The sequence below is a fragment of the Mesoplodon bidens genome, assembly GCF_964165515.1.
Source record: "Mesoplodon bidens genome assembly, chromosome: 11".
NCBI lineage: Eukaryota > Metazoa > Chordata > Mammalia > Artiodactyla > Ziphiidae > Mesoplodon > Mesoplodon bidens.
The window spans coordinates 49094695-49166783 of record NC_138167.1 but is presented as its reverse complement, the minus strand read 5'-3'; the positions used below and the strand labels follow the sequence as shown (position 1 = coordinate 49166783).

The 72089-nt window shown below is 41.4% G+C and overlaps 1 protein-coding gene across 1 annotated transcript; it reads right to left on the bottom strand.

Moving 5' to 3' along the window:
• Positions 1-28435: 28435 nt before the first annotated feature.
• AMIGO2 (adhesion molecule with Ig like domain 2) lies at positions 28436-31489 on the bottom strand. Its single transcript, XM_081247909.1, has 2 exons — positions 31358-31489; positions 28436-30984 (listed from the first exon to the last, which is right to left on the bottom strand). Exon 2 carries the CDS (start codon positions 30919-30921, stop codon positions 29356-29358), a length of 1566 nt encoding a protein of 521 aa, XP_081104035.1. The 5' UTR covers positions 30922-30984; positions 31358-31489; the 3' UTR covers positions 28436-29355.
• Positions 31490-72089: the final 40600 nt, after the last annotated feature.

Here is a 72089-nt window from a genome sequence, read left to right as displayed (position 1 = left end):
ACTTATCATTATTATTTATTTTACTGTCTTTGGGATTATTGAGGGTTTTCTTCTAGTTAATTGAGTTTTAACTTTAGGCCATTAATTTTCTATTTTCTTATTCTATTATAGATATTTTAAGTCTATTAATACCCAAATACTGCTTTGGCTACATTTTACAAATTCTGACATGTGTTTATCAGTAACAAATGCAAATCCCCTGACTCAGTAGTCTACGTGTGTGTTTGAGTGTCAGCAAGGAGGGCAGTTGGACAAGACACCAACTGTGGGATCAGGGAGGAAATGAGTCACATAGCGTGGGGACTTGGGGGCCACTGTAAGGACTTTGGCTATTGTTATTCAGAGTGAGATGAAAAGGATTTTGAGCAGTGAAAATATGTGATCTGACTCACTTTAATAGGATCATTCTGGATGTATTAATTACATATGTGAATTTTACAATAAAAATGAATACAGATAGGGAAAACCTTGGCTCTGCCAGTTTTCAAGCAGACTCATAACAGTATTTCCAAAATCATCTGTTCCATATGTGCATAAGCATAAATTGATAGGATAGCTTTTCATCCAAATAGCATACTTCTGAATATGAAAGAGGACACATTTTATATTTTTAAATTTTATTGACGTACAGTTGATTTACAATGTTGTGTTAATTTCTGCTGTACAGCAAAGTGATTCAGTTATACATACATATATATATATATTCTTTTCTTTATGGTTTATCACAGGATATTGAATATGGTTCCCTGTGCTATACAGTAGGACCTTGTTGTGTATCCATCCTGTATATAACAGTTTGCATCTGCCAACCCCAAACCCCCACTCCATCCCTCCCTCATGCCCCTTCTCCTTGGCAACCACAAATCTGTTCTCTATATCTGGAAAGAGGACGCTATTAATAATTATGCCAGGAAAACAGGTGCACACAAGGGCTGCTATTCATAGGTAAAGCTGGATACATGTCCTCCTATCTATTGAGCACTTACTGTAACTTATGTGTCAGTCCCTCTGCTAGGACACAGAGCCTCATCTGAGAATAAGAAAGGGCGCTTGTGGAAGACAAATCACCTCAATACGATGCCATCAGGGCTATGGAGAATAACAGAGAGAACAAGCCAGGCAGTCCTTTTGTCTTCACAGGCTATTTATGAAGAATGATGCTTTTTAATTAAGGCAGCAGCCTATTTTCAGACCTAGTAATATCCTCCACCCAATCCTTTTTCCTTTTCTCAATGCATCTTCTTTGATTTGGACACCACATATTGATAAACATTTATGCTTTATTAGTTTTAGATTGTTGTTATATCACTGTATTAGCTTCCTAGAATGGTCAGAACAAATTAGTACAAACTCAGGGGTTGAAAATAACAGAAATTTATTCTCTTATCATTCTGGAGGCTGGAGTCCGAAATCAAGGTGTCAGTAGGGGTGGTTCCTCAGAGCCTATGAGGGAAAGATCATTCCATTCTTCTCTGCTAGCTTCTGGTGATTGCAGACAGTCCCTGGTGTTCCTTTGCTTGTACATATCTCCAGTCTCTGCCTCTATCTTCACAACTCCTTCTTCTCTATGGGTCTCCTGTGTCCTCTACTCTACATAAAAGGACTCCAGTCATAGGATTCAAGGCCCAGCCTAAATCCAGGATGATTACATCTTGAGATCTTTAACTAATTACATCTACAAATTTCCCAAAAGATCACATTCTGAGGTTCTGGATGAATTTTTAGGAGACACTATTCAATCCACTGCACTTGCCTAAAATACAAAAAAAAAAAAAAAAGAAAGAAAAAAGAAAGAGAGAGAGATGTAATTCTAAAGTATAAGGGAAAAACCTTTTCTCAATGAGACTTTTGAATTTCTTGGTACTTTATCCTGGATCTGAGGAAATGAAGTGTATTTGAGATGGAATTGCTTTAAAAAGCACTCAGTTGGAAAAAGTAGATGGGTCAGAGGCTAACGGTCACAGAAAAGAAAATGTTAACCACTATAGGTGGTAGCTTCTGGGAGGACAATTACCTATTGGATCACCCACCAAGCCTGCTGGATAGTTTAATGTGAAAATGTAAATAAGAATGACAGTGTCTCGGAAGCATTTAAAAATGCTTACCCAACATTTATTATTATTATTGTGTTTGTGCTGAAACTACTAACTTTAACAATTGTGTTAGATGCATAATAAAAAATGGATTAGTACCAATAAGTATTTCACTAAGTCAGCCCCCTATCCTTCCAGTGGCAAATGATTTAGAGTAATTTATTGGCATGATTTAACCCTAATCAGTGCTTGAGAAGCAAGTAGCTATATTTTAATATTTAATAATATACTTAAAGATATAACTATACAAACCTCCTAGATTATTGCCCTTTGTTCAGCATGCTTCTTTGGAAAAATTTTTCTTGGATTTTATGAGAAGTCCTTCTAGAAGAGGAAGTAGATTAATAGCAGGCATGGAACAATGTGTACAAATTAAAAAGTGACAGCACAGAGCAACATTTTTAAAACTTCGAATTACTACAAGCACTTCCAATCAAGGAAGCACTGAGGCAGAAAGCAGATGGGCACCCACTGGGGATGCTATAGTATGGAGACTCTCGGGATCCCTTCCATCTCTGTGATTCCATGATGTGCTTGAGCTATGGAGAAGTGAACACTGCTGAGGATGCCAGCAGGCCCAAGTGAGGCAACTGACTTTGAAACCTGGAGGGAAATGCTCCAAGAGCTTCTTGGAAATCCATACCCCAGGCCAAGAGGTGGGCCAGGTAACCATAAGGCAGAGTAATGGAATAGAAATATACCAGCTTTCCAGGTAGGTGGATCTGAATCCTGTAGGTGGGTGTGTCTCCATTCCTTCATATACAGTCATTAAAATTCAAATGAGATTAAATATGCAAATTACCCGAATATTAGATGCATGACAAATGGTATCTGGTATTAAAAACTAGGAAAGAGAAAAGAAATTGTTGCATAAATGGCAAAAATTCTAATCATCAATTAAAACTATTTACATAAAATGTATAAGCTTTTAATATTTATGAGCGTATCTTTTCTCTTATCATAAAGAGGAATTGTATTAACATAAATGATTACCGTAACATGGGAGTTATTTGCACGTATCACTGTGGCAGCCCCACCCTACTGATGTACTATACATGAAAATATGTGCTGCTGATGTGGGTACTGAGAAATCAGGTTATCACTGGCCCTTCCTCCTCCATGTCACTTCCGAAACAAGACAGTATCTCATGTGCATTGTGTGTTAAAGAGAATATTTTTTTTCTTTCTTTGGAAGAATGAAATACTTAGAAAAATAATTTTTTAAATTATCAGGATGCTCTCATTAGTACTGAGCTGTTTTCGCTGGAGTGGGTCAAAAATCAGCTTTCGGGCTTCCCTGGTGGAGCAGTGGTTGAGAGTCCGCCTGCCGATGCAGGGGACACGGGTTCGTGCCCCGGTCCGGGAGGATCCCACGTGCCGCGGAGCGGCTGGGCCCGTGAGCCATGGCTGCTGGGCCTGCGCATCCGGAGCCTGTGCTTGGCAACGGGAGAGGCCACAACAGTGAGAGGCCCCCATACCGCAAAAAAAAAAAAAAAAAAAAAATCAGCTTTCTTGCTGCAAGGGTTTACTGAAACAATATGAAAATGATGTTTGATTATCAAGGAACTCAGCTACCTTAGGCACTTTAAAAATAGCATAACGTTCAGTGACTTGAATAGGTCTGGTTTTGATAGATTACTGCTGTTGGGAGACAATTCTCCATGGATCGCAAGCCTGCTACATGTTCCCTCAACCACTCTGCACATCTTGCAAACAGAGGCACTGACTGCCTTTTGTTACACACTGTCTTTTCAAGGATGTTTGTGTAGAGAACAACCTTGACAGAGAGAGACTGTGTTTCCCACTGGAGCAAAGGACAGGCATATCTACTGCCCAGTGTAATGAATATAATGTCTCTCTTTGGAGCAAAGAATAGGCATGTTTACTGCCCGTTACAGAAGATTCCGGTCAGAGTTCTCCTGGGTCACAACCTGCTGAATACGCAGGTATCATCTGGTCTTTTCCTGTTGCCCTTTGGAAGTTGGGGCTTAGGGAGCCAGTGCAAAACATGCTAACATCCTGGCGACAACCATTGCTGTGAATAATGAACTGTCCTTTGTTTCTGACCCAGGAGGCTTGTGTCTTCTACCAGCATCCATTAAACTGCAGCAGGTAAACTGGTTAGCTTGCCGGTAGGTAAAATCTCAGAGCCTTTTGCCACGCTTGACACAAATCTGAAACTTTCATGTGATCCCTAACAGAAGAAGCTAAGGAAATGTACATAGTCCTAATAAAGTGAGTGGGAACCTCAGGAAGTTCTTTTATCCATTTTGCTAAGTTCACATTGAGAGAAATGTCTCGATATTTTCTCTCTCTTGAATGCTGAAGGCCCTGGAAGAGGGCCAGGAAGAAAGAGCATTTTATTGTGAAGGAAGAAAGCTTTGTTACAAGGAGCTCTGCACTTGGAACTGGAAATTTTAGGTCTTTGGATTCAAATTCTAGCTCTGCTAGTAGGGCCTTGGACAAGTCACTGACCCTCTCAGAGGCTGAGCGAGGTCGTCTTTAACGTTCCATTGCAAGTTGTAAAGTCTGTAATGATCTACTCTGAAAGCTGTCATGATTCCCTTAAAAGAAATTTCAGCTACACAATTTCAGCCTTGTGGAAGGCTATGCCCTAATTAGTATCCAACCTAAACTGTTAGAGTGTCTGCATTGCATCTCAGACTTTGCTCCTTACAAACTGCCAATTACTAGGAACCCTTCTGGTGATCTGAAAATAATCCATGCCTTCAATATGAAGCCATGTACAGAGTTAGGTGCAAAACTGCCCCAGCAATCTAGCTGCAATCTAGCAATCTAGCTGAGATTTGAGGAAAAGCCTTCGTTTTTGAAGGGTAGCATAGTTTGGCAGTTAAGAGTACACATTCTGAAGCCAAACTACAGGGCTTCCTAACTTGCCCTGCCCCTTACTAGCTGGGCAACGTTACATAAATTACCTAACCTCTCTGTGCTAATGTCCTCATGTATAAAATGGAGATAATTGTCATACCTACCTCACATAAACCAATAAGAACAGGGCTTGATACAAAGTAATTGCTGAACCATTATTAATTATTTTCATGAGATCATACATATTCCAGGAAATAATTTATCCAAAATGTTCAGGGAAGCAAAGGCACAAATCAACCGTTCTACCAGCGTAGACCATTGATCCACGGATCTATTTCTCAAAAGCTGATTAGCCTAAGGGGAGGAAGAAATAAACATTTTCTGCAGCCCCATCTGTTGGGCAGGGGGATGGGTGCTACTCAAGTCCGACTCACTTTCTCAGCCACTTTGCAGAAGTAAAGATGAGGTAAAATCTGCGGGATCTTACAGAGTAGCGAGAACAAAATCCTTTTAATAAGCTTACAAGAGCCTTTCCTTTTTCATCTAAAACTTATTCACTGAGGTTTTTCAGAGTAGTAGAGTGGGGCTGTCGCCCTCTGGTGGTTTTGTCGTGCATTACACCTTAGGGTCACGGAATCTGGGGTATTAAAACCATAGGTAGTGATGACTAGCATGGCAGTTTGCCAAGCTCTTTCAAGTGTTTCGCCTTCGAGCCTCACAAAAACGCTGTGGGGCATGAGGTAGGAGGAGCGAGTGATTTGAAGTCAGAATTCAATTGTTTGGTAATTCACTAAAAATATACTAAGTACCCACCAAGTACCAGGCACTGAGCAGATCTCCCAGTGGCCTCAGCGTTTTGGCTCTTTGGCGCTTACCAGTTAAGCCTCATCAAAAGCAAGCCCATTCTTGTTTCTAACTTTCTTTTTTTTTTTTTTTTTTTGGTTAAGAGGGGAATGAGTGTTGGGTGGTATAAGCATAAGTGGGCCAGGAGAGTTCTGTAGCATTCTGGTTATGGTGCCTTCCTGCTGGACATTATATTTGCAGTCTGAGTGGTTAAAGATGCATAACTCAGTGACTAATTCACATCCTAGCATGCCTAGAGCAGACCAGTAAAGAGTAAGTGGGACAATTTGTAAAGTCGTGTGTATAAAAATTATATTTTTTTAAAAGCCAGAGGAGTGTTTGACTTCCTAGAAGCTGGGATTTTTCTGCAACAAGGTATCAGGTGAGGTGACATTTCCTATCAACTCATAAATTCAAAGAAATCAAAACTACAGTAAACAATATTTAGACTAATGATAACTAGAATGTTACACCTAAAACACATTAGGGACAATAATAGCTATAAACAAATAAGTAAATGGAGAATTGGCTCTAAAATGAAAATCACATGTATCTTGAAAATACCTGTAATCACTCGTGGAGTATATTGATCATATTGATTTTTTAAAACAAATAATGCATTTCATTTCTTTGTCAATGGTTGAGAAAACTTTAAAATCATTCATGTGCTCTCTCCCTGAGTTTTGGAACTCCTGCAGTTTTCTGACTTGACTGTATCCTCTGTCTAAGTCATAGGATTAGTACTACTGAGGAATATCCATTCAAGGTTGCTCAGTTAATTTAACAAACTTTAAATGCATGCATGAAATGATTTCATTGTACCCTTAAATACTGTTATTATTAAACAAGAAGAGCGGGACTTCCCTGGTGGCACAGTGGTTAAGAATCTGCCTGCCAATGCAGGGGACCCGGGTTTGAGCCCTGATCCAGGAAGATCCCACATGCCACGGAGCAACTAAGCCTGTATGCCACAACTGCTGAGCCTGCGCTCTAGAGCCTGCGAGCCACAACTGCTGAAGCCCGCATGCCTAGAGCCCGTGCTCCGCAACAAAAGAAGCCAGCACAACAAGAGAAGCCTGCGCACCGCAACGAAGAGTAGCCCTCGCTCGCCGCAACTAGAGAAAGCCACGTGCAGCAACGAAGACCCAATGAAGCCAAAAATAAATAATAATAAAAAAAATTAAAAACAAGAAGAGATGAAAAATTAGCCAATATATGGAATTCTTAAAGCAGCAACAAAACAGTCTTAAGACAAGGAAGAATAAGAAAGCAATCAAGCTAAAGAGTGATATTAATGAGTTAGAAAATAGAAAATCAGTTGGATTAATAAATCCAGGCAGTGACTTTTGAATAACAGAATAAAATGGAAAAATCCCTAGAACTCACCAATCAACTAGAATGTAAGCTCCATGAGGGTACAGCTCCTGATGTATAATGGCACATAACAAATGCTGTTTAAATGAATGAAAAGGTTAAGAAAATAGGAGAGTGGAAAACAATTTGGCTTTTTTTTTTTTGGTGTGTGTGTGTATGTGTGTGTGTGTGTATAATATTGACATTTGCTTATTCTTTGCACAAGTAGAGGAGAGAGAGAGAGTGGGACCCAGCAGAATATTTAAGGGCCAAGACAAATGGTGGCATATATCACTCCTGCCCATATTCTAGGGGCCAGAGCTGTTATTTGACTCCTTCCAAAAGCAGTCGGGGCTGGGAAAGGCAGTCTTCCTGACCCCAGGCAGAAACTGCAGTGATTTGGTTTCTCTGCAACAGACAAGGCCTGGAGTTTATCTTCTCTCCCTCTCAAGGCTAAACATGGTCTGTCTGGCTATTGGGCCTTTACACTCCATGTTGTTTGCATCTCTCTTAGCTTATCTTTTCCAACCAGGTGGTAAGATCCAGAAGAGAAATCATGGCTTAAAATTCTTATACTAAATCACACCCAGCGTGGGGCCCTGTGTGCTCAGAAATTCCTTACTCCTACTTAGTGCATTTCAATTTACAAGATATCTTCACAGATTTATGTCATTGTGGATTGCTGAAGTGGAGGACCACTATTTCTGACTTTATGGTATACAAATGTTTGCATAAGTTGCAGAAGGTTGAGCAAAGCAAATGTTTTCATTCCATGCAGTTCAGCCAGGCCCACGTAGATAGACCCTCTCTCTTTCACTACTAAAATAAACTCTGTTGGGTCATGCTGTATTTTTCTTTTATTACTGCTGGCATTTTATTTGAATGTGTGCATTGATACTCATAAGTAAGATGGCGGTTTCCCTTTTTTGTGTGCTATCTTTTCTCTATTTTGTATCAGGGTTATACTCGTTGGAAATGAATGACCCCAGATGGCAGAGCCCTGCACAGGAGTCCCCATCTCTGAGTCTCTGATTGGAGAGCAGCTGTCAGGGGGGCTGCCAGACCCCAATTTTATACTGGGAAGCCACAGAAATGTGGAGACTTTTGTTATAGCAGCAAGCACTGCTTTTCCCAACTCATACATCCTCCTCATCTCAGGTCCTGCCATCATCCTAGGTGACTTCTATGGCCACATGGATGACCTCCAAGCCTTAGCCTCACAGTTCTTCCTAACCTCATTAGCCTTCATGACCTCATTTCCTCTACTGCCATTTAGCTACAATCCTGAGCTTGTTATCCCCTAGAGCTACTATTCCTCAACAATTACAAATTCTAACAGACACTCCCTTCCACAACTTCCTTTCCTTGCACTATAGCTGCTGCCTTGCTCTTCAATACCCTCAAGAGCTCTTCTCCACTTTTCTGCCCTTCCTGCCTTCACCTTCCTTCCCTGACCACATGTATTAGCCTATTAGGGCAGCCATAACAAAAACTGTAGGCCAGGTGGCTTAAACAACAGAAATTTATTTTCTCACAGTTCTGAGGGCTGGAAGTCCAAGATCAAGGTTTTGGCTGATTCGGTTTCTGGTGAGAGCTCTCCTGGCTTGTGGACAGCCGCCTTCTCATGTGTCCTCACATGGCCTTTCCTAGATGTGTGTGCATGGAGAGACAGCTCTCTGGTGTTTTTTTTTTAATTTATTTATTTTTATTTTTGGCTGCGTTGGGTCTTCATTGCTGCATGCAGGCTTTCTCTAGTTGTGGCGAGTGGGGCTACTCTTTATTGCGGTGTGCAGGCTTCTCATTGTGGTGGCCTCTCTTGTTGCAGAGCATGGGCTCTAGGCACATAGGCTTAAGTAGTTGTGGCGCATGGGCTCAGTAGTTGTGGCTCTCAGGCTCTAGAGTGCAGGCTCAGTAGTTGTGGTGCACGGGCTTAGCTGCTCCTCGGCATGTGGGATCTTCCCAGACCAGGGCTCGAACCCGTGTTCCCTGCGTTGGCAAGTGGATTCTTAACCACTGCGCCACCAGGGAAGTCTGCTGGTGTCTCTTTCAATAAGGACACTAATCCTATCAGATAAGGGCCCCACACTTATGACTTCACCACACCTTAATTACTTTATCAGAGGCTCTGTCTCCAAATACAGCCACATGGGCATTAGGGCTTCAACATATGAGTTTGGAGGGAGGGGGCACAAACATTCAGGTCATAACACCACCTTGTTATCAATAATCCATAAGCTCAGTTACTCCCAAGCTAACTACCACCCTGAATTCCCTTGACCACTTGTCCTTCCATCCCACCAGTTTGGAGAAACTAAACATAGATCAATCCCAGGACCCACTTTCTCTGCTCCTACACCTAACCTTTTGGGGAAAAAAAAAAATCACACAAAAGTGTAGACATGTTGTTGTCTTCAACTTGAAAACCCTCTACATTTCCCTAGTTATATCTCTATCTTATTTTCCATGAAGGGGTCCAGAGTATGCCACTGGGGCATAAAAATTATTTTGAGCTGAAGGCATTTGAGAATCAGCAGATGCAGGAAGAGATTTTTTTCTGAACTCCCCTTATCTGCTTGAAAGCAGAGCCTCCCAAAAGAACTCAGTTGTCATAAATCCCTTTCCCAGGAGTTTCACAGTCAGACAAGTTTGACTCCTAGCACTGGAGAAGAGAAATTGGCACCAGGATAAGAGAACACCTAAGCAGGTATTGTCATAAAACTATCATATCTGCCATTTAGCCTCCTAAGGGCCCATTTATTTTCCTTAAAATTATTTGTTTTCCTTTCTCCTTCTCCCTTCCCTTATCAAGATGGTATATAAGCCCCCAATTCTAACCACCTCCCTAAGTCAGGTTTTTTTCTGGGAACTTCTTTGTATGTATGTGAATAAAAATCTGTGTTTTCTCTGTCTTTTGTCAGCTTTATTCACAGGACTCCATGAATGAACCTAAGAGGGTAGAGGAAGTTTTTCCTCCCTGGCACCCACAATGACTCTTTCAAATCTTCTCTACTTTCTTTAAGCTCCTCCCCAATCTGTCACTTCCCCTCACCCTCATCAAATGACCTCCTTTCCTATCTCACATAGAAATTGAGATCTTCAGGCAAATATTTCCTCAACTTCCTACCCAGTCCTCCAAATCTTCTGTTTTTTTCCTTCCCTCTTCATCGAATTGAATTGATGTCCCTTCTGTCCCCCTCATGCATTCATTGCCTCCCTCCCTCCCTTCCTTGCTTCCTGCTGTCTTACGCCTTTGCTTTGCTGTCTTTATGCCCTATCTTAGCTAGATCTTCAGTCTCTCCTCTACTGGCTTTTCTACTCCAGCATTTAAATATGCCCATGCCTTCTGAATTTCTTGATTCCAGCCCTCTCTTGATTCCACAATCCCCCTGCATAGCGCAGGCTCTATCTTTTGTTCTCCTTCCCTCACATCCAAATTTCTTGAAAGAGATGTCTGCACTTCCTTATTCCTTATGCATTCCTCAACCCACTGCCATATGCCTTCCTCCTCCGCTTTACTTCTGCCAAGGTCACCTGTTTCTAAATCCAGTGAACATTCACAGGCTTTCTCTTCCTTGATCTCTCTAATGTATTCGGCCCTGCTAGAAACACCTCCTTTTCCTCATCTGGCATCATTGATACCATCCTTCTCTGCTTTGGCTCTTGCTTCTTTGGCTCCTCCTTTTCTGGCTCCTATTCTTCCAACTACTCAGATATTTTCTCCTCGGTTCCATCCTCTTCTCTTCTCTTGCTAAATATTCTCTGATATGTTTCATCTACTCCCATGGCTTGAACTACTAACTAAATGTGGACTCATCACCGAAATCTAAATCTCTGTCTCAGCTCTTTCTTCTGAGCTTTAGGCATCTTCATTCATCTTTGTACCAGACATTTCTTCTGTAGCCCTACAGGCTACTCAAACTCAACCTGTCCAAAACAAAACTCATTTTCTTCTTCCTCATATATATCCCCCATCTTGGAGATTGGCACCATCCTTTACTGTACCACCCAAGCTATAAATCAGAAAGTAAATCTGATGCTCTCTTTGACCTTCCTCCATCTAATCAGGCATCAGTCTTGTCAATCCTAGCATCTTAACATCTCCCAACTATAGCCCCTCCTCCATCTCCATCACCATATCTCAGTTCAGGCCTTTATCATCTCTTCCTTGGATTATTCTTATAATCCCCTAACTAATCTGTCACTCCCTCCTCACTGCAGTCAGAAAGCTCTTTCTAAATTAAGCAAGGGAAGAAAAATTGTTTTCCCTCTACCCATCTTAGGTTCATATACTGCAAATTCGACTAACAAAAGCAGATTAATAAGAGAAAAACAAACAGAAGTGTATCAACATGGGCATCTTGCATACACATGGGAGTTCTCAGTAATGAGTAACTCAAAGGGGTGGTTAGAACTTGGGCTTATATAGCTTCTTAACAAAAGAACAATACGTTTTTAGAGAAGTCACAAGACAAAGGTAAAGGACTTCAGGTTTCTAAGGCAGCAAATTGTGGGAAGGTAAATATATGGGAGAACTAATAGAAGACAAGGGCTAGTTAATAAAGTTTGTTATATAGATTCCTCTGGTGCTGTCTCTGGGCTAATAAGAGTTAGAGTTGTCTCCAGTGATTTACTTTTGTCCTTCCTGGTAAAGAAGGGAGGGGGAAACACCTTTATAAATTTATGCTCTACTTTAGGTAAATAGGAGGAAAGTAGGGAGCTTTTTTGATATCTGCTTCTTCTCAATTGCCTTCAGCACAAAATAATCCTTACACCAAAGTGGCATTTTTGGGGTGGCATATTCTGCTACCCTTCAGTTACACATCTGTTCATATCACTGCAGTTGCTGAAATTCACAGATTGGCCTCATGGCTTTCAGAATAAGGTTGAAATGACTTGGGGTGGCACATAGGACCCTTCATGATCTGACTTCTGCCTACCTTTCTAGCTTCCCCTTTGCGGGGTTCCTACCTCTACCCATCCTCAACTATAGTTCTGGCAAAACCAAACTACTGGTACTGAATGTATCACATTCTCTCTAATCTCTCAGCGTTCACGCATGCTACTCCCTCCAACTGGACTGGAATCCCCTCCCTCCAACTCTGCTTCACCTTACAACTCATTCTCCAAGGATTGTTGTGGGGTATTATAGCCTGAGGAAAACTTTTCTGGACACTCAGTACTACCACCCTTCTTTGTTCTCCTATAATGCTTTGTGCATATCTTTATTATTACCCTTATGTGAGCTGGAAATGACTTGTCTGTCTAATTTCAATCAGTGAAATCCTAAAAATTGTGCCTCTTTAATCTCTCTAAAAACCTGTCCTACTTTTGCTACTGGGCCACTGTAAAGTTCTCTGTTGGTTTCCCTGTTTCCATTCCTCCCTTCTCCACACCCAACCCATCACAGCATCATTACCAGAAGGATCTTTTTCAGATGCAGATTGAATTAATATGCCTTCTCTGCTTCAAAGGGGTCTTTCAAGGAGGGCTTAAATCAGAAATGGTTCAGAAAATGTTACTTTCACATATGAATGAATGAAGTTAAAGATGGCTTCATAGAAGTGGGATTTTGATAAAACATTTTAGGATTAATAGACTATCAATCAGTGGAAAATACCAGGGAGAATATTCTAGGTGCCTCTTTAAGGACCCTGAATAGGCCAGATTTGAATGCATTGTCGAGAGAGAAGAATTGTGGAAATGAATACTGGAAAAATTGCCTGGAGACAATCTAAGGAGAATTTTGAGTGCAATCCTAAAGGGTTGCACCATTAAATGTGTTTTATGCAAGACAAAATTGGGTTCTGCATCTAATTTCCCTGCTTCAGACTGACACAGTTTAGGAAACTTAAATGGGTAGTGAAAGGAATTATTTTTAATTATCATTATTAGGTGACAGGTCATATTATTGATCCCAAAAGACTGACTGAAATTTCAATGTCATGGCAATGCCACCCCACTCTGGCAGAAAAGAAGCCAAGAGATGTGTTGGGAGGGAAAGAACTGAGGGGGCAGATCGAAATCATTTTACGAGCTGCAATTTGAATGTTCTGCTATGAAAATTACTGAGGTATAGACTGACCTAGGAAACATTGTTTAAAAGAAAACTATCAATTACTGTCACATTTAACCAAAGCCAGTGCCTGTTTCAAGGCTTAATTTTTTTAATGTGTATCAATGCTATTATAAGATAATCATATTCTTTTTTTTTTTTTTGCGGTACGCGGGCCTCTCACTGTTACAGCCTCTCCCGTTGCGGAGCACAGGCTCCGGACGCGCAGGCTCAGCGGCCATGGCTCACGGGCCCAGCTGCTCCGCGGCATGTGGGATCTTCCTGGACCGGGGCGTGAACCCATGTCCCCTGCGTCAGCAGGCGGACTCTAAACCACTGCGCCACCAGGGAAGTCCAAGATAATCATATTCTTATAAGAGAATCTAACCAATAAGATAGGAAAAATTAGGGGGGAATATGCCATTATTTAAAAAGAAAATAATATGCTACAAAAATTTTGTCTCCAGAGAATATAATAGGCTATTTAAGAGGATGCTCCACTGTAAAAGCTTGGTTATCAAATTCAGATGCTTCAGGGAAGGACTCTTCTTCTGTACCACAAAATAAATAGTTTGAATTAGGGAAAGGTTCCCCTCAATGTCTGAATCATCTTTGACTGGCTAATAATTAAGCCAGTGATTTTTAATTTTTAAAACTACTTTGAGACTGGGAAAGGTTGAATTAATGTAGATTCTGTTATTATTCTTAAATGCTTTTAAAACAATGAATTGAGAATAGCAATGTCTGGATTAGATTTCCAGACCTACAATGATTGAAGAACTTCCACTGCATTATGTCAGTTAAAAACAAACAAACAAACAAACAAAAAACTGAGTACAATGTGCTGATGAGCTACATGTTTTGTAAACCAAGTTTAAGTCATATAATTATTTCTCAGGAACATATTAAATATTAGCTATCATGATTTTGAATGCGGGTTGTGACAATATTGTGGGATATTTTATGACACTTAAAGGAATATTTAAGGCTAGTGAAAGGGAGGTCTGTTGAATGTAAGTATCTTCCTCCTGCCCTCTATTAGAAGGACATTTACTGATAAGGCAGCAGCCTTAGGAACAACATGAAAGGTGATCTCGACTGGTTACATACCATTTAAGAAAGACTGGTGGTCAGCCATAAAAAAAAATGAAATACACAATGCCATTTGCAGCAACATAGATGGACCTAGAGATTATCATACTAAGTGGACTAAGTCAGACAGAGAAAGACAAATACCATATGATATCACTTATACATGGAATCTAATGTATGACATAAATGAACTTATCCACAAAACAGAAACAGACTCGCAGACATAGAGAACAGACTTGTGGTTGCCAAGGGGAGGCGGTTGGGGGAGGGATGGATTGAGAGAGTTTGGGATTAGCAGATGCAAACTAGTATATATAGAATGGATAAACAATAAGTTCCTACTGTATAGCACAGGGAACTACATTAGATATCCTGTAATAAACTATAATGGAAAAGAATATGAAAAAGAATATATATATATGTGTGTGTAACTGAATCACTTTGCTGTATAGCAGAAACTAACACAACATTGTAAATCAACTATAGTTCGATAAAATAAATTTTAAAAAAAAGAAAGACTGGTGATTCAATGAGTTGAATTTAACGTTAGAAATTGAGCTGAATGATAAAACATAATGTGTTTTCAGACTATAAAGGCATATATTAGGAGAGTCTAAACGATGAGATTCTAAAGAATGTATTAGTCTAGGAGAGTAGTACTAAAGCTTTTCTAGACTAAAATTAAAATAATTATTATACAAGTGATTTAATTTAAAAAAGAAAGAAAGAAAACGACAAAAAAAGAGAGAGAAAAAGGAAGAGAGGGAGGGAGCAAGGGAGGAAGGAAGGAAAGAAGGAAGGACGGAAGTAAGGAAGGGAGGGACATGGGAAAAGAAGAGAAAATTTAAAGGAACTGACTTAATACTTGGTGCCAACTTCAGTGGGATTTTTTCCCATGAGAATAAAACCAAACATAAGACAATAAACATGCATAATATGTATGGACACAAATTTTGTTATCGCTGCCAAAATGATAATGCTGCTTCTATTTTCAGAAATATTTTTATTGGACACACTCAGTTGATTTTATCCAGCTGTCAGCGAATACTTTCTGGAAGTTGCCAGAAAGTGAATTGAATGTGAACATTTAAAACAATGAGTAAATAATCTTAATCCGTCCATGAGCATAAAGAAGGGCCTGTGGGCCAAATGGTCCATATCTGCTTTTTGGCACAGGTATCGAGGTGTTCCTAGACCTGGTTTGTGTAGGATGTGATTTCAGAATTGTTTTTCCAATGGAAAAGCTAGGTTTATGATGAATATCTTCAGTCTTAAAAGGTCTTCCTGGTGGCCCATAGTAGTATCTTTTCCTGAGATGGCTGCCTGGGACCGGAGAACGTCTGCTGCCTATGCTAGATGGATTCAGACAAGCTCAGGTAGGGATTTGGCCCTTGAGTTCACACTCAAAAGTTCCCCAATGCAATGATGAGCATTCTTAGTTCTTCTGTTACAAAGTAAAAATAATGGCGTGCCTAAGATGCCTGGGTACCCAGCAGCACGTGGCTTTTGTACCAACCCCTGGCGGAGGGAGGACCGTGAACCAGGCAGGAGCTTTGGCCAAGGGATGTGGAATCATATCCCTTCTCAGCTACCTGCTAGCTCTGTTAAGTAACCTCAAGCAAACTTGCCCATCTGAGAGCGGCTCTACTGATGCCTGCCTCACAGGGATGGCGCACTTCTGTGCAATTATGTCAGCAAGAATCTGTGTGCCAAGCGCACAGACCAGACACGGTGCCTAGAGCCGTCATTCTTTGAGACTCTGAGGTGCCGCTACTCAGACTTTGCTAATCGGCTGTTTTTTAAAATGAAGCTAAAAATGATAGAATCTTTACCTAACACCTAGGGATATCTGGATGCCTGCCTCTAACAAAAGTTACGCTAATACCAAATTCAGACTATTAATAATGAATCAAAAAGAGTGGGCTTTACCCTAGAAACCAATTAAAGTACAGCCAAGGGCTTTGAAACCAGACAAACTTGGGTTCGGATCTTAACTTCTTAATAGCCATGTGGCCTTGGGTAAGTAATTCATTTCTGTCCATTTCCTCCTACGTAAGATGGCTTCATGGTACTTACTTCAGTATGGCGTTGCCTAGATTAAATGAAACGATGTGTATGAGCACTGGCTCTGCCGTTGACTGGCTGGATGACCTTGGGCAAGTTTCTAAATCTCTGTGCTTCAGTTTGCGTGCAGGTCAGAGGCTTTCAGTCATCCCTAATTCAGAGGTTGTTGAGAGGATTACGTGGAAAACAATTAAAACAGGGGCTGCCACATGGTGAGTGCTCACTAAATGTTAGCCATTCATTTTTTCATCGTCACTTCTTTTTTTTAAATAAATTTATTAATTTTATTTATCTATTTTTGGCTGTGTTGGGTCTTCATTGCTGTGCATGGCCTTTCTCTAGGTGAGTGGGGGCTACGCTTTGTTGCGGTGTGCGGGCTTCTCATTGCAGTGGCTTCTCTTATTGTGGAGCACGGGCTCTAGGCGTGCGGGCTTCAGTAGTTGTGGCACACGGGCTCAGTAGTTGTGGCTTGCAGGCTCTAGAGCGCAGGCTCAGTAGTTGTGGCGCACTGGCTTAGCTGCTCTGCGGCATGTGGGATCTTCCTGGACCAAGGCTTGAACCCATGTCCTGTGCATTGGCAGGCGGATTCTTAACCACTGCCCCACCAGGGAAGCCGTCATCATCACTTCTTATTCATCAATGTTATTATAATAGCCAGAAATTAGGTTGATTAGATGACAATAGCACAGACTTGAAAAAAATGTTTTAATCATATAGAGTATAAAACGGCAAGAGGAGTAACCTCCTAAAAGCAGTATGCAGATTCTTGCTCTCTTGAGTTTAGCCTTACACAGACTCTCAGTGGAACGGAAAGAGGGGTCCAGGTGGAGGAGAGGGGCAGTAGCTGTTTTGGAAAACATTGAGAGAGGAGAGGACCACTCTACAGGGTCGAACCACCCATAAGCCACCAAGGCTGGCCCGGCTGCCATCTTTTTTTTTTTTTTTTTTTTTGCAGTACGCAGTCCTCTCACTGCTGTGGCCTCTCCTGTTGCGGAGTGCAGGCTCAGCTGCCATGGCTCACGGGCCCAGCCGCTCCGCGGCATGTGGGATCCTCCCAGACCGGGACACGAACCCGCATCCCCTGCATCGGCAGGTGGACCCTCAACCACTGTGCCACCAGGGAAGCCCTGCTGCCATCTTTGAGCATCACCCAACATCTTGCATTTCACTGTTCACCAAGCACCTCCCATCAGACACTTGACCCTCACCTGAAGTATGTGGATATTCTGAGTGGCCAACCGTCATGTTACACACCCCACCCTTTTCAGGTTTTCCCTTTTGCCTGGTGTTCTCTGTGGTAATGTAACTTTTTCCTCATACCAGGAGCTAATTCAGAAAATATGTTGCCATGGAAGTTGCTGGAAGTTTCCATGTATTGACAAGGAAAAGAGTTAATTGACCTGTCGCACCACACCACCTCCCCAGAGCTCATCTTTAACTGCACTCAAGAGTCACTGAGTAAACACAGCATCTCTGCTGTGTGGCCTCTAAAGCAGGCAGGATGCCTCTTGATGGAACTAGATTTAAAAAAAAAACAAAAAAACCCCACCTGCTCCAAAGATAGGAGACAGCTTATTAAAGCTGTGTCAGGCTTACTGCCTGATACCTTTTAAGCCCAGTCTGATTCTTTTCAGGCCCTTGACACATGCTAATTGGCATCACTCACTCAGCAGATGCTGAGAGGAGACTGGCTCGCTTCCTGCTTCTCCTGTACCCAGCGGGACATCTTTCTGTAAACACCAAACCGGATGCCTTAAATAATGAGAAAATATGTGAAATGGGACTTAGATGTATTTAGACCGTTTATTCATCACTGAATGTGGCCAAGGCCTTGCACTTTTTGGGGGGCTGAAGAAGAGTGTCACAAACTGTGGGACAAAGTAGAAAATGTGACACGTGGAAACCAACTGTTGTCAGCACTATTTGCCCATTGTGGCCTTTCCTCACCTCAGTGGGCAGCCTCACAGCTCCTTACTGAGTGTGTTTCACTCACTGGATAAATATTTATTTGCAGATATTTATTTCTACTGTTCTTGGCGCTGGGAACACAACACACACACACACACACACACACACACACAAACCTGCTAAAAATTCTTGCCCTCGTGGAACTCCACAGTAACATTCAAAATACATGGGACGTCCGCTGGCAATGAATTTGATGCAGAAAGATAAAACAGGAAAAGGGGAGAGGGAAAGTGGGCTTGGGGTGGGATATCCAATTTTAAATAAATTGGTCAGAGGCCTCGCTGAGGCAACACTTGAGCAAAGACCTGAAGGAGGCAAAGCCAGTCAGGCAGGAATCGGGAAAAGAATTCCAAGCACCAAGTGGTAGTGTGCCTGGTGAGCACAGAGGCTGACGGGTGGGCGCAGAATGAGGGGGGATGGGCCGCGGCAATGAGGCCAGAGAACTGGCAGGGGGCGGGGAAGGGTTGAAGACCATTATGAGGACCCAACCGTGGCTTTACAGTCACCTGTGGAACTTCTAAAACCAAGTGATGGTTGGATTGAGCCGAGGCCTGGGAGTGTTTTTTTTTTTTTTTTTAGCGGTACGCAGGCCTCTCACTGCTGTGGCCTCTCCCGTTGCGGAGCACAGGCTCAGGACGCGCAGGCTCAGGGGCCATGGCTCACGGGCCCAGCCGCTCCGCCCCATATGGAATCCTCCCGGACCGGGGCATGAACCCATGTCCCCTGCATCGGCAGGCGGACTCTCAACCACTGGGAGTGGTTTTGAAGTCTCCACTGGCGCCTCCCGGGAGTAGTCAAGGGTTGAGACACACTGATTCCAGAGGAAGGACATGAGCTAGCTTACGCTTCAGATGGATCATGGTGGCTGTAGTTTTAAGAACAGGCTGTAGGAGGACAAGGGTGGAAGCAGGGAGACCAGCAAGGCTACAGCCCTGCTAATAGCTAATTCAGTGAGGGGTGCTGGGGGCTTGGATGGGGATGGAAAGGAGGTGGTGAGAAGAGGTCAGATGCCTCCAGCTAACTTTGAAGGTAAAGCCACGGGAACTTCCCCACTGGTGGAATGGATATAGGGTATGAGAGCAAAAAGGAGTCAGACTTGACACCAAGCTTGGGGGCTGAGCAGTTGGAAGGATGGGGTTGCCATTTGACTGAGATGAGAAAGACCATGGGAAGAACCACGTTTATTCAACAACCCAGAAGGCATTTCTAGGTCAAATATAAACACGTTGCATGGAACTGCCCATAGATAGTGAAGTACTCTGCGCCTGGCACTTTCCAGGGGTCAAGAATGCCTTTAAGAGGGACAGGGTGGGGTGGGGCTGGAGGGCGAGTTTCTATAGCCAAGTATGGTTAAGGTAGTTTGATAGCAAATAATAAACACGTGTTCCAAGCATTTTCCAAAAATAAACTGAGGAGATAAATACATAGCCAGGAAAAACTTCCCATAAATGTCTCTGCCTCCATCTCCTCTAAATCTTTAGGACCCTGTGGGAAAAGGCTTTGTTGCCTTGCAGGAATCCTGGCAATGGCCCTAAATTCAAGAGATGTAAGGGATGCTTGCTGCCTCTCCCTTCTCCCCAAGTGTGCGGTACTGAAAACCGAACAGAATTAGAGACTACTCTGAGTGACAAATAGCAGGGGAGTTAGTCAGCCACCTCATCATGATAAGCAGGCAATCCTTAAAGGGCGATGCCTGAGTCCAGGTCCTCAGGGAAATCTCAGACCCTTTACAGGGCTGCATATAATCTCATTTTCCAAAACCCTGTCAAATGCCTAAGATGCTTAACCAATTAAACGAGAAAAAAAATGTGATCACATTTTTTTTAACAATCAATAACAATCAACATGTGATTTGATTTGTCATTCAAATCACTTCATACCATATAGCTAATGAAGTCCTATTTAAGGTCCTTATTCAAATTACATATTATGATTAATGATATAATTTTTTTAATTGAATCCTTACGTGAATAAGATTTATTAACACAAATATTTCCTGACAAACTTGGCCCGGGATCAAGAATGACATTTCCTCTGGGTTTTAGGAAAGAGTCAAAGTTATTATAAATGGTTGCTTAGGGGAGATACAGCTATTTTCTCCACTTATTTGAAGTAGGTCAGATTGAGAGCTCACGGCTTCCCTAAGGTTGTAATTAAGTATGAATACTAAAAAACTGAAAACAAATAAAAAATAAACAGCCTTCTTAGGCTTTCACATCACAGGCCTTTCATTAAGTCTGTACCTCAGGCAAGGTCCTTTTCTTTGGAAAAAAGAATACAGTTAAAAAAAAAAACAGATTAAAGAAAACCAAAACAAACAAACAAACAAAACTCCCCGTGCCATAGCTCTTGAAGTCTAGACTTCTAGAAAGATTCACTCAAGCATGAATGCTTTGGAGAAGTATTTAAGCAGGCAGAGTTGAGGCAAAAATGCACACAAATGCTCAATAAGCAGCCTGAACTGTTGTAATTCAATCCTGCAGGTCAGTCACATCTTTCTGTCTCTTGCCACCCAAATCATTTACTCTTATAAAACTGGCTTAGTCAAATCAATATCTAGGCTAGCAATGTAAATTTAATTACAGTGAGGCTTGGATAAACATTAGCTCCGAGATATTTCTTGGTCTATAGAGTGATAACTGAATTAAGTAGCATTATTTCATCATTACCGTACTAAGCCCACATTGTTACACAAGAGAAGCTAATATTTCTAACTCTTTAGCTTGCAAAATGTGCTATAAGCCTTTACATGAGCCAATTTACTATGCATCCTCCTTGAAGAGCTATGAAATAGGACCACATGGCAGCTACATTTTCAGCAAGGGTGGAGTGCGGAATGAGAAGGGTTCACGCTGGGCCGCATCCAGAGGACCAAGTGATCAACCTACCGAAGGGGGCCCACTGCAAGGTAGTTCCGAGGGCACCAATGCTGTGTGTCCTACAGCCGCTCTGGTTGAATCCCCAGGGCCCCAGAGTACGTTCACAATCCTGCCTTCCATCCTGTCTGCATGTCCAGCTGTGGAAAACAAACCAGACCTCTCCAAACACAGAGGCCTCCTTGAAGCCTCCACTCAGGCATCCTTTCTTCAGGAAAACTTCCCTGACCTCCCTGTCTTTGGGCACTTCTCTAGCAGCGCACTTGCCTCATTAAAGCTGTGTTTCTGCCTCTCTTCAAACACTGGGAGCAGCTGGATCGTTGTTGATCTCTGGGTCGAGCTCAGGGACAGGCACATATTAGGTATTCAATACTGTGTGTTGAATGAATGAATGAATATAATTGAAAAGTTGATATGCAAACACCTACTATGGGCTAGGTGCTGGATAAAGGGATAGAAGACATCTCCCCAAGTAGCTGAGGATCTGGTCAGGAAGATGAGGAATGTGAATAGAGACAGAACGATAAAAGCCAGCATTGCTTAAGGGCCAAAGCAGCGAGCTGCCAAGGGGAGGGGGAACCACTGCGGGACAGGGCACAGAGTCTTGAAAGAAGAGCCAGACCACTGGAGGAAAGGTCTCCTGAAGCCAGATAAGCAGAGGACAAAGGGGACATGATGAGCAAAGCCCTCTTATGGAGCTGGAAAGTATTACAGTTTAGTATATTACAGTACAGACATTAAGAGGCTGGGTTCTGGATGGATCCAGACAAAACCGGATTCAAATCCTGACTCTTTTACTCTATGTTCTTTAGACAAATCATTTTTAAGCTTCAATTCTCCCACTGTGAAATGGATGTAAAAATACCTTCCTCATAGGTATGGGACAAAATATGTAAAGTCCTTATCATGGAGCTTACAGATAAAAATGTTATTTTTTCTGTGCTTATAATTTTATTGGAGTATAGTTGATTTAAAATGTTGTGTTAGTTTCTGCTGTACAGCAAAGTGAATCAGTTATACATATACAAATATCTACTCTTTTTTAGATTCTTTTCCCATATAGGTCATTACGGAGTATTGAGAAAAGTTCCCTTTGTCATTGTTATTATTCTCATTCCTCGGGACATGGCTAGGACATTCAGAAGTCTTCATTCTAACTGTGATGGACATGAAGTTTGGGGCTGTGAGTGTAGATAAAGGACCAGTGTGAAATATTAAGGTCTCTTTCTCCTCTAGATTTGATCATAAATGATAATAAATGAGCAGTCAAATTTTAAACAGAGGGGCTTCCCTGGTGGCGCAGTGGTTGAGAGTCTGCCTGCCGATGCTGGGGACACGTGTTCGTGCCCCGGTCTGGGAAGATCCCACATGCCGCGGAGCGGCTGGGCCCGTGAGCCATGGCTGCTGAGCCTGCGCGTCCGGAGCCTGTGCTCCGCGGCGGGAGGGGCCACGGCGGTGAGAGGCCAGCGTACCACAAAATAAATAAATAAATAAATAAAATAATAATAATAATAATTTTAAATAGAGTCCCTGACATTCATTTTAGAGCACTATTAACTAAGTTTGCACCACCTCGTTACAATATTGTCTTTCTGAGGTAAGGATCCCAGCTAATGTAACATTCAGAGCATCCATGGGTTGGCTATTTAGTGTTCAAGCCTGTGTCACATTAGCCCAACAGGGTAAAGCAAGGTCTCTGCTAATTATCTGCCTTTTCTCATCTCTTATTTGCCAGGTTAGTCACCAGTAGACAAATCAACTCTTACTCTTGGTTTCAGTATTTTTTGTTTCACCTCTCAGTTGTACTGTAATCTCCTTTAAGGGGAAAGAATAGTTATTATACATCATTTACGGCCTCCACACTACGTAGAAATGCTTAATAATCTTCTGGTTACCACTGGCCACTCATCACCAAGGGTTTGACCCTTGATCTTATAATACTCAACTCCACGATGCCAAGATCCTAGTGCATAGTTGTTAGTGTAACTGACACCATCTTGGACCCTTACAATTTCTCCTGTCCTTCCGCTGACCCTACCCAGGACTGTACTGTGCAGTAAATCACTTCTCTGTCCTCAAGGGCTTTGTAGTTAAAAGATATTGTTTAATAATCATTAGGACCAGGTGGCCTCTATGCTCTGTTAGTCCCCAAACAATGATGGAAAACTTCACTGACGTATTCCTGGCGCCCAGGAGACTAGTTACCCATTCATGAATCTTGACTTAGGAATGCATGTCCTGTTTCCAAGCACCTACCCCCTTACCCTAGGTTAACTACAAAATTGCCTCAATGGCCCCTCAGTGGTACGGAGTATGGCTGCAAATGCTTCTGAATGGTTATTCGCCGGATCCCAATCCCACCCTGTAAGTTACCCTATAATTGACTTATCCATTGATTATATGCAGCTGCCTGCCTCATTTTTCAGTCTCAAGGTGCCTTCTCAGTTCGTGGGCACTTTTCGTTCCCTCCGTCCTATAGACACTTAATATATACACATATTCTGAGTATGATGTTTGATACTCTGCTGATATATTACCTAATAGAGAAGTTTAATCAGGTAAGCTGATGATGCTACCTTATGCAATAATTTTATTATTTTGAGAAATCTAATTTGAAAATTAGCTGAAAAAATCCCCCACTGGGTCTGAATTGCCTCCTCCATTCTTCTAGGCATTTAAAGCAAAGTTTCAGATGCCCCCTCCAATAGGATTATTTTTTCCTGTAAATTGGGGTCATTTTTAATTTTAAAAAATTGAACTCAATCACTTATTCATTTAAAAATCTTAAATATGTCGCTTATAATGATAAAGCAGATAATCGCTTTGCATATTAAGCAGTTTCATGTGTGAAGTGCAAACAGACTGAAAAGAGCCAGCAGACTAAGGAGGCTTTGTCTATTAAACCAAATCTTCTTAGGTAGATTTCTAATTTTGCTACTTGTGACTCATTGTGTTTTAAGGGAAAAAATAATAATAATTTCCATCTTTATTATGTTTGAACGACTTATGATCCCCCGACCCTTCATTCCTCTTCTCCCAGATTGGCTGTGAGCACTAATTACATTTATGAGTTTACTTATGGCCCATGCTTTACATAGTTATTCTGTTGGTAGAACATCCCTAAGGGTTCTGTGCAGAGATATTTTTTAAATGATTCTCATGATAAAAATGACTTATTAGCTGAGTCACCTGGGAAAATTATTTATCCCTTTTAAGCCTCTTTTTCCTATCTGTAACAGTGGGGAGGGTTTAATATTTCCCATTTCAGGGCTTCTGTAATGAGGAATAATAAACCCCAATTCTCACACTTAATAAATTAAAGCCACTATAAATTCCATATGTATGTATATATGATATATACACACACATACATCTATATATCTATATCTATAGATATATCTATCTATCTATCTATCTATCTATATGTATATATCACCTCTTACAATTTATAAAAGGATCTGTGTTTCCATACTGTTTACTCTGATCCTCACTGTAAAAGGATTCCCCCTCTGGAATCTATTCACAAATAACAATGGTCCTGTAAGCAGTCCTCTCAATTAGTCAAAAGGTTATTATAGGAGTTTTTGTTTCTACATTTTATATGTTACTAACAAATAATACTTGCAAGGGTGAACTACCATCATCTTTCCATACTAACTTTCATATTATAAAAAATAAAAAATATGGATTTGGGGCTGGCTCTTGGGCAAAGAGGGATGAGAAAACCGTGAAAAGAATTTCACTGCTCTCTTTTAAAAATATTATTCTAATATATTGAAAAAACAAAGAAGTTTGTTCTCTGTAGCTGAAATCTGCACTCATATCTTTGGAATATGCCTTCACTTTACTATGATCTAATCAAATTTGAAAGCCCCAAAGCTTTCAAAGCTTTCTGCTGTTGCTGCTTTCAAGCCAAAAAATAGTTTTAAAAAATGAAAGAATCAGAGATGTAGTCATCTCAAAGTAATTATTCTGTATTTCATAATTTAGAAAAATAGAAATCATAAATTATAGCCAACAATTTACTCTAGAGTTTATTTAGTATCAGAGAATCACTCTTTCATTTTCCCAACATATTAGAATTTTTTTAAGTGAGCGCTAAAATTCTTTTTATTAATAAATCCATTAGCAAGTAATAATAATGTATTTTGACAGAGCCCCAAACACAAAATTTGCTACAGCCCCACTTTTTTTGGCTGTGCTTCAACAAAATAAGCAGAAGCATAAGTATTTGGAAATTTCAAAAAAATATATGATATTCAGGCCTTACCTCAGGTGGCCTAAACCAGAACCTCTGGTTGGGGAATGTATAGAGGGTACCTGCTGGATACGCTTGTTTATCTAACTTTCCCGTGATCCCACGGAGAAGCCTGGGTTTAGACCTATTGTTAGACCACTTGGTAAACCAGATGACACTAAAAGGTCATCAAGCAGCAGTCATGGCAAAGAAAAGCCAGCAATACTGCAGGGTGTTTAGGCTATATCCTCTTTTAACAGGGCTTAGCAGGATGATCCAAATCAGACGTCTTTTTAGAATCTGGACTGTGTGTCTTCTTGTCCCTCTTATGTTTCCACCCCCATAAGTTTCACCTATGTCCCTTCTGATTAACATTTCAGAAAAATGTTTATTTAGAAAAATGAAAAAACAACATGTTTTCTGGGCAAATAATTCAAGCAATCAGAGCTAAAAAGTTTTTTTTAATATTTAAATCTCTCTAGGCCAAACGGTGAGGATTCATGAAGAAGTTAACTATAAATTAATGTTTTAGGCCATTAGTTCAGATTATAAGTCTTCAAAGTGTATTTTAAAAATGTAACTCATGATTAACTAGACAGTGTGTTATCATGAACCTAATATCTTCTAGTTATAGTGAAAAAATATTGTAAGCCCAGGGAAATTTCACATCAATGATCTTTGCTTGATTTTTCCCATGAGTATCCACCTCTCTCACAACTGTGTAATAAAAAATACTAAGTACCTTAAAAGAATAACCCAGTTACATAAATCCAGATTATTACTTAGAAGGAAAATTATATAAAAGTTTTGAGTGGAACAAATTTATAAAGTACAAATTAGTTCTGTTCCTATATTTAAAATACATGTGATCAGGCAACTACCAAAAAAAAAAATAGGTACACGTAAGAACCTAAAATTCTACATCGTAACAGTCAGTTCTATGCTTTACATCACCGCGCCTTCCTATTCCTGTCCAAAACAAAGCTTTGCTTTGCAGCATTCAGGATTTTTGTTTGTTTTCTTTTTTATTATTTTTATTTTTATTGAAATATAGTTGATTTACAATGTTGTGTTACGTTTCACATGTACAGCAAAGTGATTCCGTTTTTTATATATATATGTTTTGTTTTGGTTGTAAGTACGTTAGTTTTGATCTCAGCTCAGCCCATCCTTTAACCAAGCATCTGGATTAGGACCAGCCAAGATCAGGCTCTCCAAACTCCCCACTCTAGCACTGTCCATGTCCCCTTGCCAAAGGCAGCATGCGTTTCCTAGAAGCAAGGGTTTGAGGGCTGAAGGACCCTAGAGAAAAGGTTGAATTCAGAGATCCTCTGCAAACTCCCTGCCAGCCAGGCTCTTTCACACTCAGCATTGGGGTCATCACGGCCCCTGGAGGCAGCCCCTCCCCTTGCTGGAGAGTGTCAGTGGTTCCCTTGTGTCCAGACTCTCTCGTGACCTTGAACAAATCACAGCATCTCTGAGTCTGAGATTCTCCAAATATGAACGATGAAAGGAGTGATGATTTCAAAGGTCACACAGATCACAGAATTCTTCCTAATTACTTAAGTGGCAGGAACTGGAATAAAATGTTTTCCTATAGGGACTTCCCTGGTGGTGCAGTGGTGAAGACCCCAGGCTCCCAATGCATGGGGAACGGGTTTGATCCCTGGTCAGGGAACTAATAAGATCTCGCAAACCGCACAGTGTGGCAAAAAAAAAAAAAAAAATTAAATTAAATTTTAAAAAAAAGTTTTCCTGTAATATCTGTGGGACTGATGACTGATGGATCTTATCTAACCGGTGAGGTCTGTGTTTAAAAGGCAGAGGCAGGGACTTCCCTGGCGGTCCAGTGGTTAAGATTTCGCCTTCCAATGCAAGGGGTGCGGGTTCGATCCTTGGTCAGGGAGCTAAGATCCCACATGCCTCGGGGCCAAAAACCAAAACATAAAACAGAAGCAGTATTATACCAAGTTCAATAAAGACTTTAAAAATGGTCCACCTCAAAAAAAAAAAAAATAACAACGGGCAATAAAGAATTGTCAACGCGACTGAGCAGTGGCTAACATCCTATTCCCTCCTCACACATCACCCACTCCTTAACCCCCAGCTGACCAGCGTCTGCCACTGGGAGCCTGGCTTGGCACTTATCAAGCTGTCACCAAGTACCCAGTTCCCCCAAAACCTCCATTGCCAAAGTCAGTCTTCCCTCCTCATCTGGTTCTCCAGTTCTCCAAATATGTTACTGTTGCCTACTTCCATCTTTTAAAAATTCTCTTCTCTTGGCCCCAGGGACAACACATCCCTGATTCATTCTCCTATGCCATTTTCTGACCTCTCTTTTGTCTCATTCTTTGGCTCCTTCTCCGTCCCCATCGTTAAAAATAACCACTTTCTGACCCTCTTATCTTCGCCAGGAAGAATCCCAAAACTGAGCTCTCCTCGAAACCCTGTCACTAACTCACTGTGTGGTCTCGGACAACCCACAACCCTCTCTGGGTTTCATTTATCCCTGAGAAAGGAAAGGAGCTGGACTTGATGATCCAAAATCATAGTCCCTCGGAGCTAGGCAGTGCTACGCTAGTCTGTCCTAATCCCATTCCTGTCCTCCATCAGCATATGGTACATTTTCAGAAAGCCAGTCCAAGGCTGTAATGGAGCTAAGACCACCAGGAAGTCATCAATTCCAGGGTAGAAGAAACCTTAGACATCACCTAGTCTGAAATCTTCATTTCATAGCTGAGGAAACCTAGGTCAAGAGTGGGTACTCGATTACCTCACAGCAGGGATGGGAATGAGGAGGAGGTCTCCGGGGCTCTCACATGTTCCAAAATCAGAGCTTAAATATCTTCCAGACCTGGTTGAAATGTATAATGGTATCAGAGTAAAATGTGATATAGAAGGTATAAACTGGGTAGGACACTTTAGAGCCTTTTTCCCTCTTAAAAAAAAATAAACTCTGTACTGTAACTCTAAGAGATTTGGAGAGGTATTTGCTATAGAGGGTTAACACAAAAGTAGCAAAATCAGATCACATAAAACATCTTAGATGTATATTTTTAAATAAGCAAATAAAATAGAACATCAAGTCGCAGAACACATATATTTACAATAATTCAAATGTCCAAAGCACAATACAGTGGTATCTCTTTAACAGTTCATATAATTTAAGACATACATTCACACAAGCATATGAACAAATACTAGTCTCCTAGACCAAAGGTTGAAGAAGTTACTCAGACGTTTTGGCACTGACACCTACATATTTATGGCAACAAATAATGATGGCTTTAAATTTTCAGTAAGATCTTTTGCACAAAGATAGGAAATGTACAGAATGGGAAGAAGACAGTCAAACAAATGTACTTTTACAGTACTATTTATCTAATACCATATGGGATGCGGCACTGCTTAGTAAATTTGATCAGGATAGTCTGTTTACTCTGGTCTACAATGATGACATGAACCGAATTATTCCCAAATCTAACTTTACTTTGTGCTTTATAAATAATTGCTGCTTGGTTCTTCCTTCTACATCTTTTAAAAATGAACACAACACTTTTCTTTAACATAACTCAACTTTGGTCCCAATAAGTTAGTAAAATCTCTTTTTTAAGAATACTAATACTTGGAACTTATTTTTTCTTTCAAGAATCCTGAGTGAAAGGACAGTGTCAGTTATATCACCTCCAGGCCAGCTTTGAAATTATCAGTGGTGCTAAAGACTAAGATATTATCTAGAACTTAAACTGAAAAACAACCCCATCTTTCTCTGGCACGAACCTAAGTGCTTTAGCACATTTCCTATTAACCAGGGAAAGAGACCCTTTGGTTGTATTTCAGAAAAACAAAACCACCCCATTTCTGTCCTGCTGTTTATTTCTGCAGACCACACACAAAGCTGAATATGAAGAGATTCAATCACTACATCATCAAAATACAGGCACAAAATTAAGTGGACGCCACAAAGGGTGTGTCTGAAAACACTGAATTGACTGAATCTGAGTCAGATTTCACCCTCGTGGACTTTAAGATGCCCTCAGCTATGACCGTTTCACTGGGAAAGAGCCTGACTTTCCCATTCTGCCCTGTTGCAGTATCCTTCAGGGGTTCCAAAAACACCACTCTTTTCCCAGCCCCTGCCTTCCGTTCATCGGCGGGGGCATCGCTTTCAGGGCCAGGAGTGAGAATAGATGCATGGGCATTGCTTTGGTTTAGCATATTTCTTCGTCTCTTGGGTTTACATTTGCAGGGACACGGTGTCAGATAGAGGTACAGAAGTACCAAAACAATGCTGGCCACACAGGCTGCAAGAGTGGTAAAAGCTGTGTTAAATGCCTCGTGAGCATGGGATCTGTTTACGGTGAAATTGCTCACGTTTATTGTGATATCCACAGTTTCATTTAACAGACGTTGCCGATTCATTGCAACACAGGAATACACTCCAGCATCCTCAAAACGAGGACTTTCTATAACCAGACTTCCATTGGGAAATATGTGAAAGTTTTCTATCTCTTTATCGGGCTCCAGCACTCTGTTATCTGGACCGACCCACATGAAATCGGTATTCACGTTACCAGTCTTGCTATCACAGTGGACAATCAGCCTTTCCCCCACTTGAGCCTCATGAATAAAGCCAAGGGCACGGAAGGAACCATTGATGATACTGTCAGAGCAGTTCATAAAGCTATCCTGGAGCAGAAGCACCTGATGGAAGTGCCTAGCGTCAGACCACAAGCGACAGGTATAATCATTCTTAAAATCCATCACTGAGCTGAAGTGCCTACGATACCAAAAGATCAGCAACGAGTAAAGGGAACAGTCACAGACAAATGGGTTTCCATGAAGGTAGATGCCTCTCAGCTGCTTTCCTGGCACTAAATTTATATGATGCATCGGCAGGGAGGGGATCCGGTTATAAGAAACATCTAGAAACATCAGTTCTGCCAGCTTGAACCTTCCAACGTACAAATCCATGGGAAACTGCGTGAGAAAGTTTCCACTTAAGTAGAGTTTTTGCAGTTGGGAGAGCCCTCCAAACGCTGAAGGGTCGAGATAGGATATGTGATTGTTGTAAAGCAGGAGCACTTCCAGAACCTTCAACTCCTGGAACACTGCACTTTTCACAGTCTTCAGCTTGTTGGATGATAAGTCAAGACACTGCAGATTTGGAGTGGTGGCAAAACTGTCCATAGAAATGCTCGTGATGTTGTTATGCCGAATAATGAGGGTGTTCAGCTTTACAAACGATACCGGAATCCACTCAGAATCCAGAAGCCCAATTCTGTTATAACTCAGATCCAGTCTCTTGATCAGTCTGAAAAGGTTCCCAGGCACCTTGGACAGGTTTTTGTTGGTGCAGCTGACGATGTCAGTGGCACAGATGCAAGCGGTGGGGCACACCCCGGAGGCCCCACGGCTCGCAGTCACCGTGATCACCAACAAACACAGCAGTTCCCTGCAGCCCGGTCTGACAACTCCAGGCAGGGTGGGCAGTGCGTGTAAACGTAAAGACATTATGGTCGCCTCTAAGGCTCTTCCAGGCGCCTTTTCCACCAGCTCAGCCTGCCACCAGTGAACCTGGTAAACAATCAATATTTAAAGAGGGGTAAAAAAGCAAAGTTAACTAGCACTAGTTAGCCCTTAAGAGTAATATCTGGCTTTCTTTCCAATAACTTTTGACATGGAGGTTTTTTTTATTTTCACACTGGGGAGCCTATGTGTCTTTTTTACTGTTGGATGCAATTTTTCCTGGGTTACTCCTGCTTACAGACATTTACAGTCCCATTCTATCAACACAACCGTCTCAATATCAGAAACTCAATTGTTTTTTAAGGTGCATCCTGCGTTGTTTTTTTTAACTCTCTCCAAGAGTCACAAAAATATACAAACGCATCGTATAAACAATTACACGGAAATACTTAGCAAGCCACCCGTCCAGAAAGCAACTCACGGAGCTGGGAAGCCTCACAGGTTCCGGGGAAAGGCCGCCGACGGTGGTGTCTTCTGCAGGTCTGTGCGTCTGTCTGTCTGTCACTCCGGCATCTTACGAGTTCCTTTCCCTTTAGCTCCCGGCGGGCGGCAGCCTCTCGCTGGCTCGCAACTTTGGGGAGTTTCAGGCAGCCGCAGCGGCGGCAGCAACCCCGGGCGCAAGAAACGTCTCGGCCGGCTGCGGTTGCTTCTCCCCGGCTCTCTTCATTGCTCTGCTGAAGGTACCGCCTGGGCGCTCTGGCCGTCGCGTGCCCGCGCGCGGGGCGCCTTGCTCCCGGAGCCTGGTCCGAGGGGCGGAGGCGCGGGGAGCGGGTTGGACCCGGCCCCGCCTCTCCGCGCACGGGAGGCTGCAGGGGCCGGGTTCCCGGGCGGCGCCGGCCGGGTTTTATCCCCGCGCGCCCGGGGTCGGGTGCGGGGCGGGGAGACCGGTCCCGCCCCAGCACGTCCTCCCTCCAGCAGGAACCAGCTCCCGGGCTGCGGGCCGGGGGCGCGCGGCGCGGGGAGGGGGCGGCGGCGCAGCCAATCGGGGCAGCGGCCGGCGCCCCCTTCGCTCCCACCCGGCAGCCCCGCTGCCGCCTCCACCACCCTCCCCCCACTCCCGGGTCCCGGGAGAGCGGCCGCATGGGCGGGGCGGGGGTCGACACCTGAGGCCGGGGCCGGCGTCCCCCTGGGTGAGGACGCGCTCGCGCACTCCTGTCAGTCGCGTCCGCGAGCACAGCCGGGGTCAGCAGGGTGATAGGGTTGGGAGAGATTAAGGGACACGCCCAGCCCCGGAGGGAGAGGTCGCACCCTTCAAGACCCACTTCGTCGCGGCAGCGCAGGTCGCCTCCCTCTCCCACCCAGTCCGCTGAGCTCCCCGACCACTTTACGGCTTGCTTTGGGCGAAGGCCAAGGGGGCTTGCAAAGCGCTAAGTGCAGTAGGTCTTAAAGGTTTACAAAACAAACACAGAAGATGCCTTCCGTCTCCGCCGTCATTTGGTGGTGGGGGGGGGGCGCAGAGAAATGGGGCACGTTCCCTCCGGTGCAACAGGATCTCTTCTAGGGGAAAGGAACCGGGAAAGCGCAGCGGGGACTCCACACCTCCCTGGGAAAGTTCTATCCCTTTCCTAAATCAGGAGGAAGCATCAGGGATGGTTCCCCCGTTCGCGAAGGAGAAGCTCAGGAAAGAAGGGTTGGAGCCGACCTTCCGCCTGGAAGTCAAAGATAAGAGTATTCAGCTTAAAAGAAAAAGGAAAAAAAAAAAAATCCCAGGGCCAGACTTTTTTTTTTTCCAAAATGTGTTCGCGCCGGACAAGGACTGATCCCAGACAGAAGGGGTGTCTTGCGCGGAGGTTCTTCATCCCTTCGCGAGAGGCAGGCTAGGAAAGTTGTAAGCAGGGTGGACAAGGCCAGGTGACAAGACCAGGCAAAATGAGGTGGGGGAAGGGGAGTGGAGCTGATGAGCTTTTCGATTAAAACTCCATTTTTGGTTGATTCCGAGATCAGTTTTAACGATGGGATTTGACTGAGCCGACTGACCCATTTAGCCGTTATATCCGGATTAACAAGAAATAAATTACTGCGCTGACGAGATATTAACCAAAGCAGAAGGGAGGGGGACATTGAAAAAAGGACCAAATTGAGAACAACAGTTGGGGGCAGGGCACATAACTTGTAATATTACTTTAAAAATAGAAGCGATGACGTAGACAATCAACTGCCCCCCCCCCCACGCACATCCACTTGCGGTACGGTGAATTTAGTGAGAGTTGTTCTCTACATTGTCCATGAATGGATTCATGTGGTAGCACAGATCTGCTAGGCCAGCGCCAAATTTAAATAGAATTGTGTGCATCATTAATTTAGTTAGGCTTTTTGTGGGCTGAATCTGAAATAGCACTGGTAAATTAAGATTTTTCAGGTGAGAGCAGCTTGATTCAGATTAGTTTCAGTTTTATGAAAAGTTGAAGTTTATCATAAGACTACAGCCTGAAATGCTTCAGGAACGCATTCCTTACTTCGAGCTCCCAGGGGAGAGGAAGAGGTTGAGATTTTCTAAAGTTTAGGCCATACTTCCTTGTGTTCTCAAAAAAACTTGGTCTCCAGGCCTTCATTTTTACAGTTAGAATGATTAACACAGAGATATAGGTTAAAATTACTCAGAGGTATACTTTTTAAATTACTAATAAATGACCAGGTGTTCGCAGTATTTTACTAAGTAACTAACATCCTATTCAAAGGAAAACATGAAAGTGGGAGGAAGACCTATATTTAAAAGGAAAATAGTCTAAAAAGAAAAGTGACTTCAGGGGCTTCCCTGGTGGTGCAATGGTTAAGAATCCGCTTGCCAATGCAGCGGTCACGGGTTTGAGCCCTGGTCTGGGAAGATCCCACATGCCGCGGAGCAACTAAGCCTGTGCGCCACAACTACTGAAGCCCGCGCACCTAGAGCCCGTGTTCCTCAACAAGAAAAGTCACTGGAATGAGAAGCCCATGCACCGCAACAGAGAGTAGCCCCCGCTCGCCACAACTAAAAGAAAGCCCTCGCACAGCATCGAGGACCCAACACAGCCAAAAATAAAATGAATTAATTAATTATTTTTAAAAAGTGACTTTCAAAAAAGGAAACAGAATGGTAATGTTATTAGGGCTGAAGGCACATCTTAGAAATATTATGCAAAGATTACACAGCCTAAATAAACTACATGCACTCAGATCCACAGGCAAGTTTATTTATCTATTTAGAGACCTGATTTTTGGGATTCTGCACATTTGCCAAGGGGAAAAGACTTTTGAAAGGGATGGGTTTACTTGGCTTGGTGAAGAGAAAGCTAAGAGTTGACTATAATAATGGTATAAGGTGAGACCTTACTTTGTGGAGGATAACTTTATATATTTCTGGCATCCCTTCCCCTTCTTCTACCAGATCCACTCTTCCCACTCGAAGGTATATTCCACAAGGGTGAAATGTTATGTCTTGGACACTGCTCTTTTCTTAGCTTCTAGAACCCTGCTTGACACTTGATTGTCATTGAACGAATTTTTGATGAATCAACTGCTGAATGGAGAACCTACTCTAGGCTTACCTGACCTGAATCTACTCATTGCCCTCCTGCTCTTTATACTTCAAAAAGCTTTTCTGAAAGACAGAAGAGAGGAAAAGACGAGCCCTGTGAACATTATTTAAGTCCTGGATCCTGCAGTGCCTGAAGGCCACTGCACAATTTTACTTCCTTTCTAATTACATTCTCCACCCCACATCCTTTTTCTTTTTCTTCTTTCCCCCCCCCCCTCCTTTGCTTAAATTATTTTGAGTTGTGTTGATGTCACTTGTGACTGAAAGAGCCCTAATATATATAATGATGGTAATAATAAATAAATATGTATTGGGCTATTATGTGCCAGATCTGAGCTCTGTGTTTTACATGCATTATTTTGTTTACGGCTCACCAAAACCCTGTGACATTGTATAATCCTATAACGCAGATGGTAAACAACTGTGTTCCAAATTATCTGAAAATGGAATGGGACAAAATTAGCTTGAAGCTCCACTTGAAGGATTTAGATTAAACAGAAGAGAGACGTTTTTGACAGGGTAGTTCCAGCCTGCAATGGGTTGCCAAGACAGATGGCTGAGTTGCCTTCTCAGGAGTTTAAAATAGGACACATAGATATTTCTCTGGTCTTTTCCACATGGCATAATCTATTGGTTTTTTTGACCATTCAATAATGACTCCAACGGATAGGAGAAAGTGAATTGACACTTGATGTGATTCTGAATCTAGTGTGCTCAGGCATGTGTGGTCCTTTGAGTGTCTGGCTGGGATTGGAAGTAACTCCTGACTGGGTCAGGGATTTGAGTAGATGAAATCCCAGGGCATTTTCTAGCCCTATGATTTCCAGAATTTCTCAGTTTCTAATCAAAGATGTAAGGAATTAGGTATATGAGACAAGAAATTGTTACAGCACTAGTCTGATGATTTGGAGTCATTTTTACTAATAATGAACACTTTAATAGCACTTTATATGCTATGAGGGGCTTTCACATTCTGTGTCTCATTTGATTCTAGCACGCCTCCTGTAATCAGGTATAGTTGGGACACCAATCTAAAGTTGCCTCTTTTTCAAAAAATTTGTTTTATTCAAGTATAGTTGATTTACAATGTTGTGTTAATTTCTTCTGTACAGCAAAGTGATTCAGTTATACATATATATATTCTTTTTCATTCTATTCCATTATGGTCTATCACAGGATATTGTATATAGTTCCCTGTGCTATACAGTAGGACCTTGTTGTGTATCCATTCTATATATAATATTGATAGTTTGCATCTGCTAACTCCAAACTCTCAGTCCATCCCTCCCCACCTCCCTCCCCTTTAGCAACCATAAATCTGTTCTCTATGTCTGTGAGTCTGTTTCTGTTTCATAGATAAGTTCATTTGTGTCATATTTTAGATTCCACATATAAGTGATATAATATGGTGTTTGGCTTTCTCTTACTTCACTTAGTATGATAATATCTAGGTCCATCGATGTTGCTGCAAATAGCATTATTTAATTCTTTTTTATGGCTGAGTAATATTCCATTGTGTGTGTGTGTGTGTGTGTGTGTGTGTGTGTGTGTGTGTATATATATATATATATATATATATATATATATATATATATGCCGTATCTTCTAAAGCCAATCATCTGTTGATGGGGACTTGGGTTGCTTCCATATCTTGACTATTGTAAATAGTGCTCCTATGAACGCTGGGGTGCATGTATCTTTTTTTTTTTTAATAATTTTATTTATTTAGCTTTGGCTGTGTGGGGTCTTTGTTGCTGCATGTGGGCTTTCTCTACTTGCGGTGAGTGGGGGCTACTCTTCGTTGTGCGCGGGCTTCTCATTGCGGTAGCTTCTCTTGTTGTGGAGCATGGACTCTAGGTGTGCAGGCTTCAATAGTTGTGGCATGCGGGCTCAGTAGTTGTGGCATGCGGGCTCTAGAGCACAGGCTCAGTAGTTGTGGCGCACGGGCTTAGTTGCTCTGCGGCATGTGGGATCTTCCAGGACCAGGGCTCGAACCCGTGACCCCTGCATTGCCAGGCAGATTATTAACCACTGCACCACCAGGGAAGCCTGCATGTATCTTTTTGAATTATATTTTTCTCCAGATATATGCCCAAGAGTGAAATTGCTGGATCATATGGCAACTCTATTTTTAGTTTTCTACGGAATCTTCATACTATTTTCCATAGTGGGTGCACCAATTTACATTCAACCAACAGTGTAGAAGGGTTTCCTTTTCTCCACACCCTCTTCAGCATTTATTATTTGCAGTCTTTTTGATGATGGCCATTCTGACCAGTGTGAGGTGGTACCTCCCTGTAGTTTTGACTTTCATTTCTCTAATAGTGATGTTGAGCATCTTTTCATGTAAGTTGCCTCTTTTTTTAACCTTGGAACACATCGGGTGTTCTTCAGGGGCAGCTCACAGGAGTATCTAGCTCTGCAGGAGCCTGATTGTTGCACGCAGAAGCTTTCTGCTGAGAGCCCACTCTGGGGGCAGTACTTTTGGTAGGGTTTTTGCAATGTGACTGCAGCCTAGGCCCACAGGAAACATAACGTTGCTCACCAGCTCTGGAAGTGCACTCCACTCCTGCAACAGCCTTTTGACCTGTTCCAGCCGGTTTTTGTAAATTGCCCAAGATTTAAGGTAGAACCAGATCTCGAACCCAGTACTATGTCTCTGGCTGTATGGAGACTTGAGCTCCAGCCCCTGTGCTCTCAACTCCAGGTGGCATGTGTCACCTTGTGGCTGGATTCTTTGGAAGCTCCATAGGCTAGAAATGGGGCAGGGAGTGGAGATGGAACATGAAAGAAGTACCCACATACCCTCCCCAGGGACAGCCCACAGGGGGGCAACTCTTCAAGCAATCACCATTCACCCACCTGCTCTTTCTATCTCCTGTCTTCATGGACATAGACTGGATAGAATCTTTGTTGTTCTTTTTAATTTAGCTGAAATAAAATTCACATAAACAAAATTCACTGTTTTGACCATTTGAAAGTATACTATTCAGTGGTTAATGTCGTGCAACCATCACCACGATCTAACTCCGGAATAATTTCATGACTTCCCGAAGGAAGCCCTGGACCCATTAAGGGGTCACTCCCAGTTCCCCTCCTCCCAGCCCCTGGCAACCACTAATTTACCTTCTGTCCCTATGGATTTGCTTATTCTGAACATTTCATATAAATGGAATCATACAAGATGTGGCCTTTTGTGCCTGGCTTCTATCACTTAGCATAATGTTTTCAAGGTTTGCATGGGTTTTTTTGGCTAAAGGTTGTAGAACCAGTTGGGATCATCCCTTTGAAAGTCTTGCATAGTTGGGTTAGTTGCGCTTGAGCTTAGACATGGGGCATCTGCCCCTGCCGTTGTCAGCCTTGAGGCCGGAAGTCCCATTTGTCCAGAGTCTTCAATTATGAAAGTATCAAGCCCCTGTGTGATTATAGAAACCTAGCAGTCTCCTGAGCTAAAGATATCTAAGTTCTAGGCTTGGGCAAAACTGCTTTCTTTCATCTCTCCATAAAACCCAAGAATCAATTAAGGATATGACAATTGTTTCTTAAATTCCTTTTAACTTCAAAAAATGAATCTGATTTTCTGATCACAACCTGTCTCCTGTTGCCCAGGCCCCAGGAAGACAGACGATTAGAACACAGGTACTAACCAGTTAGAGCCGATCTGGGTTTAGTTCCTTCCTCTGGGTCAGTTATCGCTGCACCGGGCAGACACAGACTCCTCCTTTCTCCCCAGTGATGTCAGTCTCATGGCTGCTTCAGGAAAAGCAACTGAGGGCAAGTTGTCTATAGTTGAGACGTCACTTTAATTTATTAAGTATTCGATCATGAAGGGGCAGCATCATTTCTCAGAGGAAAAAAAAAGTGTATCCTTAATGTGCAGCAGGCATGTGGCTGAATAAATGACTGTGCATGCATCCGTCATTGTGCTATATTGTCATTAAAAATAATGTGGCAGAGAAGTATCTGGTGACATAACAAAAAATTACCAAAGGGCTTCCCCGGTGGCACAGTGGTTGAGAGTCCACCTGCCAATGCATGGGACGCAGGTTTGTGCCCCGGTTCAAGAAGATCCCACATGCCATGGAGCAGCTGGGCCCGTGAGCCATGGCCGCTGAGCCTGCGCGTCCAGAGCCTGTGCTCCGCAACGGGAGAGGCCACAACAGTGAGAGGCCCGCGTACCGCAAAAAAAAAAAAAAAAATTACCAAAAAAGTGCTCTTCCAATTTTTGTAAAAGAAAATACACATGTATATTAATTATATGTATGCATCAAAGATAATCTGAAAGAATATATACCTATCATAACAGTGGTTTTAAAATTTTTCTTCTCTTATCTGCATTTTCTATTTTTCTGCAATGCTTTTGTGATAAGAAAAATCACAGAGACAACTTATCATTGTTTAAAGTTACCGATGACTAAGTCATGTGCCTCAATGTTTCTTCTTTATTGTGATTACTACTTAATATTCAGCAACTCTAGTTTTAGAGAACAAACCCTCTTCTGGCTTCTCAGGCAGGAAGTGACTCTGATTTCCCCTGGTTTGAGATAATAATTGCTGTCCCCTCTTAGCACAACTGTCATTTATTTGGCAAATATTTCCTGAGCATCTGCTATGTACCGGGCACTATTCTTTAGCCTGAGAATTTTAGCAATACACAAGTGCTACTGTAGCTCACAAGCCTTACTAGAATGAGGCACATATAGTCACTCACATATTTCTTGTTGGCCAGCTGTCCATATTCCCAGGTTTGCAACTCAACATCCTCGGTTGCGATCAACTCCCAGCGGTTGTGAATCCTTCCCTCTCACAAAACATTCTTAGACCAGCCTTTGTAAGGAGCATGGTCCCCTGCCCCGTACCACCATTGGTTTTTCAATGAGAAGCAACAAAAAAGTAACAACTAAAAACCTTTTTTCCTCATCCTAAAAGTACTATACATTCCTTGTAGGAAAAAATGGAAGATACAGAAAAACTGTAAAGAATCAGAGAATGCCATTTATAATCTTACTGGTAAATTTATTTTTGCTGAAAGAATAAATCATTGTTGTGAGGAGCCTGAGAATGTTGCAAAACGATGGTTTTCTCTTTGTCATAATTATGTAACAAGAGAAACAAGCAGACCTTTCTTTTCTTCCTTTTTTTTTTTAAGTACTCTGAATTCTCAGCCATAGGAATGAAATAAGCAGATGAAAATTTGCTTTATAAAATTCAGTCTTAAAGCCATGCATCTAGCATTGTGGTTCCTTTTATGACTGGTCATAAATGGTAGGTGCTCTAAGTTTCACTTTGCTTATTATTAGCCTGAAGGGATCGTCTATTTGAATCCTTGAATGCTGTTATATCTCTCAAAACTGGGGCCTATTTTCTTTCTCTGAAAAATATGGATAATTTTTAACAAACCCAGCTTAGAGAACTAGATGAAGCGTTCAGACTCCAGTTTTATGTCCTTTAAAAAATATGATTTCCTGTAGCAGTAATTAATTTATCATACCTTTGTTAAGGTGATACTTGATTATTCATGGAACTATCTGATTGGAAGCAATCATTATTTGCTAGTCAACATTTACACAAAATAGAGTAACATAAAATTGAGAGAGAAAATAATAAACACTTTATTATATAACCAGCACTGTTGCAAATACTAATTCAATTATTTTCAGCAAATCCAAGGCCCTCTCTGGTGAATGCTCCGTGAGTAATTGGCTCTGGAACTCTGACCTTTCAGTCTGTGCTCGTGGAAAGAAACATTGTATTCAAATGGGGAAAGGCAGAAGGACCTCTGGAAACATCCAAGGAAGTGGGCTTGATAATAAGACCCAACATTCATTCTCACCATCTACCAGGCTTCTCATTTAATTTTTACAAGGGTCCTAAGAGATGGCCATTAACATCCCCATCTTCTAATGAGGGCAGTGGGGTTTAGTTGATTTATATAACTTGCCCAAGATTAGTGGTAGAACCATATCTGTCACCCAAGTCTGCCTCTCTCTGATCTCTGCTCAACCATTAACTCTAATGCTTCCCATTAGGGAGTAGAAGGGTCAGCCATAATTTAACTTCCATTCAGTAAATATTGTTAGTTCTGGCCACAGTCCCAGACCCATGATATGGTTGCTCTCCTCTAGGAATTTGTAGTGTTATTAGAATAATTACAGGATATAAGACAGTATATAATTCAATTTCAAATTGGATATTACCAAGAGCTAAAATATTTGCAACAGAAAATTCCAATACAAGCAGAATTTTAGGTCTTACTTTTTCTAGTTTTAGGTCAACCATTTCTTGGTTGACCAAGTAGCTGATTCAACAGAGTGAATTGGATGCAAATGAAAACATAATTCAGGAGACACTATTTGAATAGTCAGAGATGAAAATGAACTCTCAGAATTAAGCAACAATAATATGAATCCTTCTGGCTCATTTTATCCACGGCATTCACAATGGAGAATAACAAGCAAGGAAAGTAGCATCTCTCTCCTGACATGTGCAAAGGGTCTGAAACATCCTCTAATTGTATGCCAAATGGCAATGTATAAAAAAAAAGGGGGGCAATGTGGTAAAATTGAGCATTGAATAAAGAATCATATCTCTGGGTTCTGGTGCCAGAACTTACATTTACTAACTGTGTGACCTTAGGGAAGTTGACCTGGTCTTTCAGTCTCTGAAGTCTCCCAATTGTGAAATGGAAATGCAGTACCCGTGTAGGCTCTATTTGAGTTCACGAGGCCGATGGAGATGAGACATGTGAAAAGTGCTTTGGGAACTATAAAGCTGTAGAAGAGTATTACAGTGAGTCCTGTTCATGTGTTGTTCATCCTTATTGCTCTTGTGGCTTGGATGTGACCAGACACAGCACAGATGTTTAACAAATATTTGTTGAACCTAATGGAACCGAAGCTAGGTTTGTGTACAAAATAAACAGATCTGGAGAGGTGTCTCACCACAGTGATGTTTGTACTAATTATATGGCTCCCCTGAGCCGGGCTGTACCAGAGCACAACAGGTCTTCATTTGGTCCTCGTTTGGAGAACCTGTTGTTCGCTCAGCCCTGCCTTACTCTCCATGGTACTCTTAGCTGCTGCAGATGGGAATGAGCCGCCAGTCTGCATGCCTGGGCTGCCCAAAGCCCCAGGGGAATTGAAGCTGGCAGGCTGTGGGGAACATCCTGGGTGAAGACCTTTAGTTAGCAGAGATGACTGGCAATGTCAATACACACTGGAGGGTACCCAAAGGGGTTTTGAACTACAGGGAAAAACAAAATAAAAAATAATAATAATCACTCTCTCTGGAGAGCAGTTTTGACATGCTGCTGCTTGTATCTTGCATTGTGATAGAAATGCATGGTAGGAAACTGAGGAAGCTTTCCTTGGAAGCTGTTATGTAGAAGAGGTCAGGTGCAAATCTGAACAAGTTGCTGGAGGATGAGTCTGCTCACTGACATTTCCTACTTTACAGAAACAGCAGGATGATGGAAAAACATGCTATTGTGGCAGCTGTCCACATTTCTCTCAAAGTGGAATTTTTTATTTACTCAATTATATTTATGAGAACTGTTGGACATCTGAACTCCTCTTTCCTAAATCTCCTCTGCTGGGAAGGCATGAGCACCTTAGTTCTATTTTCATAAGCAGAATAACATTGACACAATGAGTATCAAATGTGTTTGTTTGCTTGTTTGTAGGGTGTATCTGGGGAGGAAAGCTGGATGGTGGGCTCTCCAGATGGACTACCCTGAAAGCATCAACATAGCCCAGGTTGGCAGGTCCAAGCTTGATATTTTGATGTCCCAGAGTTAATTTGTTGTGTGGAGAAAGATTTATAATAAAAACCAAAAGAGGGCTTCCCTGGTGGTGCAGTGGTTGAGAGTCTGCCTGCCGATGCAGGGGACATGGGTTCGTGCCCCGGTCTGGGAAGATCCCACATGCCGTGGAGCGGCTGGGCCCGTGAGCCATGGCCACTGAGCCTGTGCATCCGGAGCCTGTGCTCCGCAACAGGAGAGGCCACAACAGTGAGAGGCCCGTGAACCGCAAAAAAAAAAAACCAAAAAACAAAAGAATACCTACCTGTGAATTTAAAGCAAAAATCAAGTGGATCAGAAGTTGATATGGTCCCAATCATAGTTTCTGCCTATAAGAAGCTTTGGGAAGCCAAGTTTATAATCACAAACAAATTGACTGAGTGTGAAATAGAAGAGAAGAGTAGTTAGTTTGATGAGTTTAACGTTTAGTGGTATCAAGCATGACAAATCCATGGCCACAGGAGAGGTATGTCTGCCAACAAGTCCACATATTCAGGTTGGCTGGATACAGCACTGTCATACCTGGGCAGAATATGCCAAGCAGTTAATCAGTGAAATCTTAAATTACACAAGAAGTTATTACAAGAAATACAATGACGTCATGACTCTGCCCCAATCAGAAAATTACTCTTCCTATTAAAGATAACCTCTCCCTCTTTCTTCATCAGTACAGTAACAGAGTAGCAAAGGCAGAACAACAATAAATAAGGCAGAATGGTGATCAGAAGAGAGGCAGATGGACAAAGAACACAGAACTCATCAGAAAGAGTTCTCAGAAAGCTGCGGAGCTACCTGGAGAAAAAAAGTCAGTATCCAGAAATAATCCTGAGAAGCAGGCATTTTGCAGAACCTCCATAAAACATAATGGTAAATATGCATATTGGAAGTAAACTGAATAATTACCTAAGCAGAAATTGAGTTCTGTCCAACCATTTTGAAGGAAAAAGAAAAGTTCCGGCAAACACAGTCATGAGATAAGAATCATGTAGCACATACAGAAGAGGAATAACAAAACAAGGGCAAAGTCCCCCAAATCGAGGAACAGAACATTTACCAGCACCCACTAGGTCCCATGTTCCCTTCCAGTCTCTAAATGCCCAACGATAACCTCTCTCATGACTGCTGGATTAGTTCTGCCTGTTCTGATACATTGTATACATGGAATATATACTCTTCTTGTCTGGCTTCTGTTGCTCAACTCTATGCTTGAGAGTTTCATCCATATTTTTGCATGTAGTAGTAGATTATTCTCACAGCTATGTAGCATTCCACTGTGTGACTATATCATTATTTAACCATTTTAGTTTTGATGGATTTATGGGTAGTTTCCAGTTTTTGCCTATTATGAGTACTGTTGCCATGAACATTCTAATACATGTCTTTGGATAAACATCTGCACAAAATTCTATTGGGTATAACATGGAAATGTATTCATTGGATCACAGGTTCTGCACACATGCAACTTTAGCAGTAACTGCCAGTTTTCCAAAGTGGTTTTATCAAAGTATTCTCCCCCAGGTGGTTTATGAGAATTCCTATTCCTCCACATTTTTTTTTTTTTTTTTTTTTGCGGTATGCGGGCCTTTCACTGTTGTGGCCTTTGCCGTTGTGGAGCACAGGCTCCGGACGCGCAGGCTCAGCGGCCATGGCTCACGGGCCCAGCCGCTCCGCGGCATGTGGTATCCTCCCGGACCGGGGCACGAACCCGTGTCCCCTGCATCGTCAGGCGGACTCTCAACCACTGCGCCACCAGGGAAGCCCTCTATTCCTCCACATCTTTATCAACACTTACTATTCTCCATCTTTTTCACCTTAACTATTTTGGTGGGTAGTCTTAATATTTCATTGTGCCTTTAATTTGCATTTCCCTGATGACTAATAAACTCGGGGGCAATTTTTCATATGTTTATTGGCCATTTACATATCCTCTTTTATAAGTCTTTTGCCCATTTTGCTGTTGAACTGTCCATCTTTTTCTTATTAGTTTGTAGGAGCTTTCTAAGAATTCTGGATCTGTGTTTTTTTATCATATATATTACCTAAGTGTGTATAAATATATATGTTTAACATTTTTTCCCACCCTGTAGGTTGCTGTTTTACTCACTTTGGGTGAACATAAGTTCTTAGTTTAATATGGTCAAGGTTATCACAATTTTTTTCTTTTATTTTCCTTCTTTTTTATTTCTTATTTTAAAAAGCATTGCCTAGTCCAAGGTCATGAAGATGCTTCCCTCTAAAAGCTTTATTGTTTTATCTTTCAGTTTATTTCTCCAATCCAATCTTGCTATGGTCTGATTATCTGTGTTCTGCCCCAAACTCATATGTTGAAATCTTAACCCCCAAGGTAATGGTATTAAGAGGTGGGGCATTGGGAGATGCTTAGGCTCCAGAGAGATCCCTATCCTCTTTGCCATGTGAGGTCATAGCAACAAGACACCATCCATGAATGAGGAAGCAGGCCCTCACCAGACACCAAAGTTTATGGTATTTTTGTTATAGCAGCCCGAATGGACTGACACATCTGGAATTGATTCTTGTGTGTAAAGTGAGGTAGAAGTCAATAGACATTTTTTCCCCATATGGATATCCAAGTGACCCAGCACAATTTTTTGAAAAGACCACCTTTTTCCTTTACTTCATTGCATGGTCATCTTGTCATAAATCATGTGATCATATATGTGTGGGTCTGTTCCATTGGACAGTTATCTGGTCATGTACTAGTATCACACAGTTTAGCGTTATATTAATAGTTCCTGATATAGTATACGTCCTTCACATTTGTTCTTCTTCAAGAATACCTTGGCTGTTTTTGGCCTTTTGCATTTCCATATGTATTTTAGAATTGATTTGTACATTTCTGAGAAAAATATCCCACGGTTTGGATTTTGGTTGAGAGTACATAGAAGTACGTAATAATTTGGAGAGAACTTATATCTTTACAATATTGAGTCATCCAATCCATAACAAGTCCATTTATTTGTCTCTCCTTTATTTTTTCTCAATAATATTTTGTAATTTTTAGTTTAGAGGTCCTATACATCTTTAATGAGATTTATTTCTAAGTGTTTGAGTTTTGGGATGCTATTATAAATGTTTTATTTTCTATTTGTTTATTGCCAGTATATACAACTGTGACTCATGTCATAATCAGCTCAGGCTGCTATAACAAAATACCATAAACTCGGTGGCTTATAGACAACATAAATTTATATCTCACAATTCTGGAAGCTGGAAAGTCCAAAATCAAGCTGCCAGCAGACTTGGTGTCTAGTGAGGGCCATCTTCTTCATACATATACAATGGCTTTTCCCTGTGTTCTCACATTGTGGAAGGGGTTAGGGATCCCTCTGGAGACTCTGTTGTAAGAGTGCTAATCCCATTCATGAGGGCAGAGCCCATAGGCCCCATCTCCTAATACCCTCACCTTTGGGGTTAGGATTTCAAAATATGAATTTTGAGGCAGCACAAACATTCAGTCTATAGCAACTAATTTTTGTATATTGACTTTATATCCAGTGTCCTTCTTACATTCTCTTATTAATTCTAAGAATTTGTCTGTAGATTTTTTAGAAATTTTCTATGTGCATGATCATACTGTCTGGAAATGACAGTTTTATTTCTTCCTTTTCAATCTCTATGACTTTTATTTCTTCCTCTTGCCTTTTGCCCTGGTTAGACCTCCCGTTACAATGTGGCCATTCTTGACCCAGTCCCAATATTAGGGAGAAGGTTTCAGTGAAAGTTTCATTTTCAGTGAAAATGATGTTTGCTGTGGGTAATTTGTAAATATTCTTTATCACATTAAGGCAGTTCTATTCTTACTTGGCTAAAACTTTTCATCACAAGTAAATGTTGAATTTATCAAATACTTTTTCTGCATTTGATATGATCGTGAGATTTTACTCCTTTTTATGAATGTGGTTAACTGAGTTTATGATATTTGAATGTTAAACCTGCTTGCCCACCTAGACTAAACTGTCCTCAGTTTACTATATCACTGGATTTGATTTCCTAGCATTCTGTTAAGAATTTTTAAATAATGTTTATGAGAAAGATGGGTTTGCAATTTTCTCAGAATGCCTGTCAGAGTTTTAAAATCAAGTTCATGCTGTTTTCATTTTTTAAAAGTCTGGAAGTTCTGCTTCTGTTTCTGTCTTCATGAAGAATTACATGTGCTATTTTTCCTTAAATTTTTGGAAAATTCATTGATAAGCTCTCTGGGCCTAGACTTTTCTTTGGGGAATGGATTTTAAATAATGGGTTCAAATTTTTAAAACATACACAGAACTATTCATATTTTCTATTTCTTCTTCTATCAGCTTTGGTAAGGTGTATTTTTCAACAAATTTGTCTATTTCATGCAAATTGTCAAGTTTATCTGCATAAAGTTGTTTTTGGAATACTTTTATTGTGCAATCAATAATGATATCCTCCCTTTTATTGCTATTGTTGCTGATTTGTGGGTTTTCTACTTTTCTTTATCAGTTTTGGTTTTATTAATTTTGTTAATCTTTTTAAAGCCAGTTTTTGGATTTGTTGATTTTTTTCTATTATATGTTGGATTATTATTTCCTTGATTTCAGTTTTTGTCTCTATAATTTTTTTCCTTAGGTTTGATTGCTGCTCTTTTGCTAGTTTCTTGAGATTAATACTTAAATCATTGATTTTAAGACTTTTATCTTTTCTACTATATGCTTTTAAGGCTATATATTTCCTTCTAAGCATCATTTTAATTCTTCCCATAAGCTTTGAAATGTATTTTTAATTATTCAGTTTAAAATATTTTCTATTTTCTTCTTCATCCCATGGATTATTTAGAGTGTATTGTTTAATTTTTAGCAGTTGGTTTTTTTCTATCTTCATTATTGATCTCTAGTTCAATTCCATGATGGTCACTGAAGATATTCTTAAATATGTCAACATTTTGAAATTGTTAGGACTTTATATTACAGTACATTGATTTTAATAAATGTTCCATGTATAATTGAAATGAATATGAATTGGTCATTAATAGGTGCAATGTTATATGCATGGCAACTAGATCAGGCTTGCTAATTGCACTGTTAATATCTTCTATATCCTTACTGATTTTTTATTTTTGGCTTGTCCTACCTGATATTGAGAAAGATATGTTAATGCCTCCCACTGTGATGTTCATTCGAACATTTTCACTTTTTGTTCTGTCCATTTTGGTTTGATTTATTTTGAAGCAATGCTACTGAGTGCATAGAGAAAGTGTAATATCTTCCTATTGGATAGCCCCATTTACAATTATAAACTGTCTGTCTTTATCTCTAATAATGTTTCTTATCTTAAAGTTCACATTGCCTGATATTGGTAGAGTTACACAAGCTTTTTCTGTTGTTGTTAGTTTTTACTTGGTGTTATTTGGCTTTTATTTTACATTAAACATTATTATTATATTTAAAGCATATGGGTTTTTTTTATCTAGTGTGACAATCATAGTCTTTTACTTCAAATTTAGTTCATTTACATTCAGTATAATCTCTGACATAACTAGCTTTCTAGATAAAATTTTATTTTTCATTTTTTATTAGGCTCTTCCCTTTTATATTCCTTTTTTCTTTTTGTTTTATGTTCCTTTTCCCCATTTGGGGGGCGCTTTTAGATTATTCAAAAATTTTTAATTATTTAATGTTTTTATTCTAATAACTTACAAAAAATACATTAGTTTCTTGTTCTGAGAGTAGTTATCCTACAGAATAAAACACATATCCTTGATTGATTACAGAATTATGCAAATTATTATTTTACCACTCCTCTGATATTATCAGAACCTTAAAACTTTTAAACTGTTTACCCTTCCTGACTTTTCTGTTCTTCCTGTTTTGCATTTTAGTTCTACATAGATTTTACTCTATGAAAAAAATTACATTTATTGTTTTGTACAGTCAATAGTAATTTATAAATACCCATATACTTACCCTTTTCAGTGTTTTTTATTCCTTCCTGCATATTTTTTCAAAAATAAACTTGCAACGCAGCCACTATGTGAGTTAAGTATGCTGGTTTAAATATATTCGAGATAGAATTTTGATTAAATAATCACCAAAAATAGACTGTAAGTTTGGGTAAGACAACTTTAGTATCGAGGTCAAGCAGTAATACTGATTTTTCAATAAAGTCCTGAATTTACTCAGTCAAATTCAAACACTTACTGAATGGTAGTCTCCAGTTTTCAAAGAGCATTAACGTTCAGCTCTCTGTTGATACTGTTAATAACTTGATGGATAAGCCAAAAAGACAAAGAAGCGGGGATCATGGGAGGAAAGAGACTTGCCCACATTTACACACCTTACACTGAACCCAAGTCCCCTGATGGCTAGTTCAGGTCTTTAACTATCTGTATCAACTAGAAATACCTAAAATAACTCATCTGTCTATAAAGATAAGTGTGGGTATGGCATATACATCCCTCAAAATACACAATTTAATTACAACTTCTTAAATGATCACCCTCTTCCTTCTTTTTAATAGCTCTTAATCTAGATTTTTAAAACTCAAAACAGACATAAATATCTGCCTGTAGCAAACATGGTAAGTTTCCTCCCAGCTGGAAGCTCACATTAAAGCCATGCAGGAGTGAGGTGGATTGTATTATGTTTATTTTAGTCTTTCTGCTTAGTTTTTCTTTCCAGGCACTGGACTGAACTCAGTTTTCAGAACCAGAAATAAGCCTTGTTTATGTAGCTATATTTATTAATACTCTGCTTTTAGAAATTTTTAGGTACAATAGATTCCAAGAGTATTTTGGGAACTTCTCACTGGTGATATCTAGATTGTATTCAGTGGAAAGTCAGTGAACACGTACCCCAAAGAGCCATTAATAAAATAAACTCTTGGAGTATATAAGGGTCTCCTACTCTTCTAGCAGAAGGCAGAACAGAACAGGTGATTACTAAGGTTAACTAACTGAATGAAAGAAGGGATGAGAAGAACCTCAGTATCTAGCTCTGTCTCCTCTGTTTACCCAAAGATTCTCTTGGCCCCATTCACAGGGATGGCAGTGCCACCGTTGAAGCAGCAGTTTACTTTCTGTTAAATTTGTCGTAGAGGGAGAAAATGGATGGAGGCTCAGAAACCACATTTTCATCCATGCTCCAAACACAGTGCTACTCGGTTTTGTGCCATAGCAGACAAGGTCCTGCCCCTCTGCAAGTGAGGCTTGCCCACTGCCACACTGTGAGGGGAAAAGGTTTGATCTGGAGTAGTGGTTGACATGCTTTGGGACACTTGTGTCTCCTCCCCAGTTCCCGTCCCTGAGGATTCCTGCTGTTCACAGCCTGTGCTGTAAAGGACAAGCCTAAGTGGCCCTGACCCCACCCCATGTCCACCTTGCCCCAGTCTGAATAGACCAGGAGCAGACTCATGGACAAGCACGATCAGACTCTCTCAAGAATTTGAGCCAAATGACAGAAACGACAATCGATGGTTGTGGACTCCCTCTCAGAGCTCACGTCCAGTCTGGGCTGAGGTTGGCACCAGTGCATGCCAAAGTCAAGTACAACCAAAGTTGCTTGAAAGCCAAATTATGAATAATCAGAGGAAGCCAAGTCTTTAGAGGGAAGACATTAGATATGCTTAAAAATCAAGGAGAAGAGTCAAAAGAGAAAGAGTTAAAAAAAAATAGAGAGAGAATCAGAGAATAGAGACCCAGTGACATTCTAGTTCCCAGCTTAGGTCGCTATGAAGTCCAGCTGGACTTTGTTACCTGCCTCTGGATGTCTGTGAGGTTGCCGGTTTTATCTTTACAGTTAACTCCTCCTTTTAATTTGAGTTAATTCGAGTGAGATTGGACTCCTAGCAACCAGCAATCTCTTGACGGATCCCTTCTCCCCAGGCACCCTGCTTTGGTGTGGCCCCTCTCTCTCCTGTGAGGAAAGAACATGATCTGAAAAACTTTCCCACTATCATATTGTCTGACTTTTCCAGTAATATTTTAGAAAAGCAGTGCAGTGAGAAGGCAACAGTAGGCACTAAGGAATAACAATTCCCAATTTCATTTTGGGCATTGGTTAGAATATATTTTAGGAATCTTCCCAGAGCACCTTCTATTATCTCAGTAGCCAACCATTCTGTCTGCCTAAAAGGGCTACTTATCATTACACAGAAACCTTTCCCTATCCTCCCACACTCTGCGCCGCGCGCCCACACACGTAAAACTCTTCTATCAAATTATAAGTGCCTGGGCTTCCCTGGTGGCGCAGTGGCTGAGAGTCCGCCTGCCGATGCAGAAAACACGGGTTCTGCCCCACTCAGGGAAGATCCCACGTGCCACGGAGCGGCTGGGCCCGTGAGCCATGGCCGCTGAGCCTGCGCATCCGGAGCCTGTGCTCCGCAGCAGCAGAGGGCACAACAGTGAGAGGCCCGCGTACCACAAAAAAAAAAAAAAAAAATTTGTAAGTGTCTGAGAATAGGGATTACGTCCCCACCATATCACCTAAGGACACTGGCTGACACCTATAGCGTTCATTTGGATGGATACATGTCATATCCATAAATTGAACGAATATTCTTTCTCCATCTCTCTCAAATGTTTTTAGAATGTTGGAACTAATATCCAGATATTACCTTTTCAGAAACTTTGCTTTTCCCTTCTGCTACTCCATCTGGACTTTCACATGTCCTTAGACTTCTGTGAGCCCTACTAGAAAGCTTTGAAGAGCATGAGAAAGACAGGAAAGCAGTATTAGCCTTTACTTAGCCCACGAAAAGAAGACTTAGAGGTGACCCAGTCATAGTCACAAGGTCGTGATCAAAGGAGCCAATTTAGGCATTTGAAAGGGATTTTCTGAGCCAGCACAACCTCCTGTTCCATCTGAGCACTCCCAACCTCGGCCTGTAAATCCACAAGCCCACATCCATTACCTGCCAGTCATAAAGCTGACTTTCCAATGAGGACATTCAGCACATTCTCATCAATGCAGGTGTCAGTGCATAAACCCAGTGGCTCCAAAGGAAGGGCTACACTGTGCAATGTCCACTCCTTCCTTGGAAAAGGAGCCATTCTCACAGAGTTGACCTAAGGCCAATGAAGGATTATTAATAGAAACCCTTGAATCCAGTACTATCCATAAATACTCTTTTAGAAAAATTATTTGCATGCATAAAAGGCTGCTTTTTCTAACAATCATTAACATTTTATTCCCTTTTTCTATGTCATTAAAGGCCAGAGTAATATTCAGAACACTCAAGAAAGTCATATATGGAAATGAAAGAAAACTATTTTGTGAGCATGTTTGGTTCTCTAGCATATTATGTGCTTGTCTTTTCTGGTACAATAATATGATTTATTTTATAAACATGCCAATTTTTACAGAATGAGTCATTGTTAATGTAGAAACCAGCTGAATCATCCATCCGTCTATGAATATACTTATTTTCCTTTTCTTTCTCTGTATGTTTATCATTATACTAAAAGGATAGTAGGTATTCTCTTATTTAGGGTACTTCTCCCCTTTGGTTGTGTCATTTGGTTCACAAGTAATATGGTAAAGCTATCGTAAACTTTGTAATGGTTCAGATTTCTACTCATAATATTGAGTCAGAAACTTCAGTCATGTGAAATCCTCCAGTATCTCAAATCGGATGCCTCCCATACAAGAGGTAAACAGAGAGTCCGGAAAGGGTCAGATAGAAAGGAAATCTTTTCTGACCCTGAGAAAGGACAATCAGACTTTGGATTCTGGTAATAGATCCGTAGGAATTTACTTTTAAAGTTATTTGATCATCTTGTTTCAACAAATCTAAAGAATCTAGTTTATCCCATCTTAAAATATAATCACCCAGGATATTGAGTTCATTTTAATGTATTAATTTGTTAGGCACACCTGTTATTATTCATTCCAGATGTCTTCAAGGAAAAGAAATGTAGATAAGGAGAAATGAAGTATTACGTAGAGCCAGACTATAATTTTAGGGAGGGAAAACATTAACTCAGAAGTCAAGAGAACTGAATGCTAGTCATTGAGGTATCACCAATGAGTTGAATGGCTCTGTCATTTATTTGGCTTTCTTCTGTCTCAGTCTCCCCTTCAGTAAAATGAGATTCATCTCCTGACTGAAATCTCAGTCTAAGACTCATTGACCCTTTTCTTATTATTTACCTTTTGAGCCAAACTTGTGACACTAAACCGTCCCAATTATGCATTTAACATAGCCATCACATATTAAATGCAATAATTACTATTAGCCACCTTAATATTTCCCATTCTAACTATATCAATGGAGAAAACTGTGAATTAAAAAGAAGAGTTGGGTTTATTTTGCACCATTTTTAAGAGAATGCAGAGACATAATTTGTCATAGACAATAGCTCCTATCTAAGCCACTATGCTATTGAGTTTCAGGTAATTCCCAAGAAACTAAATTGCTCTTGCCAAATTAGCTTTTTGATGTATATGTGTTATAGAGTCATAGCCTACCTGCCCACTAAAACGTGTGGTCTATCAAAATTATATCTTAACATCATTAGCTTTTAAATACTAGAAATCATTTCAGTGCTTGGAAAAGTCTGATGAGCATGATTACATGTGGAGATTTTCAGATAGAATGTATCAGGGAATGTGAGTAGAATAGAGAGTTTTTGACAGGCTTTGCCATTTTTTGGTGCAGTTTTATATTATGTCTCTATTTGTGATGGTAATAATAGTTGGTAGAAAAAAAAAAACAGATCATTTGACCAATTCCCCTCCTCCTCCCCCCAGTACTGCATTGGAAAATTTTCTGATAAAATGAATGGTGATGTCAGAAGGAGATTCTAGGTTTCCTTTCAGGGCCAACAACCTGCAGTAGTAGGTTGAACCATAAAATCACCATTGTTGGTCAGAAATGATTGACAACTGGCAGTTTCATATGGCTCAAGCCAAGGAGCCTTGAATTTGAATTCCAGCCCTGAGACTCACTTGCATGTCAGCTCAGGGCAGTTAATTAATTTCTGAGCCTTGGTTTGTAAAGTAGGAATAACACCTACTTTGTAGGGTTGATGCAAAGCTTAGCAGTGTATAGAAACACTGTGTCTGGAGATAGTAAACATTCAAGAAACAGTTAATAGTACAATATTATAATCAAATAAGTAACTTAGGGAGTTTTTTCACTTGCCCCTTAGCAATTTCTGCATATAAGGCAAAGGTGACGGTTGCTATGGTAGAGAGAAATGGAAACTGTTTGTTAGGCACAATTTTGAAAGCCCCAGTAGCTTTAAAAGGCTTTTCATTCCCATCCTGCATGCTCTGGTATGTCCTAGTAAGGTCACAGATAAAGTCTGACATATACTCAGTGGAGTATCTAAATAGGAAATGTACTGTAGCAAATGGAGAACAGAGTTTAAAAAAAGAAAAAATCAAAGCACTGAGCAAACATTCTTAACTTTTGGCAGAGGAACTGGACTGCCTGAATCTCCATGACTCTTTGAGTTATTAATAGCGACTCATTGTGCTATATTCGGGGCAGTTATATATTTATATATCATGCAGCGTGTGTGAGGCTTTCAAGGCTCGATGGTCTTTTGAAAAATGTGTTACTCTGGAACGGAGTGGGGCAAGGAGGATGCCATGTTGTCATCTGTGTCGCATCTACCAGGCTGTGCTCATTAAAGCCTGGGGACAAGCCGGGCGCTGCAGCACTGCCTGGAACGCGGCTCCATCTGCTAGGCCAGAAGCTGTGATGAAGTCATGAGTTTCACAACAGTAGTAATTCGCAGCTATCTGTGACCATTTTAATAGCGAAGGTCTAGATTAGAAGGCTGTGTTTACATGCCGTGCAGCAGAATGCTTCCATGAATCATTCCCACAGTAACTTTTGGTCAAACCAATCAACCAAGTAATGAAAAACCAATCAGTTGGTCCTGGGGCTGAGATGAACAGGTCTCCACTTGCCTGATGCTCCTCAAATCTGAGACTGAATGGACCCTGATAAAAGAAATGACCACATATTGAGGTATGGGGAAGTCATTCTGGCTTATACATGATTTAATTTAAACTTTAAACCAAAACAGCCTGTTTGTGGCCTATCAAACATACATTGCACATCTGCTTTAATTACCAAAGAAAACGGCACACTGACCAGAAGTAAAGAATGTCCGTGCTAAAACTTAAGATTAAACGCCCCTCTTCCTGGGATGCAATGCTGGTACTCCTTCGATGATAAGACTCCTTTCCCAGGTGCCAAGGCCATACTGACTCACTGTGTACGTCCTGTTATTTATTTATTTATTTATGAAACACTGTAGAAATGTAACCCTGACTTGTTTAATGTTCTTTTTTTCTGACAAGATATAAACCTGTGCTGAAAACCCTCCTTCTCCAGAGCAGTTTTTCAGAGTAATCTGGGAAGTGGGCTTCCGGGCTAGTCCTCAGTTTGGCTCAAATAAAACTCTTTTCTGTTCTTATCATTGATTATGTATTGATTATTTTTGTTGACAATTCCCACCCCCATGCACACAGCCTCCCCTCCCCTGTCCTCCTAGCAAGCCAGGGCGCTGAAACCTGTACCCCCACACACACTCAACCCCCCCCACACACACACTCAAAACCCCCCACACACACTCAAAACCCTAAGACAGCAGTGAGTCGGGGGAGCTTTGGAAACTCCTAAAGAGCACCTGTAAACAAACTGTAATTTAGAAAATGTCTATTTTGGGCATATGTTTATCTTTTCATTGTCACTGCTCCATTATGTAACTTCCGTCAATGACCCTGTCAGCTCATTTGCATCAAGAGCAGTGAAACAATTTCATTTGTCCATTTCCACTGAGTGGAGATTTTAGTTAATGATCACTTCCTGACAGCCTGAAGGTCAGACTACTTCCTTTTGTTTCACATGGCAGTTAATTCCCTCATTAAGGGTGATGGAAAATGAATAATTAAACTTATGCCATTTTCATATTTCAGGTAATGAGATGCCCTAAGATCCCAGAGGTACCATATGAGAAGTCTGGAACGTGTTGAGGACTCTACTTCCTGCAAGCGTGTGAGTTTCTCTCCTCTGGTTTCATGGTAAAGCAGGTTCAGCTAAGGTTCTTCCCCTACACAAAAACAGCTTTGCCACTTACTAGCTGTATAACTTGGGGAAAGGCAACTCACCTTTGGAAATGAAAGATTTTCTCATTGTAAAGTGGAGAGAATAATACCCAACTTAGAGAACTGCTGTGAGCGTTAAATGCATGAATGAAAGGGTACGTACCACACAAGAGGGCCTGCCACATGGTAAGAGCTCAGTCAGTGTAAATGAATTATGTTATCACTTTCATTATCACCCTGGGCAAGTCATCTTCTGAATGTTTCGGTTATCAGGCCTCAGCCAAACATCTCCTTGCAGAGACCTTGCTCATACCTGGGTCAAAAGTTCACTTGGACCCACTGGGGCAAGGATTAAGGTTAAATTGTGTTAGGCTCTGGAGAAAAAACCCAGGTCTTAAGGAATTCAACTTTTACTCATCCCCTTCTAATTACTCTAAAAAGATTGGGAGTGGGGGGAGGGAGAAAGTGGTAAAAAGTAGACGGGACTCAGAAGACCACACGTGGTAAGAGAAGGTGCCTCTCGCCCTTCCCGGGGTTCTCCATCTCCCTGGAAGCTGGCTCACCCTGCACCTCCCAGTCCCCTTCTGTTGAGACTAGTCAGGGGGCCACCTTTGTACTTTGACTCCTGTCTCACCTGAGCATGTTTTAGGGGGCCCTTAAGCTTTTAAGTGCTGACTAAAAGCGGACTCAGCCCTGCGAAGGCAATCGCGGTCCCATGAGGGAATACTTCCGAGTCTAATGCGGTCATTTTTGCTCATCAGGCAGTGGACTCTACAAGGTAAAGATAGTGCCCTTCAAGATGCAGAGTTCTCGGAAAGCTCCACAGAGGAAGGGGGGGTCTCCGCTGGGTTTTGAAAAACGGGTAGGATTCAAATGCCAGAGAAAAGGAGGGAAGGTGTTCCAAGTCAGTAAGGAGCATAAGCAAAGTGGGAAGGGCCTGGGATGTGCCTAGAACTGGGAATCTTCCCAGAGACAGGACCACGGACTATCTAAGAGAGTAACGATAGCTGGGCTGCTCAGATAGACGTAAACCAGTGAGGAAGTGTCCCAGGGTTGAGTCAAGGCTTTAGACTTTATCCTGCAGTCAGTACAGACATGGGAGGGTGGAAGCAAAGTGTGTCGTGCTGAGCATGTGCAATGGGTGGGGCTCGACTCAGTGGGAGGAGCCTAGGGCCTGAGGTAAGGGAGACCTGGGAATGAAAAAGGAAAGTAAGATGCCCTGGGATGCTTATATGATTATTTGCAAAGTGGGTGGAAACCATTGCTCAACACTGAATTTAAAAATTTATTTTGTCAATGCTTTACCCAAAATTGTCATTCAGTAAATCCTGTTCGGATTTTTGTGTGTGTGTGTGTGTGTGCGGTATGCAGGCCTCTCACTGTTGTGGCCTCTCCCGTTGTGGAGCACAGGCTCCAGACGCGCAGGCTCAGTGGCCATGGCTCACGGGCCTAGCCGCTCCGCGGCATGTGGGATCTTCCCGGAACGGGACACAAACCCGTGTCCCCTGCATCGGCAGGCGGACTCTCAACCGCTGCGCCACCGGGGAAGCCCTGTTCGGATTTTTGTAGGAAAAATATTTTGGTCCTTTAAAAAAGGTTCGAGTAAGAAGCAGCTTTAAAACTGCTTCTGGAAGAATAAAGGTCACAAGGGGAAAGTGAGTGGAGCATGGGTGATTGAAAGAGTGACAAAGTACTGGTGTCTTTTGAAAGAACTCGCCCTGAGTTGATGCTTTAATGTGACGAGTACAATCTCGTAGCCATTTCATGCCCTCGTCAGTGTTGGAACATACTCCCTATATCTTCCCGTAAAAAGTAGAAAAATATCCTAACAATGATGCAGTTAGCAAGTTTTATCATTTTTAATTGAAAAACTTCTATGAAAGTTAGAAAATTAAATCTGGAAGAGAACTTAGAGGTATCCTTTTACAGAAGGGGAAACAGGACCAGAGGATAACCCACCACAGAAGGCCACCCAGCTGCGTGTGCCAGACCCATTGCTCAAGGTAACTGCTTTGAAGCCTGGTCTGAGCTCTTTCTGCTTTGCTGCGTGAATCCCCAAAGACCATTTTATTGTCGATGTAGAAGAGTTGGTGCTTCCCCCTTTCTCTTTCTAAACTCAAGAACTGTTTCATTGCATAAATTCCTCACATTTCTCCTTACTGCACAATTTTTTCCTGTTTTTGGAATGAAGTCTAACTGCTAGGTACTCCTTGTGTTGAAAATACCTTAACTTATGGGGGAGAGTTGCAGAGTAGGAAGGAAAGTGGGTTCGTATGGGAAACTGCTCTGGCCAGCCCACTCGACGGGTGTTTGAGGAAGGGCAAAGTCACAAAGCATCAGCAAACCGCTGGCTCTGTACTCACCTGTGCCCATGCTGACTGTCATCCCAGTTCCTTGAGGGGAGGCATGAAACCTCCTGCTGGGGGGGGGTCACAGGGGTTACTCGCTGCCCCCTCCCCTCTGTGTGAGTCTCATTACCATTCTCGGTGCAGGGTAGGGGGGTAAGATGATTCTAGTACCAATTCCAACGTGGGGTGGGGTTTCCCACACCACCAAGCAATTCTCAACCACCATCTAGGTGTCCTACAACTCATCTCAGTTCTGACTTCTGACCCTATTTGCCTGGAGATAGCATCAGATCCCACAGGCTAAGGGCTCAATCCTACAAGACTTCCCCGCGCCACCGCCTCCTCTTCTTCAGACACCAGTCACAGGTCCAGGTCGTCAGCTGGGCTTCTGACACACTGGCTGTAGATTGGAGATTCCAGCTACCCCCTCCTTGGGTTCGATTAATTTGCTAAAGTGGCTTATGGAACTCAGAGAAACATTTTACTTACTAGATTACCAGATTATTATAAAAGGATATAACTCACGAGCAGCCAGCTGGAAGAGATGCATAGGGCAAGGTGTGGGGAAAGAGCGCAGACTTTCCATGCCCTCCCCGAGGCTGCCACTCTCCCCTAATCACCACATTGTTTACCCACCTGGCATCTCTTCCCCCACCACCCCCTGACTACTATTTCTATCTATCTATCTATCTATCTATCTATTTATTTATTTATTTGTTTGTTTGTTTGTTTATTTATTTTTGGCTGTGTTGGGTCTTCGTTTCTGTGCGAGGGCTTTCTCTAGTTGTGGCAAGCGGGGGCCACTCTTCATCGCTGTGCGCGGGCCTCTCACTGTCGCGGCCTCTCTTGTTGCGGAGCACGGGCTCCAGACGCGCAGGCTCAGTAGTTGTGGCTCACGGGCCCAGGTGCTCCGCGGCATGTGGGATCTTCCCAGGCCAGGGCTCGAGCCCATGTCCCCTGCATTGGCAGGCAGATTCTCAACCACTGTGTCACCAGGGAAGCCCCTGACTATTTTTTTTTTTTTTTTGCGGTACGCGGGCCTCTCACTGTTGTGGCCTCTCCCATCGCGTAGCACAGGCTCCGGATGCGCAGACTCAGCGGCCATGGCTCACGGGCCCAGCCGCTCCACGGCATGTGGGATCTTCCCAGACCGGGGCACGAACCCGTGTCCCCTGAATCGGCAGGCCGACTCTCAACCACTGCGCCACCAGGGAAGCCCCTGACTACTATTTTTATATGAGTAGGCTTTTATGTTATGGAGGCTTCCTCATGTAGCATGATCAATTATTAACTCCACTTCTAGCCTCTCTCCCCTCTCTAGAGAACTGGGGGCCAGGCTAAAAATTCCAAGCTTCTGCTCATGGCTTGGTCTTTCTGGTGACCAGCCCCCATCCAGGAGCCATCCAGGAGCCCACCCAGAGTCACCACATTAGAAATAAAGATACTCCTCGTGCTCATGTCACTCAAGAATTTACAAGGGTTTGAGGATCCCTGTGTCAGGGATGGGATCAAACATATCTTTCTTACTATAAATCGCAATCTGACAGGGCCCCTCCCCTGATCTCACAGAAGTCTTGGTTTCCTACAGGGCACCCATCAGCCTCAAAATTTCTCATTGTCCACCTTTCTTAGAAAAAATTTAAAGAAAAAGTAAATTCCTCCTGTCAGAGCATGCTTTTTTTCTTTTTCCTCCAACCTTTTTCTTTGTGTCTTGGGCCCTGACCCTCATTCAGGTGGAACGGCATTTCCCCACCGTGGCAAATGCACTTCAGGGCCCACAGCCTCCTCTGCATGGCACCCTCTCCCCCAGATCTGCTTCTCTCTGTGTGTTAAGAACCACGCTAGGGAGCCAGTGTCATGGCCTGGCCTCAGGCACAGGAAGCCCAGGTCACCGGAAGCTGCGAGCTTAATTAACAGAAGCTCAAAGAGTCGTGTTTTATTAAAAAGTGTGCATAGGGCAAGAGCACGTGCGATCGAGAGTCTTTGAAAGGCCATAATTTTTAGCACAACCCAGAGAAGTACCCAAGCAGTGTGTTTTCATGAGTGTGTAGTTCCATTAAACACAGGCCAATGAGGATATCTCTCTGGATGTCTGGCTTGATGATATTTCCATGTGAAAATTGGGTCAAATAGAAATATAGTGATAGGTGGTAGGTTTTTTAAACATTCTGTTTTTCACATAATATAAATGTCAACTTTTTCTGTAAACGTTAAAATTTTCAGAATTAGCTAGAACTTTGAACCTTTTTCTTTTACGACCATCTTAAATTTTTGACGTTTAGATCATTAGACCTTTATTCTTTGGTATTACCATTTCTGTTCTGTGGATTTCCTGGCCATGAATGGTGAGGCTAGTTGGGTCTTCTTTTTTTTTTCTAAATTTATTTATTTATTTATTTTTGGCCACGTTGGGTCTTTGTTGCTGCGCGCGGGCTTTCTCAAGCTGTATGGAGCGGGGGCTACTCTTGGTTGTGGAGCACGGGCTCTAGGCACGTGGGCTTCAGTAGTTGTGGCTCGCGGGCCCTAGAGTGCAGGTTCAGTAGTTGTGTCGCGTGGGCTTAGCTGCTTCGCAGCATGTGGGATCTTCCCAGACAGGGATCAAACCCGTGTCCCCTGCATTGGCAGGTGGATTCTTAACCATTGCGCCACCAGGGAAATCCTAGTTGGATCTTCTAATTCCAGGCATTCATCTCATTTCCTCTTTCTTTCTGTCGCTGTTTCTTATGATTCTCTAACTTTGGAGTCACCTGGTGCTGCCTTACGTTGTCTAGCAAAGGTTGAGTTGATTCTTCATTCAGTCATTCACAGGATGTGTCGGATGCCAACTGTATGCCAGGAATGTTCTAGGTGCTGAGGAAATCATGGTGAATAAAGATATCCCTGCCCTCATGGAGTTTACATTCCAGTCGAGCAGGCAAGCAATTATCAAATGATCAAATGATCATACAATAAGCATATAATTAAAATAGTGACAAATGGGATAAAGGAAAAATATGGATAATAAGTTAAGACCTAATTTCCAGTGGTTATAATTTTATCCTTTGGTATTCTCTCCATGGAAATCTATTTAAAATGTGTGTTTTTTTAAAATAAAATTGATGATGAAAATTGAACAAAATAAATGTAAATCTTATAAACACTTATTCATTATGTAGAATGGTAATGGCCATTTTTCATTTTCTGCCCAGTACTCCTTCCTCTTTCTTATGGTAACAAAGACCATTCCAGTTCTCAGAGATGGTCACATGATCCAAAAGAGGACTATTTGAATCCTTCTCCAGGATTTTTCTAAGTGGAGCCACTGGGAAGGTTTTCCCCTTGGTTGTGGAGGGGAGGGGATATGAGCTTGAGATGCTGTTCTCCATACCCATCCTCTTCTCCCTTCAAACTCTCCACTAGCACCTCTGAACTCAGACAGAGTGAAGCCAGCCTGAGGAGAGAGGCAGAGATTAGAGACAAAGAGAAGAATCCCAGAGAGGGGTTCCTGGCTTTGGACCAATCTTCTGTGGCTTTTTTCCATGGTTAGTATACAGGAGACATAAAAACTCCTATTTCCAGCTTAAGTGAATTTGAGTCCATTTTTGCCACTTGCTAATGACGAGTCCACATTAATACAGAAAGCAAGCACTTCATGTTGTAAAAGTTTCTTAGGGTGGTTGGGCTGCCAGGGCACATCTTCCAATGAATCCACTGAAGTTCTGATTTTCTTCCTTAATCTCCTTGACGCAAATTTTCTGTACACAGAGTACCCAAATTCTTTGTTTGAAGTCAGTGGGAGGAAGGGGGTGACATCAGTTTTGATAATCAAGTCTTCACTGTTGATTCATATTCATGAGAGATTGCTGAAGTACTGATTGGAGAACTCTGTGCCAAGTGTCATAAGTCAAAGGAGTTACCATATTGCATCACATGAAGAGGCTGGGGATGTCGCTGGGATCAGAGTCTCACCCATCTCCACAGAGCACTGTCCTGCTTTTCCCGGCCAGCTCTATGAGACAGGATAGCAAATGCTCTGCTCTAGGAGGAAGGAGGCTGTTCTCTCTTCTCCAAATAGGAAAAGGTGGGAACAGATAGGTGGCAGCCCTTGGGACCCCAATTTAAGAAGATATATGGGGGGAAACTTGTTGAGGTTTTGACCATTGTCCCAGAAGAAGGAAAGGGTGCAATGGATGGAAGTTAAAGCACCAGGGAGGGCCGTGGCATGGCCCTGACATCAGCTTGGGCAGAGAGACCAGTTTCCAGCAGGTGGCAGCAATGGCAGCAGAGGCTTCTTCCTTCAGTGGAGGTGGCTCAGGGATTAGTCATTGGAGTCACCAGCCTGGGGTTAGCATCCCACACATTAACTGGTTCCTCAGGGATGTGTTCAGACACAGTGTCGCCTAAAAGAGGAAATTGGTGGAAGAGTATATTTTCACTCCTCAAAACTATTTTACATGCAGGTGACACTCCTGAATCAGAAAAAGAGGGCCAATTACAAGCTAGGTATCCTCATGAAAGGCATTTAAACTCTCTAAACTTCAGCTTTCTCATATATAAATAGAAATACAAATAATCACTACCATTTAAACTCTCTAAACCTCAGCTTTCTCATACGTAAATAGAAATAAAAATAATAATTACCTTATAGGATTGTTGGAGGACAAAATGAGAATATGGCAGAATGAAGTGCTGTCCTGATACCAGCAAGCACTCAGGAAATGGTGGGAGATACACAGCCAGCAACTGAGCTATTGAGAAGGTTACCACCCAGGAGTATAGAACTCATGGACTTGCACGGTGATGAGGAATCCAGGATGGAGGAGTGGGTGAGCATTGCTTTCTCCAGTCGAGAACACTGAGATCCACTGCTGGAGTGGGCTCTGGATGGGAGCAAGGGCCCATGACAGGGAGAGTAGCCCAAACACTGCTGAGCTTCTCAGGAGCTGATCCATACACACTACACAAGGACCTAAGACAAAGAATTAGGGTCCTTTGTGTACAGAAATTTTGCTTCAAGGAGATTAAGGAAGAAAATCAGAACTTCAGTGGGTTCATTGGAACATATGCCCCGGCAGCCAGGCCACCCTAAGAAACTTTTGCATGAAGTGCCTACTTTCTGTACTAATGTGGACTCATCAATAGCAAGTGGCAAAATGGACTCAAACTCACTCAAGCTGAAAGTAGGAATTTAAAGTCTCCTGTATCTGAACCATTGAAAAAGCCACAGAAGACTGGTCCAAAGCTAGGATCTCCCACTTTGGGATTCTCTTTGTCAAGAATCTGAGTGGAAGGCAAAATAACAGGGTTAATGAAGAACAAGAGATCTTTCCCAAGGACTCCCTCTCCCAAGATCTTTGGTACTCTGTACGTTCCTGTTCAGAGACTGTTTGGAAGCAACACATGTTCCCAATGTACCTTGGATTCCCCTTTTCCCCATGTCTTCACCAGGCCTGGATGTTATCAATTTTTTACTTTTTCCTAATCTGATAAATCAAGATGTAGTTTAATTTCCATTTTCCTGACCACTGGTGAGACTGAGGCTCTTTTCATACATTTATTGGTCATTTGTATTTCCTCTTAGGTTTCCATTACTTGACTTTTACAACAGAATGGAATCATCTTTAGAATCAGTCCTGTTATTTCATCTCTGTTTTCTTCTCTTCTTTAAACTTTGTGCCTCCGGTTAATCTATTTAATTTTAGTAGTGTATAATATTTCAAGGCACACACAGACTTTTTCTTCCTTTGGCAGATTTCTGATAATAGGTGGAATTCTTTCATTTTTTGGATTCATTTCCATTCAGACATTGAAATGAAAACTAAAATAAACTTTCCAGTTTGCCTTTAATGTCAATTTAAATTATTCTAGGTTGAATAAAAATCACCTACTTGATAGTACTTTATATTTTTGCACTTTCTACAGAAGAGAATTGGAGGCAGAGTACTGTAAAAAGAAGTTTCAAAAGGTTTAGAGTACTAGATTTGGGATTTTAAAATTCCTGTTTGCATCATTCTACCAATTTCTGTGTTACTTTCAGCATATCATTTCCGTTTCTCTCTCTAAATGGGGGCAAGGAAGGGGTTGAGCTATATCAGTGATTCTCAACTCCGGCTATACATTAGTTACCTGAAAAACTTTGAACAATACTGATGCCTACCCCCAGGCCAGTTAAATCAGAATCTCTGGGAATGGGATCTATGCATCAGTATTTTTATTAAGAGCCCCAGGTGATTTTGATGTGCAGCCAAGAATGGGAATCACTAAACTTGATGGTCTCGCATATCCCTTCTAGCAAACATTTTTCTGATCCTAAAACATACTGAGATTTGATCAGTGTATGGAACCCTTGAGTGACTTTTAACCTAGTAAAATGGAGATTCGACTTTATTTTTCCACATAATGCAATGGAGTTTAGAACTGGCTTAAATAGATGGCTTGAAGGATATTTGCTAGTGGCTGAAATTGTTCATGAATCCTCTTGCTTTTCCCAGTCCTCTTATGGTGTTCATGTCTCTAAATGAATTATTACTCTGGACTTTTGTTGAGCTAAAAAGTAGGTAAACATGCAGTCATGTTCATAGCAATGTTATTCACGATGACTAAAACATGGAAGCAACCCAAATGTCCATCAAGAGATGAATGGATAAGCGAAATGTGGTATATACATATAATGGAATATTATTCAGCCTTATAAAGGAAAGAAATTCTTTTTTAAAAAATATTTCCCATCTATCCTCCTTTCCTGCCCTAGTTTTTAATTAATTAATTAATTTATTAATTTATTTATTTATGGCTGTGTTGGGTCCTTGTTTCTCTCCGAGGGCTTTCTCTAGTTGTGGCAAGCAGGGGCCACTCTTCATCGCGGTGCGCGGGCCCCTCACTGTCGCAGCCTCTCCTGTTGTGGGGCACGGTCTCCATACACACAGGCTCAGTAGTTGTGGCTCACGGGCCCAGTCGCTCCGCAGCATGTGGGATCCTCCTGGACCAGGGCTCAAACCCATGTCCCCTGCATTGGCAGGCAGACTCTCAACCACTGCGCCACCAGGGAAGACCCAAAGGAAGGAAATTCTGACATATGTTACAGTATGGATGAATCTTGAGGACATACATCATATGAAATATCAGTCATGAAAAGAAAAGTACTATATGATTCCACTGATATGAGGTACTTAGAATAATTACAATCATAGAGGCAGAAAGTAACATTGTGGTTGCCAGGGGCTAGTGGTATTGGGGGCGGGAGGACTTACTGTTTAATGGGTACAGAGTTTCAGTTTTGCAAGATGAAAAGAGTTCTGTGGGTGGATGGTACTGTTGGTTGCACAACATGATGGATGTATTTAACGCCTCTCAACTGCACACTTAAAAATGATTAAGATGGTAAATGCTATGTACATGTGTATTTTACCACAATAAAAACCATTTTTTTAGTAGATGAACAAAGAGAAAAGAATGAACAATCTGTCATGTAAATTACTGATTCAGAGGACAGCCAACAATCACTTCTGTCACCACTTGGTTGAGTTTAGAGTGTGTAATGCAAGTTTTGCAGGCATGGTTGTCAGTGAAGAGGGAAGTCCAGTGGTTGCGTTGAGACTGACTTCAATAAACAATTTTTCATTCAGTCAATAGACATTCAACCAATCACTTAATTATGAATTGCAAGCACATTTCACCCAGGAAGTATTGGGTAACAGTTTGTAGTTGACAAGGACAACGTGTCCGGCATAGGATCTGACCCAACTTTACTAACAAAATATGGTATCTCTCTACACAAGGAACTTTGAGTGTGACTAGGGAGACAAGACCCTTAAGACACAAAGATATTCCATCACACAATTATTGCCTGGTAGAGAATATAAACGTAAGAGAAGGAGCCTCACGTTGAAAGTCAAGTGAGAAAGGTTTCAGGAGGCCTCTGCATCAGGATGTGGGAGCATAATCAATGCAAGGGTATGATTCTCCTTGAGAAGCTGCTTTGATCATGAAAACATAAGCTTCATTTTTAGATCAAACGAGCATTTTCTTTCAGGTAATTATTGATCAGGGTGTTCTCTGCCAAGTCAATAACCAACACATAGCAGAGTTTGGTCCAATGTGAAGTTTGATTTCCCAGGCTACAGTTTCAGGGAAACATAGGATCAGAGCACCAAAGGTTTGAGCTCTTCAGCTCAAAAACACATACGCAGCATGAAAGAATGTGCTGGTGTTCTTTGAAGTTTGACTTATATAACTTCAAATTCAAAGAGAAATACATTTTTTTTCCCACTGAATTCAGTTGCTTTAGAAGTAGTCTGAGTTTTTTGGGGTTTTTTATAATTAAATTTTGGTAAAACTGAAGAGTCCAATTAACATTTGGGTTATCTTAGTAATATAAACCCAGGGACACTGTGAACCCCATATTTTGAGCCACAAGGACACAAAGATGAAGATGGTATCACACTGCCCTGGAAGGGCTCATGCTCTAGGGAGAACCAACTCCCACAAGAAAGAGCGTTGTGGAGGACCGCCTCTTAAATGCTTCAACACATGTCTGCTCTCTTTTTATGACAGGAGGACCATCACTATGGTTTTCACTGACCCTCAGAAGAAATAAGTGTTTATTAGATTTTTATTTATGTGTCTATTAATATATTTTTTCAAGTTTTTAAATTTAAGTATAGTTGATTTACAGCATTTCAGTTATACAGCAAAGTGGTTCAATTATACATATATATATATTATTTTTCAGATTCTTTTTCATTGTTGGTTATTACAAGACATTGAATATACTTCCCTGTGCTATACAGTAGGTCCTCGTTGCTTATCCACTTTATACATAGTAGTGTGTATCTGTTAATCCCAAATTCCTAATTTTCCCTCCCTTCTACCCTTTCCCTTTTGGTAACTGTAAGTTTGTTTTCTATGTCAGTGAGTCTATTTCTGTTTTTATTAATATGATTATTTATAAATTTTTAAATTGTACGGTACGCATAAAATTTATCACTCTAACCATTTTTAAGTGTACAGTTTAGTGGTATGAAGGACATTCATATTGCTGTGCAGCCACCATCACCAACCACCCACATAACTCTTTTCATTGTGCAAAACTGAAACTCTGCATCCATTCAGCAATAACTCTCCACTCCCCCTTCCTCAGCTTCTGGCAACCACCATCCTATTTTCTGTCTCTATGAATCTGACTCCTCCAGGAACCTCATATTAGTGGAATCATTCAGTATTTGTCCTTTCATGACTGATTTATTTCACTCAGTGTAGTGTCCTCAAGGTCGAGTTTTTTTTCGAGAGCTACTACTTTCAAGTCTCACAAACACTCAACTGTACTTGTTCTAGCTGAGGTGCCCCAGTGTATCTACAGATTTAGAAAGCTGCTTCTCTCAGCAGTAAAGGGAACTGATAAGGTGTCATTCCACGCGTAGTTGAAGGAAACTGGCATCACTCAGGAATTGTCTGAACCCATCCAAGGCTCTGTGAGCTGTCAAAAGCCCCAGCACTGCCCCTAATAACTGTTTGCGGAGGTCGTGAAGCTCTTCCACAAGACGGGGTGGGGAAGGCAGCCAGCCGCCTGACTCAGAGCTGCCACAGCCAGACCCCAGCCCACACGGCTCTGCGCTTGATTACGGGTGTGTTATAACCATCTGGTATGTAGGTTTAGCATTAAGAATGAGAGAATCAGGCTCCCATGTCACATGTTGCTATTATTTTGTTTAACGCTTGTTATGTGGCCAACACTGCACCAAGCCCAGCATAAAGCTGGGATTATTCGATAGTCTCTGTCTGTTATACAAGGGGCACTTCTGCTACAGGGGATCGATTTCTCCAGTCCACTGAATGGTAACCTCATTTCCTAACGCCTTTCGAATACAGTCTTGATTGTTTAAATTCCAAACAGAATTTTTTTAAGTGCTATTTCAGTAAGAGTCTCGAGGCACATTTCACTATAGTTCATTAGCTTTCTGTCTCGCAGGAAAATGAATCCCTCCATATTCCATGGTGTTAGTGCAGAAAATGAAGCAACTGTTTCTACCCACTATATCCCTTGTGGTTTCTATTTCACAAAACAGTTAATTTTGGCTGAAGGTTTATTTGTGATTTTGATCACAATCTATGTATTAGACTTTAGCAAATAGAAATTTGTGTTTTCTTCATAGGAAAGCTGCTTCCGGGGTACATTACTTTACCAGAATACCTTCCAATGTTGTAATCCTTTAGCCAAAAGTTTGTACGGTCCCATTATTTGCAAACATTTAGAACAGACATAATGCTTGCTTTTCTCTTATGCCCTTTAAAAGATTCCCCATTCTCTGGGCTCCAGGGAGTACTGGAATATTCAAGTGCTTGCTCCCTTCAACTGGGAGACTTAAGTTTCATTTCTACAGTAGAGAACCTCAATCTTCAGTGAGCTTCTTGGGCAAGAGATAGTCATTGATCTACCCCTGGCACATCCTCCTGCCCTGCTGGGTACAAAACCAGGTGGAAATTCCTTCCTCTTTCTCTTAACTAATATTCCCCCACTCTTGGTACGTTTGTCTTTACAGTCTTTTACTGAAAACTGGCAAATAAAACTAGCTTTCACAGTCCCCTCCTAATTATATGGGATGTCTTATTCATTCCATAAGTGAATGTTTTTATGACCAGTTTAGGTCTCTGGAATGTACTAAGAGGAATCAGACAGAGTCCTTGTCCTGAAGGAGTGGGGAGAGGATGTCTATTCCATTATTATAATGCAAGTCAGGACATAGTATGTGGAAGAGAGAAGGCTGTGGGAAGTCATAAGACGGGAATATCTCTGAATTTAGGATCCACGGATGAGAAGTGAAAATAACCGACTTGAACACATACTATGTTGCAGGCACTGTGTTAGGCGGCTTCCATAAATTATCTAGTTCAATCCTCACACCCCTTGTATGATTAGGCATTTTTACCCCCAGTTTAGAAGTGAGGACACCAAGACTTGTCCAAGTATGATTGTTTGCTCAGCTTTTATCCTTTTCATCACACTAATCCATGCTGGTGACACTTCCTGCTTCATGTCCTGCCCTGACCCTGATCCCACCCCCAAAAAAGAAGAAGACATATTGGAAGGCTTCAGACAGTCAACTTTTACCAGATTTGAATTGCCTTCTCGTTGGCATCAGAAATATGTGGGACATATAGGTAGAGGAATGCATGTGCTCAAAGGATAGACAAAAATGGAATTTTTTTTAAGAATGTGGTTTTGAGAGTCATATATTTTTTTTAAGAAAAGAAGTATTACTTTATTTTATTTTTACAGTACTGTTTGTTTCCTTTATTTAAAGTGCGTTTTAAAAAATAAGTCTATAAAGGCTTTATTTATTTATTTATTTATCTAAATTTTTATTGGAGTATAGTTGATTTACAATGTTGTATTAGTTTCAGGTGTACAGCAAAGTGAATCAGTTATACATGATCATATATCCGCTCTTTTTTTTTTTAGATTCTTTTCCATATAGGCCAATACAGAGTACTGAGTAGAGTTCCCTGTGCTATACACCTGGTTCTTATTAGTTATCTATTTTATATATAGTAGTGTGTATATGTCAATCCCAATGCCCCAATTTATCCCTCCCCCGATCTTATCCCCTGGTAACCATAAGTTTGTTTTCTACATCTGTGACTCTACTTCTGTTTTGTAAATAAGTTCATTTGTACCATTTTTTTAGATTCCACATATAAGCAATATCATATGATATTTGTCTTTCTGTGTCTGACTTACTTCACTCATTATGACAATCTCTAGGTCCATCCATGTTGCGGCAAATGGCATCATTTTGTTCTTTTTATGACCTAGTAATATTCCATTGTATATATGTACCACATCTTCTTTATCCATTCCTCTGTCAATGGACATTTAAGTTGCTTCTATGTCCTGGCTGTTGTAAATAGTGCTGCATGAACATTGGGGTGCATGTATCTTTTCAAATTATGGTTTTCTCTGGATATATGCCCAGGAGTGGGACCAAAGGATTATATGGTAGCTCTATTTTTAATTTTTTAAGAAACCGCCATTCTATTCTCCATAATGGTTGTACTAATTTACATTCCCACCGACAGTGTAGGAAGGTTCCCTTTTCTCCACACCTTCTCCAGCATTTATTGTATATAGATTTTTTGATGATGGCTATTCTGACTGGTGGGAGGTGATATCTCATTGTAGTTTTGATTTGCATTTCTCAAAAATTAGTGGTGTTGAGCATCTTTTCATGTGCTTTTTGGCCACATGCATGTCTTCTTTGGAGAAATGTCTGTTTAGATCTTCTGCCCATTTTTTGATTGGGTTATTTGTTTTTTTGATACGGAACTGCATGAGCTGTTCGTATATTTTGGAGATTAATCCCTTGTCGGTTTCTTCATTTGCAGGTATTTTCTCCCATTCTGAGGGTTGTCTTTTTGTTTTGTTTCCAGTTTCCTTTGCTGCGCAAAAGCTTTTAAGTTTAGTTAAATCCCATTTGTTTATTTTTGTTTTTATTTTCATTACTCTAGGAGGTGAATCATAAAAGATCTTGCTGCAATTTATGTCAAAGGGTGTTCTGCCTGTTTTCCTCTAAGAGTTTTACAGTGTCCGACCTTACATTTAGGTCTTTAATCCATTTGGAATTTATTTTTGTGTATGGTGTCAGGGAGTGTTCTAACTTCATTCTTTTACATGTAGCTGTCCAGTTTTCCCAGCACTACTTATTGAAGAGACCATTGAGAAAAACACTGAGAAAACCCTTTGTATGTTTGCATAATTCTCTGTTCTCCTGTGATTCCAGTTACAAGGGAAAAAACTAAGTTTGGGTCTTTGGTAATTTACTGAAGATTTGTTGGGTGTAGGAAGAGTCACAAAGCCATAATAAAGAGAGGGGCATACTTCTGTAGAGAGATCAGCTATCAAAATTCAGATTCAGAACACCTCCCTGAGCGCCCACCATGCACCATTACAGTTGAGGCTTGTCTTCTACCATTTTTCTTCATAGCAGATCCGGGAGGTGGATGCTAATCTCCTCCAGTAGACACATGACAGAACTGAGACCCACATAAATAGTAAGTGATGAACTTAGATTCACACTCAGGCCCTCTGTCTCCACATGCAGCCTCTGATTTAGAAGCAGAGATCTAGGCAGAAGCTTTTCAGCTAATTACAATGTGGCCATCAAAGCTGGAAATGCAGCTTTCTCCAGACTCTGGTTTGTCTAGAGACAGAGAATATTGCCCCGGGAACAGATCTGTGTCAGACTCATAAGATATATGCACACACCTCGATTCGAGCTCAAAATTACATTGCCCTAGGTTAGCAATGGCTGCCTCTCTGCAACTCCTGCTATCACTTGACCTGTAGAACTTTCTCAAGAAAAATCAAATGTCCCTATCTCAGAAGGCTTAAGGTTGCTGCCACCAAGCCCTCCAGCTAGAGCAGGAATGGAGGCTCCTGTTACCAGGGACTGCCACCAAGTGACAGGCCTGAGGGTAAGCCTTTAAGAGCTCGATCATGCCAGCATCTGGCTTTCCATTTTGAGCATCTTACTCCAAGACAAGCAAGTTTCTAAGAGAATCTTCTTTCATGTTTCCTAAAGTTCATTAAGCAAAGTTTAACAGCCTAGTCTGGAGATACAGGTGGGAAGAAGGTTTGGGAAGTTAGACTATGTGCAAGTGAAAACTGTAACTTTGGAGACTTCCCTGGTGGCACAGTGGTTAAGAATCCCCCTGCCAATGCAGGGACCATGGGTTCGGTCCCTGGTCTGGGAAGATCCCACATGCTGCAGAACAACTAAGCCCGTGAGCCACAACTACTGAACCCACATGCTGCAACTACTGAAGCCCACACGCCTAGAACCTGTACTCCGCAACAAGAGAAGCCGCCATGATGAGAAGCCCGCGCACCACAACGAAGAGTAGCCCCCACTCAACGTAACTGGAAAAGCCCAGGCACAGCAACGAAGACCCAACACACTGAAACATAAATAAATAAATAAAATTGATTCTTTAAGAAAAAAAAAAAAACAACTTTAAATTACTCCAAAGTTGATATCTTCTTCAAAAATAATAAAGAAGAAATATTACAAAATAAGTCAATTCAAGTCTTAGTCCCTGTGATCTGAATATAATGTGATGTTACCAGTTTATGTAAGTATCTGAAGGGGTATATAGTAAAGCCTGGCACATAGGTTATCAATATGTGTTTGTATAAATGAACAAATGGATGGTGGTTTTAGGACCTTGTGCAAACCAACGGGGGCAAACTTCTCTGGATTAGGCCCAGTTTGGAATCTGTATAACAAGGATGGAGGAAATTTCAGACACAAGAATCAGAGAGCAGTTAAAATCACCATTTAGTGCTCCTTTATTCTCTGCCAAAACCAGTATTAAACCACCTTCCAGTGATATCTGCTCTGGATTCTGGCCTCTGCTGGTGTGGTTTCTTCCACCACCCTGCGCCGCCCCCCCTCCTTCAATGTCTGTGACTTTTTGTA

Coding starts and splice junctions, on each gene's coding strand:
- AMIGO2 (XM_081247909.1), bottom strand. CDS start 30,921: ATGTCTTTACGTTTACACGCACTGCCCACCCTGCCTGGAGTTGTCAGA.